At 39.4% G+C, this 72,089-nt stretch overlaps 3 protein-coding genes and 1 gene segment (V, D, J or C); 3 read left to right on the top strand and 1 right to left on the bottom strand.

Moving 5' to 3' along the window:
- Positions 1-3,727, top strand: part of LOC108501442 (amphiphysin) — a 118,742-nt gene extending 115,015 nt beyond the window's left edge. For both annotated transcript variants that reach the window (XM_017823333.1, XM_017823323.1), the window contains 2 exons: positions 1-58; positions 2,564-3,727. The exon at positions 1-58 is cut by the window's left edge and continues 44 nt beyond it. In XM_017823333.1, the coding sequence (XP_017678822.1) occupies positions 1-58; positions 2,564-2,671 (166 nt within the window). In that variant the 3' untranslated portion in view covers positions 2,672-3,727. The remainder of the gene's footprint in view (positions 59-2,563) is intronic.
- Positions 3,728-20,172: 16,445 nt separating this feature from the next.
- LOC108501598 (tyrosine-protein phosphatase non-receptor type substrate 1) lies at positions 20,173-43,964 on the top strand. The gene is made up of 7 exons (XM_017823664.1): positions 20,173-20,471; positions 20,721-20,783; positions 20,893-21,199; positions 36,505-36,545; positions 39,585-39,875; positions 41,300-41,356; positions 42,064-43,964. Exons 1-7 carry the CDS (start codon positions 20,375-20,377, stop codon positions 42,225-42,227), a joined length of 1,020 nt encoding a protein of 339 aa, XP_017679153.1. The 5' UTR covers positions 20,173-20,374; the 3' UTR covers positions 42,228-43,964.
- On the top strand, positions 24,701-26,324 carry LOC108501601. The segment is given in 2 exon segments: positions 24,701-25,010; positions 25,119-26,324. Coding segments are annotated over 2 exon segments (465 nt in total).
- A 9,103-nt stretch (positions 43,965-53,067) lies between the features above and the next one.
- LRRFIP2 (LRR binding FLII interacting protein 2) overlaps positions 53,068-72,089 on the bottom strand; it is a 65,055-nt gene continuing 46,033 nt past the window's right edge. For 4 of the 10 annotated variants that reach the window (XM_017821108.1, XM_017821106.1, XM_017821113.1 and 1 more), the window contains 12 exons: positions 71,877-71,990; positions 71,376-71,447; positions 66,137-66,307; positions 65,753-65,845; positions 63,606-63,698; positions 60,128-60,229; positions 59,744-59,876; positions 58,410-58,459; positions 56,848-56,968; positions 55,768-55,847; positions 54,765-54,869; positions 53,068-53,992 (listed from right to left, as the gene is read on the bottom strand). In XM_017821108.1, coding sequence (XP_017676597.1) covers positions 53,882-53,992; positions 54,765-54,869; positions 55,768-55,847; positions 56,848-56,968; positions 58,410-58,459; positions 59,744-59,876; positions 60,128-60,229; positions 63,606-63,698; positions 65,753-65,845; positions 66,137-66,307; positions 71,376-71,447; positions 71,877-71,990 — 1,245 coding nt within the window. In that variant the 3' untranslated portion in view covers positions 53,068-53,881. The remainder of the gene's footprint in view (positions 53,993-54,764; positions 54,870-55,767; positions 55,848-56,847; positions 56,969-58,409; positions 58,460-59,743; positions 59,877-60,127; positions 60,230-63,605; positions 63,699-65,752; positions 65,846-66,136; positions 66,308-71,375; positions 71,448-71,876; positions 71,991-72,089) is intronic. The other 6 variants (XM_017821138.1, XM_017821131.1, XM_017821125.1 and 3 more) reach the window with 6 other exon arrangements.

The following is a 72,089-nucleotide window of genomic DNA, read 5'->3' as shown; positions in this document are numbered from 1 at the left end:
CAATTTAAAACGAGGAGATATTGTACTAGTAATTCCTTCTGAGACCACAGCTGATCAGGTAAAAACATGTGGTTCTTGCTTTTGTTGACATTTTTCTTTGTCTCAACTTTATTTTCTCACAGATTATTGTTAATGAGACTGCATATTCAAAATGTCATTACTGTAAGAAAACACGAAGATTTTAATTTTGGCTTTTTACTTGGTGTCATTTGACACTAAATGGCAAAGTTGACTACACTTGAAGTCCCAGATATATGCTATTAGCAGGATGTGACCTCAGCTTATTTTCTAGGGCTTTTTTAATGCTACATTGTAATTGATTTTATACAGACAGAGGTACTCAAATGCAGAGGATGACTTACAAATTGTGCGTAATGTTGTTCTATATAATTTTGTCGTAACATTGGAGTAGAACTGATTACATGCTCCCTAGATATTCAGAGTTTTTATGTGTGGATTTGGAGAAATAATACAAATTCACCCACAGAGAGCACTGAGAACATACACAGATTGTGCTGTCCTATAGCCTTAAGATATAGTGATGCTGCTATGCCTCTGATAAAGATAACTTTGCCCTCTGGAAGCCTGAACCTGAATTGAACAACACTTTGATTTCATTTAAGGCATCTAATTTTGTTTTAACAATGTATTTCAGGTGAACATTTAAACAGTTGCATTCCATATGTTAAACTGAATTCCAGTGAAGTGTATTGATTTTGGCCACTGCTTTAAAAGAGAATACTGTACTGCACACTATTAGCACCAGCAACCCCATGGGCATCAGTTAATGCCTGTGGTGTTGGTGAAAATTTTTCCATTGATTTGGGGTTTGAGAGGTGGAGGACTGGATTCTGCCTAATCAAGTAGCTAAGAGCACTGCTCTGAATGAAGAATATTTCTTAAAATAGGCCTAAATACTAATGCCCTAAGCACATATGAGTGCTGGGAACTGTGTTTGAAGTTGTTTTGCTGATTGATGCTGTCCAAAGGTAGATAATAATCAATGTTCATAATCTCAGATGAGCATTCTTTTAATTCAAGAGACAACTAATCGTTTTTTGTGGGTGGGGTTTTTTTTCTCATTTCATAACAAAATACTTTTAATTCAGCAGGCACTTAGCTCTTTTTATAGGGATAGAGTCTATTATCCTTACTCAAATTATGCTATGTGTTGCCTCATCAGTAGTTTACTTGATTTCATTATCAGTGTTCGCAGAATAGGACACTGCTCTTAGGATAGCAAAATACGATTTCTGTCTTCAAACTGTTTTTCCTAGGATATTAGGTGTTAAATATGCTTTATCTTCACTTGGTGAGTCTATAAAGTATATTCTTCTGGTGTGCATCATAATTCCAATAGAATTAATTGAAGTAAATTGTGTGCAATGATGGAGAAAATAAACCTGTATGTATTCATGTTTCTGAAACCATTCTGTTCATATCTTTATTACTCAGTACATCTTTGCCCTTCATGTTTAACATCACCATAAAGCTTAATATTTTTGTCTTTTGCCAGGTACTGGTACAAATTCTTGATTTATATAGAGACGTTTTATCTTTGTTATTCTTTGTTAGTCTTTATTCTCCTTCAAAATTGACCTATCTAAAGCCATAATTCTAATACAGCTGGTAACATCAGCCTGTGTTCTCCATTTAAAGCAAGCCAGTCCCATCCAGTGGCTTTTTCCACTAGTCTTTAGTTGAAGTTATTACCCAGTAAAACTGTATATTCCTTCATACAACCTATGCTGCCTATTCTAGAGAACTGTAGTTCCTCTATCTCTTAGATATTTCATGTGCTTCAAAAACATGTCCCCAGTTAATTGTATCCAGCCAGTGCCATATATAAAGCTGAATCTGCTTTAATGATCTGCTTATCTGGGGGCAGACAGCCAGTATACTGCAGCACATGCAGCCACTAAGCAATAATGGCTTGATGGTGTATGTAATGATATGTTCAAGCTGTGTCCAGATGTACAGTTTGTGCAATAATAATATGACTGCATTACAAGTTCTGTTTGTCATGGCTTTGCTCTGGCTCCTGTTCTTAAAAGGAAAAAGATACAGAGTTACTGAGTTAGGCTGATCATTTTTAAAAATACCAAATTGATTTTATTCCAGGTAGAATTTATCACACTTAAGAGAACCCAGTCCTTTCCAATAAAAAAATCTCTGTTTTGGTTATTGGACTGCTGGTGATTTGTTTACAATTTTGCTTGTCAACTTCTGGTTTGGGTTTCCAGGAATTTTTGGAAAAATTATTACATATTTTCTAGAGATAGTAACTCCAGAGTTTGCAAGAGCTGTTATTTCTTCTGACTGCTAATACATGAGTAAGAGAAAAAAAAATCTGGGAGGAAAAAATTAAGATTCAAAACTATTTTTCCACCATCTATGATACTGAGTTCAGCTAGGAGTTAGATGGGGCTAAAGGCCATACCATGTGCTAACAATTATAAGCACCAAATCTTTTAGCCGTGTCACTCTGAAACATCTTCAGGTCTGAAGCTCGTAGTGAGGAATGGGGTTGACATGAAATTTAAGACTGTCTTTTTCTTTGCAGGAGGCTGGCTGGTTGACTGGCATTAAGGAATCTGAGTGGCTTCAGTACAGAGATGCAAATAGTTATAAAGGACTTTTCCCAGAGAACTTCACACGCCATCTGGAATAATTCTCCCAGGCAGATGAACCGTGATATGAAGCTCAGTCAGTAGGTTTTTAACCTCTTTGAAACACGGGAGCCCATCTTTTTGTAGTTTAAGCTGTTAATGGTTTACAGACTGGTGTCAGACAAAGCTTGTTGGAACATATTGAAATGAGCATGAATGCAAACAGTTAAGCTAGCAATTTCTGAAGCAGTACATGGGAAAAAATCAAATAAAAAAGAAATGTCCTTATTTGTTTATAAGTATGTGGCGACAGATTTGTTTGTGCTTTGTCAGAGCTATGGTGATCCTGTATTTGGTCCTTTTCCATGAAATCTGAAATTAGCTTCCTGAATACCAAAACCTTAACTTCTCTGCACTAAGTGTATTGTATTGAGTTGCACTGCAGAAGATTTAATTAATTATCCTGTAGTTATGAGGTCAAACTATTATAAATTTCATGTGTTTAAAAAAAATAATTAACTACTGCAACATTTTTCAGTGTTATTTTTGGACATGCATAGTATATATACACAAGAACTTATATGTGTATATATAAGTGCATATGGCTATATATGCATTTGCACAACTTCATGGTAGTTCTTTGGCTGTGTAGTATCATCCAGTACATGCATTGCTCTTTCACTGTCTGGCATAACAGGAAAAGGTTTTGTTTCAAAGCAACACTAGCTGCTCCATTGCCAAAACATATTACAGTATCTGTGTTTGTAATGTGAAATTTTCATTCTTAGATAATGAATAGCATCATGTTCAAAGCTGCTAACCTTTGAGAAGGCATGGCTCAGTCTCCTCTTTCACTGCAGTAGTTACAATGAGATAAATCTGGAGGAGGAGCTCTTATGATGCTAATCTATACTTTTTTATTTAATTGGCTGAATACATTTTAAAAAAGAAACAGAACTAATCTCTGAGAAGAAATAAACACAATATATTTTCACTATATGTATTTATGCAGCTTACCTTTTAAAGTAAGATATATAATGTATCCTGTATCAAAAAGTCATCTGTAACTTATGTTTTCCAGTGCTGTGTCATTAAAAATAAACCTTTGGTCCAAAGAACCTGTTTCATCTGTGGTGCTTTCGAAGTTTTTTAACACTGAAGTCCATATTGTTTATACATTGTATTTTATGATCTAATCTTAATTTAATACTTCTTTTTCCAAAGAAATACAGCATAACAGGTGCACATCTAAATTCCTGCTCTCAACCCTAGTTGTGGCCAGAATTCCAAAAGATCTGGACCCCAGATGAGCTGCTGCTCCTCCTGTTCCAGACTCTGACCGCCAGCTAATATCTGTCCACTAAGGAAGGGAGCTTGTCTGTGCTTGACCATCACTCAACTGAAGATCTCTACCTCTTAGTAGTTTTTCACTTTTCCACTTATTTTATGTGGAAATTAAGTTCTCCATGAATCTGGAATCTGTTCTGTTGTGTTTGCTGAGGAATGGAAGCTGCAAATATTTAGGAACTTTTATATTTTCCTTAGAATTTAGTTATTTTTCATTATAGTTTCATTGCGTGCTTGATTTGTATGCAAACAATATCTGTTTCCACTCCAACTCCATCTGTTAGATTTCACTTGAAGAAATGAGGGGTTGTGTCTCTCGAAGAGGAGAAAGTTGATTTGTCTCTGTTTCTCAGGATACAATAGCTTTCAAACGCAAGTCTAATGATAGCTGTGTTTTATGAAAAAGCTGAATGGCTCAACTGTGATAGCTGGGATTTTGGCTTTGAAATGTCACGGTGAGTCTAAGGAGATTACAGGAAAGCTCTCTGATTTTCTGTTGATGCCCTCAACAGGTTTGATCAAGGGCCAAGAATCTCTCCAGAGACACAACTTGCTTTGGCTATCGTGTTACAATTCCTGACTCCAGTGCACCATTTTGAGGTGGTTATAATAACCTATTTCACCTGGTTTACAGTGATACTCTGATGACCTTCAGGCCAGTTTCCTGCTTAACTGCATCTCAACACTTGCATTTCAGTAATAGATGTTCTTCAGATCAGTGCAAGAGACCAACACTGGGCAATGGAATCTCAGTTTCCCTGTGGACACCATGTCACCACTTCTTTGAAAGGGACCTACAATCAAGTGAGACCATCACGTGTGACAGTCCTAACCTTAAGGACACTATGATCAACCCAAAGCCTTCCTTTAACCAGTGTCAATGGTGTGCAGTTAACATTATTATGTTTTAGAAGTATCCACATCAAAGACAACACCCTTGGCCTTGATTCTTCTAATGTCCTTGATACAGCACAGTGTCCCAAATCCACAGAGGTGTTTGCAGCACACTTGAGATTTTACATAGACAGGAAGGGTCTCTGATCTGTAGCAAAGACCTTTCATGGTTTATTCTGCCATGCTTTTCAGAAATACCTCTTGACTCTTCATTTTTTATTTCCACCTCTGTATAATGAAAAACATAAATTCAAGAACTTCAAAATGTCCACATCTTGCTGCAAGGACTGTCATTATTTGTTGGCAACAGGACATACTGATAATGTCCCAAAACCCATGCTATTGCCCATGATGTCTGTGTCATTTAAGTGCTGCAGGTGACTGTGTGTATGGCATACCATACATCTGACATCGAGTGCGTTTTCACATCTCACACATGCACCCCAGAGCCACAAAACAAGTGTCTTGCAGAAAGGATAAGGAAAATTATTAATGTTGTATCTTTAAAATTCTTTGCAAAATTCCATATACTAAGATGATAGATGTCAAAGGAAGGGCATTGCTAAATTAGCCATGAATGTTAATTTTCCTAATTTTCCCTTCTAGCAGAAGGAGCTCATGAATAGAAATGTATTTCTCATTTTGGATTGACATCTTTTTCTTGTATAAAATTGTTAGGTAATCAGACATCTCTCAGACACTTTTATGTCTGCATCTCCCGAGATGAACACAGTAAGTGTATTTCTCTGTGATCTATAGAACTTTATTCTACGACAAGCAAGGGAAATACTTTCTAGTATGTTCTGCTGTTACATACCAGTGATACCCTTTCCCTCTGAAATTATATTAGCCCAGAATTATTTCTCCCTTTTCTTGGATTTTTGGATTAATACATTATATTGGACTTTGCAAATTACTGAATTTTTTGCTTTTGGAATGACTGTGAAACAATAGTCCATTGTATCTTTTTGTTTCTCTAAAGATTTATTTATGCCTAAGAGAGCACATAGTACTAACCTTGTAGAGCAGGTGTAATTTCTAATTCTACATAAAATAAACCCTTGAAAGATTTAGGGATCCAATCTCCTGATCCAGCAGACTGATTATGCATGGTGTGGCCTTGAAAGAAAGACAAAATAACTCAAGATGGAGGAACATCTCATGTGAGTGAACAAATAAATCGTGTATTTGCAGCTCATCTGTCTGGTTTACAACCTTACATCAATAATGAAAAATGCATAAGCTGAACAACACTTCTGTCCCTTCTCACCTTGTCCTCCACCTCCTCCTTCCCTCCCTACCTCACTTCATCTCTTCTACTAAGTGCAATTGTCCCTGCCACAAGAAGAGGAAGGGGAGACTGGGGAGTACAGTCCTACTCAGATGGCATGGCATTTGATTCCAGGATGTTCTGATTGAAATAAATCAAAGTCTCATTAAGGTCACTCTTAATGAAAACTACTTAGTGTCTTGCTGACTCAAGGAAAAAAGCATCAAAAGAAAGCCACTGTGGTGGGTAGGTTGGATGGATGGCGTTGGGAAAGAGCAGCCACTTGCTTTAGGACCCTTTAGAGGGCTGTCCCCTCTTGCACACCCATGTGCAGGCAGAGCATGAGCAAGTATTGAAGCTGTAGCAGCCATAAGTACCACAGTAGCTCAAAAACACCAGTTTGCATCTTGAAGTACAAAATCAGGGGGTTTTTGTTAGTTTTTCCAACAGATTTAAAAGATCTATCTTTTTGTACTTAGGAAGCTAAGACACTAAGATGACAGTTGATGAAACACCACCTGATAAGCCAATCCTCGAGTGCAGAGAGTAGTTCAATTAATTAAGCAAGGTCACATTTGGGAGAGCAGTGCAAAAGAGCATGAAGGTGTTTTTGCAGCTGGCTGTAACAAGCAGTGTTACTGTGAGTTCTGTATTTTCTGGAGGCAAGACATTTGTTGCAGATAAGAGAACTACAATGGACTTGGTGCAAGCAAGCCTGTGAAACGACAGGGCAGCCCCTATGCTTCTGCTTTAAACCCCAGTCGTTTTTGAAGTAAAGAAGTCCTTTTTAATTGGGAAGAAGAATTTTAGGAAATGGCACATTCTCTGTCCAGGTTCAGAATTGGAGAATATGAAGTGGACTGTGGTTTTGGACATGGTATCTCACTAAATATGTAGATGTATAGATCTGTAATAGATAGTCACTTTTCAAAGATTCCTTCCTTAGTTGTTTGTGTGAGTTGACACAGGCAGGCAGCCACAACCACAAAACCTCAGCTGAAATGCAGAGTAAATTTATTTCATTACCTTGCTAACCAAAGGATTCCAAAGCAAGACCCAGACGGAGACACAAAAGTGGGAACTCAGACACGGTCAGGCTCAGTCCATCCTAGCAGGTGGTGAGCCGATTAATCAAGGGCTCATGCATGCATATTTTACCACCATGCTCTGATCTCCTCTATGCTTTTTATGATCTCTGAGCTTTGATCTTCTCTCTCTATTCTCACAGAGCTCAAGCATGTCTGTGAGAGTGTCTCCAAGTCTCTCAAAACACCTGTGTTATCTCTACACAGATATTCTACTTCTCAGACAGAAGACAAGCAGCAGTAGGCATAATATGTTTGATTTTCCATACTGTTACTCTCCAGGCCCTGGGCATTCCTAGCTGCAAGGTCACTTGAGTGAATCTACCATCCTCCTCATCATTCTTCTACTTTTAACCCTTTACTCCCAAAAAGTGTTCATCTACATGGTTTCAGCTCTAAAGCTATCTTTGTGCACCATGTCTCTGTCAGTGTTTTGATTACATCTATGTTTTTCTTTCATTCTGACCTGTTTAATCAGCACAGAAGCATCATATGGGGAAAACTACAGCATTTTCCGAATGGTGCCTCCTGTAACCAGCAGAAACATGTAATTAGCATCAATTGGAAAAGCTGAAATTATCCCAAAGAGAATTGTGCTCCATATTCAGATGCTTAACAGCAGTTAAAGAAAACTTTAGTGAAAGAAAATACCCAGACAGTAGTAAAAATACCACTGGGTTTCTGTCCAGCCACAGTCACTAAATGCAATGCAGAGGACTACAAAGTACCATGTAGCCATCAAAACTTGAGTCTTCAGGAGTTAGTGGGACCCACATCTGCTGAAGAGAGTCAACAAGTGCAAAGTCCTCTATGTCCTCAACCCGGTTTCAGAGGAAAAAAGAGGCTGGGGTTTCTTTTGGTGCTATCAGAGCATAGGCTTTGGTGTAAACCAGGCTAATCCCAGATCACTAATAGTGTCTCTATATTTTCCTAGACAGACTGCTTACAGTACAAGGTATAACTGGACCAAGAACATCAAAGCACCAGAAAGGTGAGTAGTTATGTACTTAAATTATTACATTTCCAAGGTACATGCTATAATGGAGAAAGTGAATGTACTCCAGATTTCCTATACTTTAATTCAGGTAATTATTCATAGGAAAGCCAAATTCTCTATATTAAAGTATTTAAATTTAAAGACATTGAATTAGAATGGAAGAAAGAATATAGCTGTGTGTCAGTGAATGAAAAAAAAAAAACAACAAAAAACATGTAATCTTGAGAATAAGCTTTACAGGTTAACACACAATTGCCAAATGACAGGGTCACGCAGAATTCTCTGAGTGGCTAAAATCTGACAGACTCCATACCTAGCATGGTGCTGTGATTCCCAAGGTGTCTTAGACATACACATGAAAGTGGAAATTGTCCATAGTCATTGGTAGAGATTCAGAACCCTTCATTTTAAGCCTATAATATGTTTCACAGGAGAGGCAGTGTAAATGCTGAGGATCTTGGTGTATCTCCCAGCCCAAGAAAGAATATCACACTACTGTCCACCTAAAAACAACTCATGAAAATTAAAATGACCCATGTTCAACTGTTTTGCTTAAAAATTTCAGAGTACTGTAGGAATTCTTAGCATCCATCCACGCCTATGGATGCTATACAGATCACATGGCTGCTCAGAAAGAGCTTCTGAGGGGTTTACTCCTTTATATCCAGCAGATGGTAGTAGATGCTAGAATTTGCATTGCCAAATTAACTGTCATTTGGATCCATCTTCAGCTATGAGTTTGTTTCACTAATATCTCTCATTATCTGAAGTTGTCTCATACCTGCAGACATACAGAGAAAATTCAGTGCAATAACAGAAGCAAAAGCAATTTGTAACTGGCTACTTCAGCCTACAGGCAAACAAAGACAGAAAACTATATTGTCAAGCTGCATTGTAAATCATTACATCAACATATCCTTGCATCTCATACATGTTAAAACTCATTCTGTATACCAAACACAGTAAATCTGCACCAAATAATAAGTTATTCAGCTCATTCAGTTTGAAGTGACAGTGTTGGTTTGAGGAAAAACTAATTTTATATGCTACTTCTGCTTGAAATAATTTTATAGTCTACCTGTGGTTAAATAAATAGCTAAATTATTAACTGTGGGAAAATATTTTAAAACAGCAAATAAAAAAATTATCCATCAAGATTCTGTAATATGCCCTGCCTCTGCAAAAGATCCTGCAAATATTTAAATATGCTAAAGTACCCAATGCCTACATTGCTCTGCATTTTATACAAAAGACAGAAAAAGCAACCATGGACACATCAGAGACACATCAGAGACCCCCCCCAAACATATCCTTAGGGCTGGTTCCCAAAGGGGTGCCTCTCTGGCCACCTGTGCGAGTCTCCTGCTCAGCAGAGCCTATCATCTCCCTTAGCCTTATTGTGGCAGCTCCACAGCTCCCTTTTCTCCTAGCTCTCTGTGCTGGGGCCAAAGGGAGAGATCAGTGCTGCTGTCCTGAAAGCCATCCTGGCCTCTGCAGGCTAGGAAAAGCAGTGGTGCAGAGACTGGAAGATGGAATAGTAAAAACATTTCCAGCTGGTTCCCCTTAGGAGTGTCAGGCTCCTAGATGGGGCCTGGCATCAGTCCTCTTTGTTCTGCATCAGCCTGAGAACACTGGTAGACAGTGGGCAGCAAGTTTTATCAGCACAGGAAAGGACAGTCTGATAAAGTAACTTGGTTTCTGGGTTAGACACTCTTGGCAGAGCTTAGCAGGTTTGCAACTTGGTACTATTTTTTGAAAGATTTCAAACTCTACCTAATCAAGAAAGGAAGGGGAATGAGTGAAGTTTAATCTAGTTATGTTCACATCAGGAATGAGCAGATGAAAACAACATCTTTTTTACATAACATTTCTTTGGCTGTTCAATCAAATATTTTACTCTTTAGAAATTACCTTTTCAGCAAACCCTCATGCCCTTTCAAAGTACTGAAAGTTTTATTTGTGTGGTCGGTTGCTTTGAGTCCATTACCAAGTGGCCACCAAATGCAATGGTTCTGGAGGTAGATTCAGATGGAGGGGGCACCTTATGGAATGCTGTGGTAGTTTTTATTAACATGACAGATTTCCAAATTGATTGTTTCCTTTCATCCAGTTTGAATGCTTGAAGGCTGCAGAGGTTTGAAGAGGGCAGAGTTAAATATCTTTGCTTTCAGTGCTGATAGAGAAGCTGGCAGTGATGTTATAGTCATGATTGCTCATGGCTGTTCATGAACCCAGATTAGCACAGGATGCTACTGTCTTTCCCTGCAGCTATGAATGTGACTGGAAATACGTGCATAAGCTTTTGTTACACCCTTTTACATGCTTTAAGGTGTAATGAATTTTTTCCTATATCTGAGGGAGTAAGTAGCACATGCACTGGATCAGATATTTTGCTTTAGTCCTAAAAATGTCCAAACTTTACTTTCCTAAACATTTTTTTTTCAATCAATGAACACAAGATTTTCTTTATGTTCAATCTGACCCTTTCTCAGTAGCCTGTTAGATACAATCTGATTAGCAATACTCCAGGCAGGAACCACATTGCTCTCCAAACAAAACACAGGACCACTCTCTTGATCAATATCCCACATATTAGTAAAATGAACATTTAGCAAGAAATTAATTCATTTATTGTGATTGCTGTCATGTTTATGTCTCTTTGTGAGTTACCCATTGCTGTGTTAGATGCTTCAGAAGTAATCTCTGTGAAACAATATCACTGAGGAGTTATGCTCCTGGTCAGTAAGTGAAACAGATGAAGACTAGGGAAAGGGTGAAGAATTACTCTTTTTTTTCAAGTCAGGCACTTCAACACAGAGTGGTTTCTGGCTGGGTATCATCAAGCATTTACGTGCTGGCTGAGCTCACTGGGCATTCTCCACCACGGCAAGTCCAAGCTTTAGCAACTTGCCTAAGACTAGGCATAGGGAGAGGGGGCTGAGGTCAGGCTCCAGCAGCGCTCTTTCACCAGGCTGTTCACAGACATGCCTGTGCTATCAGGGAGGAAGCAGCCAGAACATGGAGCCATTCCTTGGGAGGAGAAAGTTGTCTGGAGAACCATCCCTACACAACACATGGAGACCTCAATTACACAGTGTGTGTGAACCTTTCCCCCTTTTTTTTACTGTAAAAATAACACCACCACCCCCCGATCTGTTAAAGCTGTTTTACTGCTCACTAAAACACCACTTATGTCTTCACTGTTGATGTCCCAGACACTGGGTGGTGCAGGAGTTTTACTTGGGTTGGGGGAAGCCATGCCTGCTTATTGTGCTATGATTTATTTGATAAGATGGAAGGAATATTAGCCACCTGGAGCTGTGTCCTCCCTGCCCATGATGAGGCAGTATCTTCACAGGAAGAGGTGAAATGGTATTGTGGAAAAAGAGAAGATCCTGGGCACAAAACTTGGTATAAGGACATAGTTCCTATTTTTATGTTCTTCTACTCAAATTGTGATACAGAGAATGTCTTATTGCTGTTATGTTGTCACACTTGGTGTCAGAGTGATCTGCAAGTGTGTTAAGTATGTTAATAAATGCCTAGGCTACCTGTCTGTATGTCTGAGCAATCAGTCTCAGGCAGCACAACAGACAAAGGCTGGACGACAGGGAGGAGGATGGTGCTCATACAAAGATGCGTGTAGCTGGGTTTGGTTTGGGAAGGTTTGATGGCTGGATACAAGAGAATAGAGCACATCTTTTCCCAGAGAGACCTGCGTGGGTACTCCCCAGCTCTCAAAAATCTGTCCCTCAGTCACTTGCCTGTGATTATCCAGGGCAGTCATGAGGGGGCTTGATATTAGCCATACCCTAGCACAGAGGGGCAAAGCAGAAAAAGATGGAGGTGCCTGATGGGCAGGACAAGAGCATAGTGGCCTGGTCTGGTTGGAGTATTCCAGGTACAAGCAGCACTTCTGAATGGCATCACCAAGTTTTGACATCAACACACTCCTCTCTTCCTCTTTTTTAACAAGAAATTAAGCCGCCATGGTAAATCACTTGTCTCTTCACCAATTCATTTGCTTTTTTGGGGGGCAAGGTATATGTTTGGCAGTTTTTTGTGTCATTAGGGTTGAACCCTGAGATGCTGATCCCAGCACCTCTGAATTTCCTTTTCTGAAGAACCACAGGAGAACTAGAAAAAATTATAGGCATCTTGAAAACCTTCAAAGCTTCTCTCTTGCCTTGTATTTATTAGTTATTTTTAATGATGTCAGAGTATATTTCTTTTTGGTTTTATATCACACTTCCATTTGTCCCCTGGCCCACTCGTGCATTTTAATATCTGCAATGTCCTATTACCAAGTCCCAAACTCAAATGATGCTTGGCACAGAACTTATGGAAAATATCTTGATTACCCTATGTGATCGTTGAGAAATGTGTGCAGTATAACCCACAAAGTGGAGAAAAGGTTTTGCATTTCTCTTCCTCCTCACATTGTGCAGCACTCTGTGCCTTTACCAGAAGAAGCAGGGAGTAAAGCTCAGGCACTCTTCCTTATGGATGGGGTCCTTGTGATTTGAGGATGTCCCCATGAAACCAGGAATGAGGATTTCTTAATGCAATCTCAATCTCATCCCTGCTACATTCTCCCTTCTCTCCCTCCAGGTGTGCTCTGGGCCCTTTACCTGTTCAGGAGCAGCCTCCATCACACAGCTCAATCACTCCCAGAAGACTCTGTCAGATTTATGTGCAAAGTAACTGGAGGTCTCAGTTCAGCTACATCCACTGGTACCAAATGTCACCTGGGACCTCATCCCCTGATCTGTATCTGCGTCTCTGGGTCTGATATTAACTGGATTCATAGATTTCCTCCAAAAGAAATATCTTGTCTACCCAAACAAAGAAATTTGCATGCTGCTGGTGCATGAGCTGGACAACCAAGTCAGCAGGAGTCATCACTGCACAGTGTGGGGCTGCACCCACAACCATCCCCTTAACGTCTGCTATTTACTGCAGCTGCAATGTGTTTGCACTCGGGCAGATTGAGCTTATCAACCCTGTAAGGCCATCCATCTAAGAGAAGGTCACTCTAAACAAACCTACATCCTGAGGACCTTGCTGCCACCGTCCAAGCTTGCTTGGTCCCGGCAGTTGAACCTTAGGATTAAAGGGTGGGCTCAGTTCAGCACACACCGTGTCTCACCTAAAAAATCCATTGCGCAGGTTTGAAGGCCTTACCCGCATTTGAAAAGCCCTGTATCACCAGCACGCTTGTAACAAATGTGGGTGGAGACCTTTCCCAGATCTTCGTTCGCGAAGACTGGCCATGACGATGTGTTTGCAGAGGAAACATCGCAGAACAGCATGAACTTTTTGCTTGGAGAATTGCCAGCTTCTTTGTCTGGACATGCAAGAACCACAGGCAAAAAGCTTTTTTTTCTGCAACAGCTAAAGAATGCAAAGCACTTTGTGAGATTAACAAAAAAAGGGGTCTTTATCTGAATATTATTTACAACTAACACTGATGAGAAACAGAGAAGTCAATGCCTCTGGAGTTGCTAAGACCTGTGTAGATTTAGGCTTTCTGAACAAAGCATTCAGTACTTTATTGCATATTAGTTTATAAAGCAAATATTTAAAGAAAAAAATCATTCTTTGCATCAGAGGGTGGATGTTTTTCAGATGCTGAATTGCAGAGAACTCCATTCCCAGGTGTACCCCGTGTTCATCTACATAAACCAAAAAGAGCCAAAGAGTAGACCAGGATGTTTACTAGAGCAGTCCATCTTCTTTTTCCAGCCTATGCTGCCTCTTACACCTCACATGGAACGAGTGGTCAAGGTAAGAAAATTCTAGCATGTTATGTCTCCAGCACCAGTGATGCACAAGCCCTGGACTAATGCAGCACTGCTGTTGATCCTACAGCTTTTTGTAGTCTTACAAAATAAACTTACATAAGTGGTTTGGGGCTTTTTTTCATCCCACTCAGAAAGCAATAAACGTTTCCAGTTGCAACAGGCCTCCACTTTCGACTATTTTGCTATTCATACAGGAAACCAGCAAAGTTTCTTTAAAGATCTAATAGCTATGTAAGCCAAGTGCTACATCATGAAACAATAAACAGTTGTTTTGATGCACTTGCATCGAACATGAAATAGTTGCACTTCTAACAGGTACTTTTCACAAACTTTGAATTGGTAATGAGATTTTCACTGCAAGGGTGTGGTGGTTTGAGCCACCACAAAAATCCAGAATTCAATTTCCAGGCTTCCCCCACCCCTTCCCACAATTTATCTCAACACCGAAGAGAAACTTGCAGGCAAGAGGCTTCTATAGGGGAAAGAGGAAGTATATATACATCTATTCTACACAAATAAATACTATACAAGCTAAAAGCAACTATATATATAATATTATACACCTCTATCAGTCCTTTTAATCTTCTCCTTCAATTCAGTCCAGGAAAAGCCCTTCAGGGCTGATAGGTACCCAGTCTCTCTCTCATGAGAGTGTTAGGGGAACCTGAACACTCACCCCACCAACCTCCAGCTGTTTGCTGAAGTCCTTTCTTCCTCACGAAGTCCAAGAAGATAGCTCTGAGTCCTTTCTCCTTGGTTCCGTGCCATCTCTGCTGTGTCATTCTCTCTCTCTCATACCTCGGTTCTGTACTGCTGTAGTTCAGCTTATCACAGTACGCATCTTGGAATCTTCATTCCTCCTCCGTGTTTTCAGCTGTCCTGCATTTAAATCACAGCGGGACATCCTCCCGGCCTGTCTCTGGTCCATCTCCAATTTCGCCTAGGGTTATCTCCCTGGCACCGAGCTGCATTTATCCCATCCACTTTGGCTCCAATGCCGAGCCTACCCTCCACTTTAAAGTGAGAGGGAAGGAGAAGCTCCCCTCTACGCAAAAGGGGATGGGGGGAAGAGGGCTTGCCTGCAAGGCCTGCCTCTCTCTCTCCCGCTTACCTTATGTTATGAGTCTCTTTCCTCACAACAAACACACTCACTCCGATGCTGCCTCCAACCCTGGCTTAGGCATAGTTGTGGGGCTGCAGGGCCCCCCTTCCCCGGAGGAGAAAGAAGGGGCCCTGCCACCCCCGGGCCTTCTCTCACCCGCACACACAGAGCAGCAGACAGACAGACCGATTGCCAACAACTTCCGTTGTTTGTGTTTATATGATTTTTCAGCAGGAGCGAACAAGATGAGCGGTGATTGGCTCTCCAGGGGAGACTGCCCTGGCACCCAATCACCTCTAGGCCCCCCGGCTGCCAGGGGGGGCAATCTCAAACCATGACAGAGTGGAGGTGAAGTCCCTTCTGAAGACTATTTTCTGACTTGCCATCAGTGAGAGTGCTCAGCACTTTGCAAGGTGAACGAGTCAGCCAAAGCCAAGCAGAAATAAGAGGAAGAGCCCCTTACCTCGGTAGCATTTGTAGTAAGCCAGAAGACAGCCACAATACTCTCCCATTTGGTTCAGCTCCAGATGGAGTGGAAATGACCAGCTCTCCCTGCACCTTGGTTGTTTCATGGTCTGAGAAAAGGGCTGGGCTGACTCTGCTGAAGTCAGTCGTGTCTTGAGTATTGACCTGAATGGTAGCAGATACAGATAACTGAAAGGACGAAGAGAAAGAAAGAAAGAGAGAAGAAAAGAGAGAGAGAAAGAGAGAGAAAAAGAAAGAAAGAGAGGAGAGAAAGAGAGAGAAAGAGAGAAGGAGAGAAAGAGAAAGAAAAAAAGGGAGGGAGGAAGGAAGGAAGGAAGGAAGGAAGGAAGGAAGGAAGAAAGGAAGAAAGGAAAGAAGGAAGGGAGGGAGGGAGAAAGACACAGTCAAAGAACTAGGGAATGTGAGAACCTGCATTCAGGTGTCTCCAATGTAGCAGAGAACAATTGGGTGGGGTGACTGAGGTGTGGAGTAGATTCCTTACTTACGTGAGATGGCGGTGGTGTTCCAGATGGGCGTAAAGTCTCTTAAAATTTGATGAATGCACTCATGCATTTCTTTACAGTTCCTTGCCATGCACACCTCCCCATCTTGACTACCTTGGTGAAAGGCAGCTGATGTGATTTTCATCAAGCTGTAAGTTTTGAGCAGAGGAAGAATCCAGCCCTGAAGGTATATATTTTGTCAAGATAGAAGCATCTACAAAAAGGCTGTTGGAAGGCAATCCTTGCTACCTAAATTTTTACTAGTCGCTGTAATTGATTACTGTGCATTTGAATGCTTTTACATTCTCTTCATAGTTCCTGTGATACACCTATCAGATGTATCAATGCAGAAAGTATTATGAAATTGTTGACTTAAAGTTTCCAAGCTAAACTTAGACCAACTACCAACACTGAATTCAGTTCCACCTGTTCTAGAGCCTTGATGTCTCAAAAAAGGCTCAAATGTTCTCATCAAAACCATGTACTGGTTCTCAACAATGAGCTGGATTAAGCTATTTAAAGTCAGACTTGCTTGTTGACAGACTTGTACCTAATAGGTCATTTAACACTATGAGCTGTGTGAAGGTCCATACGTTATGGATGATAATTATGATTTTATATCATATATGACAGAAGCCCCTACTAGAATTTGGAGTTTGCAGGAAGAAAGAGTAAATTTTTTTATGGTTTGGTTTGGTTTGGTTTGTTTTAAATGGTTGGTTTGTTGCTTTCCTTAGCAGAAAGTCTTTTGCTCATAAGAAGCTGATTAGGAGTAATGCAAGACTGAAAACAAATATCTGTGTGTAGTCTGTCTCCAGTTACTTGAGTGTGTTTGAAATCCTACTGAGACATGTAAGAAGATTCCTTGGACTTTTGGTGTAAAACTCAAATCAATTTTGGGGGCAGAAATAGGAAGTGTGGAGGCATGGGAATTACTCTGCGGTGCTGGGAAAATTTTATCTTGCAACCGATTTCTGCTTTAAAAAAAGAGAACCTCAAGAGCACTAGTATCAGTAAACTGTCATACATTTGGATGTATAATGGATGAGTTAGCAGTGGAGATGGGAGACAGCTGTGGAAGAGGACTGTTCATCAACAGGTTTCCAGATCTCCGTATTGACCTTTTTTTTTAAAAGAGATTCTGGTTTGCCTGATTAATGCCAGCTGATATAAAAATACTTAGGCCTATGTGCTGCATTTGTCCTGAGGACTCTTCACTATTTTGATTAAAAAATCAGATAGTAAACTACATGAGATGCATAGAAAGCATATTCTGAAAAAGGCTGTCTTGCCGGTTTGAGAATGTAAGAACAGGAAATTGAGCTCATTACTTCTGAGGGCATGCAGATGTCATATGAATTTATACTGCAAAACATCACCATTTAAGCTAGGTAGCTAAACATACATTCTTGCCTGCTAAAATCTGTAAGGGTACCAAGACCATGAGAAAAGCCTGAGTGTGAAGACAGTGGCCCTGGTAAGCAGAGAGAAATCCCACCTTTTCGGTACTGTGAGAACCAGCAGCATTAGGGCCAGGTAATGGAAGATATTTGGGGGTCAGGCATACTTTTGATGTATATTTATGTTCTTTTAATTGCTGGAGTCATCAGTAAAAGTTTGAAAACACCGGAGCTTTCTTTGCTGTAATGGGTAACTCCAAATGTTGACAGTAGGAACAGAGATTTCATGTAGAAGCAATATTACAGGATCACATTTGATGTTCTAGGTTCAAAATGAATGGGACAAATTGTTAGAAGATTTTCAGATTTGTTGTCATGGGATGAAAAATTATCCTACACTTAGAGTCTCCATCAGCTCAGTCTGTAAGAGAGTTAAGAAATGAAGCTGATCTCTTATGTGGGGAATACATCTCAGAGAACAGGGATCACACTAAAACAAGCAAAGAAATAAAAAAAGGTGACCCTACTCATCATCCAAGAAAATTCCGGAAATTCTGAAAATTCTGCGGAAAAAAAGAAGATAAAAAAAGTTTTTCTCAGTAGTGAGTTCTCTTGTTACAAGGGTGGGGTTTGGATTTTTTTTGTCTTCGGTTTAAGCATTAACCAAAGGAAATGGCGTGTGCAAAATTATTTAACACACTTGCAGCTGGTACAGCCTCATTGGATGGTTTTCTGCCACTCAGATCTGCTTCCCCCCCTCCAGAGGCTGGCCCTGACCCTATCCCTGTAAGAAAGCCTTAAGGAGAGCAGTGACAATGTGGTTGCTAAGCGCTTTCTTCCTGGCAGCTGTTTTTTCCTGTATGTGCCCTGCTCATCCCGCTGCCTGCACATCCACCGGTGGCAAAGGGTATGCTCTCTTATCTCAGCTTCATGTCTCTAATTTTTCTCTTTTTTTGCCACAGATGGCTCTGCACAAGACTTGCAGCAAACCCCCATATCCATCACAAGGTCAGAAGGCAAAACAGTGCTAATCAACTGCCACATCTCCAGTTCCGATTTTAGCAACATTTTCATTCACTGGTACCGAAAGAGGGCCAATGCAGCTCCAGAACGTGTTGCCTACATGTCCTCCAGGATTTTCCTCGAAAACCAGTCGGATGAGGGGAAGTTTAGTATTGAGAAGGATTTCAGCAAATCTATCTGCACCCTGACAGTGAGCAAAATAACTCTGCAAGACTCCGCCACCTACTACTGCGCTAGGTGGGATGCACAGCAGCAGAAAGCCATAGGGGACCTGCACAAAGACTGCTCTGCTTTCGAAATCAGATCCTGCAGTGTTTGACAGCATGCAGGAACATCACCACCCTGCAGATATGGGTGATACTTATCAGTAGTCACTCCTATCTTAATGCTTATGATATAATGACTCCTTCTTATAGGCAAGGATCTGTTACACTGGGCAACACCTGAAAAGACTGTTCCAAGAAAGGATAGCGAAGACCTTTTACAATGGAAAATGGCAAACTGAAGCAGGGATATGGAAATGGTAACACAGCACTGCTCAGCCAGACAGCTGTGAGGAGAGCCAAAGTGAAATTTCATTTATGTGGTATTCACAATGGTATTCACAACCCCATGCCCATGCAAGTGGTTCTTTTTTTTTGTTCTTTCATTAGAGATATGTCTGCACTACAAGACCTGACACAAATTCATGTATTTATCACAAGGACAACAGAACAATATGAACTTTCTGTACTTGCTGTGAGATGAGATTTATTTGTGAACACTGCTATTGACAAAGGCCTAAAAATGATCCAGAGGATTCTCTCTTTTGGGTCAGAAAATATGACATTTTTCTCATGGAAGGGTATGATGTGTGGTGGCTGCTATCCAAGGGACCATCTGCTGTAAAGTCTTTGCAAGGCATTTTTTCAGCACTCTGAAATGAGGGAAAGTACAAGAAAAAGCAGGGGGCAGCAAATAGCTGGCTGGTGGAAATGCATGCTTCACCCTGACTTTGCCACAGCCACTGGGACTCTCTTGCAATAGAGCCACCAGCTATATTTTTCCTATTTGGTGCTACAGTCCTGTTATCAAGGGAGGCAGGCACTTACATCCAGTACATGCCCAACCACCTCGCTGTTGTCAGGTGCCAGAGGAACTCCTTATTTCATGCAATAACCTGAGAGAGTTAAAGGAACACAGGGATCTTCAAAAGAAATGGATCATGGCTAGTCAGTGCAGTTGGATATTTATATGGCATTTTATGTGTTGGTAACCCTCAACGCACAGTGAAATTACCAGCTCCATGTTCTTTTTAAGAGCCATATAGACAGACATAGATAGATAGATAGACAGATATCATTAAATATCATTACGTATCAGCGACTCCTCCCCCCTTTGTGCTGTCAGAGAACTTGCTGAGGAGGCCTCTGTCCCTTCATACAAGACAGTGATGAACAAGTTTAAACAATACTGGGCCCAGTACTTTACCCTGGGGGACACCACTAGCGACAGGCTATAAAATGCTCCAGGGAGACTTTATTGCAGCCTTGCAGTACTTAAAGGGGGCTTATGAAAATATGGAGAGTGACTCTTTACACGGGCTGGTAGATGGTGATAGGACAAGGAAGAATAGTTTTTAACTAAAAGAGGGGAGCTTTAGATTAGATACTAGGAAGAAGTTTTTTAATGAAAGGGTGGTGAGGCTGTGGATGCCAAATCCCTTGGAAGCATTCAAGGCCAGGTTGGATGGGGTCCTGTGCAACCTGATCCAGCTAGGTGATATCCCTGCCCATGGGGTCGAGGTGGGAACTACATGATCTGTAAGTTCTTTTGCAACACAAAACATTCTATTATTATGTGATTTCATAATGTTCTAGGAAAGACTGGTGGAACATGCTTCTGGGAAGTTTTGAGGTGTCTGAGGAGAGGACAACATCCCTGGAATGGGCCAGATTGAACAACTTGAGGTTTTATGTGTGTGCTCAGTACAGTACGTAAGTCTGAAATGAGTTGTAGTAGGTAGATAGATGAAGAAATTTTTTTCAGATTGAGTATTTTATGTCCTTTCTCCACTGTTACTGCTGTGGTTTAGCTTGTCTGTAAATTTAACACCCTTGGTGGTAGTGAGTTGAAGAACAACCATTGGATGTGCTGAATGAGTCATTTCCTCCTCCCAGTCATTTGATGCTCTCTCCACCTGAAGGGCTCTGTAACATTTCTGTGTCTATTTTATTTCCAGGTTTAATCTGCACAGGCAGCATGTTGCTGCTTCCAGTCCTTCTTGCAACTTTATTTTGGTCCCGTAAGCTCTTTTTTCCTTTCCCCTCTTCTTCCTGTGTACAGTGAATACAGTCCTGATTCCAAACTCCAGGAGCTTATCCCTCACATAATTTCTCTGCTTCCACTTCCAGGTGGAGACATGCAGTCAGCGCCAGTGCAAACCCCAGAGATGCACCATCAGATGAAGGGCAGATCTGCCAGCATGTCATGCCGACTGATGAACGAAGACATTGTGCACTGGTACAAGCAGCTTCCTGGAGAGCCACCGAAGAGGATACTGTACCTGTCAGGACATACATCTGCTTTTGATGACAGCAATGATAGAAATAGATTTGAAGTTCGAAAGGATGCTACTCAGCCCTTATATGGTCTCACGATAAAATCTTTAACCCCAAGGGATTCTGGCACTTACTACTGTGCATATTGGCACTACACCACAGCATTAGTCGATCAAAGATAAGCCATACAAAAAGATACTTTGTGCTTTGAACCACAAGCTCTGAACTCTGCAGCAGGAGAGGAAAAACAGCATCTTATGAAAACTATTAAATATATAATGTTAACTATCACTATATCACTTCAGTACTCACATGTATCTGCAACATCCAGAAACTGGAGTCTTCCCATCTCTTAAAGGTAGATATATGAAACACTGCTCTTAAAATGAAGGCTTAATTTTACTGAAAGCACTCACCTGACAGTGAACACAGCCAGTCTCTGTGTGGGAGCTATAAATCCCTTCTCTGTTAAAATGCTAGCAAGCAGAGCAATGTCTCCATCCCCTTAGTGCTTTCTTTTGAAAAAAAAGACAGGAATATGAAAGAGGGAGAGAAGACCAGATGATCTTGCACATCCTTCTTCATATTTTTCTTTTGTCTTCCTTTGCATTTCAGTCACTACAAATTCCTACAATAGCCCAAAAGACCTATTTTTATTGTCACAATTCCTCACCTGATGTGTCCAAGATATAACTGAAATCCTCAGCCATGAGCTATGCCCCAGGCAAGCAGAGCCTCTCAGAGCCTTTGGGTTAAGTGTACTGAGTTTTACAAATCAAATTCTACAATCACAGATTGGTTCTAGGAAAGATGACATTTTCCTGACATCTGGTCAGAACACTGATATACTTTTATGTCTTCAAGTTTCTGAACTAGGTTAGAGTGCACATGTTCAATATCCTTTGAGATATTCCTCTAATGCATCTGGACCTTAAAAATGGAGCCAAATATCTCCATGGTGGTGGGTTTACAGCTCCACAGGCTCAACTGAACACTGGTTTTGCTCAACTTTCTGTGTGATTTGAGTCTATAATGTCTTGCTATAGATGTTTCTGTCCTCCTCAACTATTTGAAACACAGGTTGGACTGCATGTGACCTCAGATATTAACTCAGATATTAACTTTTGTCTTTGTATCCTTTGGATCTGAGGATTTCTCACAACCAAAGAGGTTTCTGGACGGAGTTGAGAGCAACTTCCTGACACAGATGATTGAGCAGCCAACAAGGAAAAGTGCTCTGCTGGACCTCCAACTCACAGACAGTGGAGAACTTGTTGAGGATAGAAAGGTCAGGGCCAGCCTTGGCTGCAGTGACCATGAGCCACTGGAGCTCAGACTCCTGAGAGAAGACAGCAGAGCAAAAGGCAGGACCTCAACCCTGGACTTCAGGGGGGCAGACTTTGAAGTTCTTCAGAGATCTGCTTGGAAGAGTCCCTTTGGATACAACCCTGGAGAGAAGAGGTGTCCAAGAGAGCTGGTTGGTATTCAAGAGTCTCCTCCAAGCTCAAGAAGGGTCCATCCTGAGAACTAGAAAATCAAGTAGAGGCAGTAGGACTCCCTCATGGATGAGCAAAAAGCTACTGACTGAATTTAGGCATAAAAATAAAGTGTGCAAGAGGTAGAAGCAAAGAATCCAGGGCCTGCTGTTCAACTATGCAGGGATTTCAGGAAAGAAATAGTCCAGCTTGAATTGAATTTGGCAAATGATGTAAAGGGGAACAAGAAAGGATTATACAAATACAACAGCAGCAAAAGAAGGACAAGGGAAAGCTGCTAAGTAGGGCAGGGAAACTGGTGATAAATGACATGGGAAAGCCTGGGTTACTCAGTATTTCATTTGCCTCAGTATTCACACTTAAGAATGGCCTCCAGGAATACCAGGCCCCTGAGACCAGACGTAAAGTCTGGAGCAAGACATACCCTTTGGTGGAGGAGGATGAGGTTACTGAGCACTTAAACTGAACACACATAAGTTTGTGGCGCCTGATGGGATGCACCCACAAGTGCTGAGCAAGCTGGCCAATGCCTCTGCAAAGACTCTCACTTGTCTTTGAAAGCTCACAACAACCAATACAGGTTCTTGAAGACCAGAAGAAAGCAAATGTCACTCCTATTTTCAAGAAAGACAAAAAGGAAGACCTGGGTAACTACAGGCAGGCTAGCCCTATCTCAATCCCTGGGAAGATGATGGAACAACTAATTCTGGAAACCATTTACAAACACAGGAAGATAAAGACAGACAGGATTAGTAGCATTGATCAGGATTAGTAGCATTGATTTACAAAGGGGAAGCTATTTAGATAGCTTTAGATCCTGAAGCACTCTACAAAGGCTTGGATTTTGGCCATTTCATCTCTGACAAGTCTATTTAGTGATAATTTGAACCTGGAAAGTTATTTTGTAGAACACTATTCTAGCCACTGCATGTGTCCTCTTGGCATAGACACCATTATGTTTGGTCTGTAATTATTCCTACTGGGAGACTTACTGTGTTAGAAAGCTAGAGTACAAAACCTAGATAGTCTGTAAATTGGGCATTTAATCACTGACGCAATCACTGCCATATTTCTTTACTCTTCATCTGGGATCAGGTGCCTGGGGTAATTCTGCTGTGTGATCAGAAGAATATCAATGTACTGCTACTGTTTCATGCATGGCAGTTTTTTGCAACATGGGCTTGATTTCAGGTCCTCAACATACAATTGACAGTGCAGTTTTCTCTCTGATTAACAGCAGTTGCCCACGCAGGAGACTGTCATGGGATGCTGCTGAGATGAACGATCTTTTCCTTGACCCTCCTCCCCACTTCACCTTAAAATCTGTTTATCAGTTCTCTCTTCCTTGTCACTTTGTTGTGTTCTGCCAGTCTTTAAGTAATTTCTCCTTCTCACCTACCTCAGGGTGGCCAGACACAAAATTAAACAGGCTTTCCTATTGGGAATAAGGGGACCCTTTCCATTGCCTCCAAACCGAGAGAGGTGTCTCTCCTAGCCTGACTCTTCCTGGAACCCTGCATTCACAGGCACCTTTCCAAAGCACTTAGCAATGTGTGCTTACCACCAGCTCACTGCATGTAGCCAGCTGCCAACAGAAGGGAGGTAGAACAAATTCATTTCCTTCGTGCCTGATGAGTTGCAGCCCGGGCCCACCAATCACAGGGGAGTCCCTCACAGCACCAGATCGTCTCATTAAGAAGTCTCTCTGCCACGGCTGTTGACAGCAGCTTCTCTCTTTTGCTTTTCAGTCTTTTTTCCAGTGAGTGTTTGCATCTCAGCTGAGCTTAGAAACTGAAATCCTGCAGCTGTGCATTTCCTCCCACAACCTAAGCCAAAGTGGAGGCAAGTCCCTACCATGCAGCTGCCCTGGTTGCTGCAGGCTGATGGCCTCAGCTGCTTTGGGGGAGGGCACCAGCTGCACAGGGGCACTCCAGGCACTTCTCTACTCTGCAGCTACCTGACTAAGGTGAAGCAGCAAAGGGTGGTTCCTAACAGGATGGGGGAATGCCTCCCACCCACTCAGACACTGTGCACCTCTCTGCACCCCTCAGGTGATGGTACGCACACACTGCCCACCGGAGTCACCTCCAGGCTGATACCTTCACTCCACAATACATAGCTGCTCTCACTTGCAACCTTTTCTCGTTTGCTCTGACTCGAGTTTTATAGGGCCACCATCCTTGGATTTACCAATGTTTTTCATATTTACTTGGAAAGCAGACAGGACTACAGGGTTTTAACCAATTTTAGCATGTGGCAGCCTGGAGAGGGTTTTCTGAAAAGGCACCCCATCCTCTTGCACACAGAAAACCCATTGCTGAAGATCGTTCAAAAGAGTCACCTCCTCCTTCCACACAACACAGTCCCTCCCCAGCTGGCATCCCTTTCACTCTCTTCTGAGTCTCAACAAGAGTAGAGTGTGGCAAGCAAACATGCTGCTGCTGGCAGTGCTTGTTGCCACAGCCACTTGGTCTTGTAAGTACTTCCTTCTTATTCTACCTTCCCTCACAGGTACTCATGGCTATGCTAACAGGCATCTTTTACTGAATTCCAGCTAATTACATTATTTCTCCTTTTTCCTAGATGGATTTGCACAGGAAATTCCCATGCAGAGTCCTATATCCATCACCAAGTTCCAAAAAAGTGCACGAATGACATGTGAAATTCAAACATTAGGGGCAAATTTTGATGGTGCCGTCATACACTGGTATCTGCAGAAGGAAGGTGAAGCTCCAAAGAGGCTCTTGTTCCTTTCAGGAGGAAAAGCTACGGTTGAAACTGGCTTTCAAGCAAGCAGATACATGGTTGAAAGAATTTCTGGTCAGCGACGGTGTGTTCTTACAATAAAAGATGTAATTCCAACTGATGCTGCTACTTACTACTGTGCCTACTGGGATCCTCACTGTGATAGAAACTCAAAGATCATCAAGGCAAAAAAACACCTGCAACGTCTGAACCACAGGGTTGTAACTGTGCCATTCCACCAGTCTTCTCACTCCTTCTGATGTGAGTTGCTGAAAGGTCAAACCCTTTCCTGCTTCCCAAAGAGAGTAGCTAACCCTGCACAACTGTTCTTTTCAAAGTCTGGGTCATCATTAGGACTCCTGTCTTCAACACACATCCACTATTTTAAGGACAAAGGAAATCATCACTGCCTTAGGACTTAGCACGTAATTGCTGGACACTCCCCTGCTCCTTTGGTGCTGTTTGCACGCCATGGCAGAAGTCTGGTGGCCTTTAGGGGAGCAAACAGAGAAACATTGATTTTCTAGTCCAGCCACTGTTCTCCCCTAGGAAAGAGAAGGCAGCAAAAGCAAGACAACATACTGAAGGAAGTACTACCTTGGAGGATGGAAATTGTATACTTGGCACTGTCTATCACATCTAAGTAAAAAGTTCCCCCTTATATTCTTCCCTGTTGTACATGTACCAGCTGTTAGCCCCTGGAAAAACTGTAAGCCCTGTTTACCTAATTCAGATACCACAAAATCTCACACAGACCAATTTAAATTAGAGATTTACAGTCTCTTGTCCGCCACAGCTAATGATGTGCTACATATAACCATTGCCTTATTTCATTTTGTGTTAAGACAAATAGAATAAACATCATTTTATTTGAAGAAGGATATTTGCTGAAACTGTCAAGTATGATGGACTCACTTCAAATTTGCATGAAGTTAGTGTATGGCCCTGAGCACAGCAAGCATTTCACAGAAAAGCATAAGAGGAATAGTTTTTGCTTGTGACTATAGCCAAGTGTGTGCCTACTCTTCAGCTTTTCTTTTCCTGATGAGGGGTGTAATTGGATACTTGAAATGCTGGGGCATCACACAGTATGAGCAATGGGACTTCAGAAGTATCAAGCTAGGTGTGAATAAACATTACACACCAGTATCCTCCTGTCTTGATTGTCTTAAATGCAAAGTTTAAGCAGACAAGTGCTCAGTGATTTCATATAATCACATAATCATATACTAATAAAATGGCTTGGGTAGAAAGGGAACTTAAAGGTTGTCCAGTTTCCACCCCCCCACACCATAGACAGGGCATCTTCCACTTGATCAGGTTGCTCAGGATGATATCTGTAGGAGCAGCTGGATGGACAACACCAGCCACCTGGATGATAAAAGAAGAAGGAAATACTAAAGCAAAAATATTGTGGTCCTGAGTGAACCAGAGCTAAGATTAGTGTGTATGTGAAAAGAATCACAAGGTCAAGCTGGAAAGCCACTTGAAGCATGATTGTTCTCTGTGGCTGGAAGCAGTCACATGGGGGTGTGTGGTATGTGGGGAGATAAGGAAACATCTTGCTGGCTGGAGAGCTTGGACCGGGGCTTGGTAGAGAGTCTGTTTATAGAAATGGAGTAATAATGTTACAAGAGAGTTCTTCCTGGACAAAGTCTGTCTCCCATGGATTCATTTGCCGCAAACAGTGCAGAGTGAGGGACCTTTTTTTCTACAGATATCCAGTCTGGACTTAAACACTTCCAGGGAAGAGATATCCACAGCTTCTCTTGGCTGTCTATTCCAGTGCCTCACATCTTGCAGAGTAACGAATTTCTTCCTAACATCTAATCTAAAACTCCTCTCAAGTTCAAAACAGTTCCCCCTTGTCCTATCACTATCTGCCTGTGTAAAAAGCCACTCTTCCTCTTTTTTGTAACCCCCCCTTCAAGTACTGGAAGGCTGCAATGAGGTCTCCCCTGAGCCTTCTCCGGGCTGACCAACGCCAGCTCCCTCAGCCCGTTTTCATAGAAGAGATGCTCCAGCCCTCTGAGCATGTTTGCAGCCTCTGGACCTACTGCAGCAGGTCCACGTCTTTCTTGTGCTGAGGACTCTAGACCTGGTCACAGCATTGCAGTTGAGGTCTCAAAAGGGCTGAGTAGAGGGGGAGAATCACCTCCCTTGACTTGCTGGCCACCCCTTTTTAGATACAGCACAGAATGCAGTTTTCATAGCACAGGATATGGTTGGCCTTCTGGGCTGCAAGTGCACATTGTTGGGTTATATCCAGCCATTGGTCCATCAGAAACCTCAAGTCTTTCTCTGCAGGTCTGCTCTCAAAGCGTTTTTCTCTCAGTCTGGACTCATGTCTGGGATTGCCCTGACCCAGATAAGCACCTTGCACTTGGAGTTGTCAAACCTCATACTGTTCTCCTGGGCTCATTTCTCAAGTCTGTCCACATCCCTATGGATGGCATATTTCACTGTATCCTGTTGTTATCATTAGGGCTAGTCAATGGTGTGATGCACAATTCTCAGCCAGGAATTGGTAATGCCACATCCTGTCTCTGTTCATAGAATCTCATGGAAGCTTTCCAAAGTTTTCTCTTAGTTCAGTGAATACTTTTTTGTTGTTGTTTTCTGCCTTTTGTATGCAGTGGCTTGCAGCATCCAGCACTACTGCACTTGCAGTGGTGCAGGCAACATTGCCATTTTTTTCAAGAAACCTTACCTTGTGGTCCTGTCATGGTCTCAGAAAGCTTTCTGAACCAGATCTCATCCTCATCAGAACATGTGTCATCACTATACCCATTATATGATAGTGAAAGTGATGTGGACCATTAAGAGTCCCATTTCCAGTGGTTTCCCTTCCTTTCCCTTCCCTTCCCTCTGGCTTGATGCACAGGGTCACTAGCTGACTCCCGAGTCCACTCTTCCTCCCATGTGGCATTGCTCACTCTGCTCCAGGGCTGGCTTCCTTCTCTCTCAACAACAGCAAAGCATGGCATGCTTGTAGCCATAGCTGCTTGGTCTTGGAAGTCATTCCTTATGTTCCTTCCTTTCCTCAAAGGCACCTCTTGCAACCCGCCCCAGAAAGGGGAGGACAACCCGGGTTCTTATTAATAAATCTCTTGGGGTGGATTAGAGTGAAATAGCATTGAATAATCAGTGTTTGTAGGGTTTATTTTGGAAAAATTTTGTTGCATAGGTGAACAAGTATGTTGCTGTTCTGGGTATTATCATCTATAGCAATATAGCAACATTAGAGCATAGCAATATAGCACTATTAAAGCATAGCAATATTAAAGCATCTATAGCATCATAACAATATTAAAACAAAGCAATATGGCATTATTAAAACATAAAGATAACACTTAAGGAAATGCATAAGGGAGAGAAAGGGAAAGAAAGGATAAGGATGGAAAGATAGGTATAGTCACTGTCCACTGGATCCAGCGATGAAAGTTGGTAGTTGCACCTTCAATGTCTGTTGATTGAAGTGATGATCTTGCTCTGTTGGGGCTGGGGGAAGCCCCCAACAAAACTCAAAGATGTTATGAGTTATTACACACTTCTAGCTCAGGTGGGAACGCCTTGTGGCGTCCCCGAGGTGGGAAGTTTTTCAGTGGATAGTGTCATGGGACATGTCGCTGAGTCTTCAACATCTCCTAAGACAGCTGCAGCTACAGCATCAATCATGGTCCATCATGGTCTGACATTTGAGATGCATAGCCCAGGCTAGATGTGCAGAGTTATCTGTGAAGGAACAAGATTCAGGATGGGAGAGGTTCCAGGCGTGGAGAAAAACATACAGCAATTGACAGGACTTTATGACACGGACTTAATAGTTCTTATGTGTTTATAAATATATACATTGTATGTTTCCCCAAGATTTGTATCTCCCGGGCATGTCCAGGCCTGCCGGCTTCCCTGCTTCCCTGCTCCCCTCTCTGACAGGCTGAAGAAGCTGCAGAGAGGAGACAGTTACCATTTGCCCTTTCCTTCCCCGATTCCTCCCACGTTCCTCCCCCTTTGCCTGTGTCCCTACCCCGATTTGTTCCCCTGTTTGTCTGTCTCATGCTCCACCCCACAGTCTAGCCCTTTCCCCACCTGAAACTCATAAAACCCCTACACCCCTCAATAAAGTATTCCATTTGCACCTCTACCTTGTCTCCAGACCCATCCGTGCTGTGTCACGGCCCCATCCCCCCTCGGACCGTGGCAGTTATGTAAAGGGAGGACATTGGCATGATAAGAGGGATTTCTCACACCTTGCAGGATTTGCCTCTTAGCCTCTTTCCTTACCTGGAAATCCACTTTGTAGTGTCAGGTGTGCATCTGCACCCAGGAGAGTTGGACAGTGGCACCCATTTGTCTGATCTGAAGGTCCTTTGGCAGTATTCAGGGAGGGGTGGGCTTTGTTGCTTCTTGTCAGTTTGTGAAATTCTTTTGGTGATCTTAGAATGTGTAAGTCATTAACTGTTACAGTCTCTGACAGCACCCATGACTGTGCTAACAGGCATCTTCCCAAATCCCTGAATTCTGGTTAATGAACGAACTTTTCCTCTTTTTTTCTAGGTGGCTTTGTGCAAGAAATTCCCATGGAGAGCTCTCTGTCTGTCACCAAGTCTAAACAAAGTGTACACCTGGAATTGTCCTTTTAAAGGTGACTCTGAAGATTTTGGTCACACCACCATGACAATGTTTGTATCAAAAGAAGGCAAAAAAAGCTTCAGATAGGATTTTCTGCTTCTCAGGTGTAAAAGTAGTAAATGATGGCTTCCAAGCATACAGGTACATGACTGAAAACAATTCTAGCCAGAAACTGTATTCTAACAATACACAATGTCGTTCCAGATGACATTGCTACTGACTATTGCCCCCACTGTTACAGTCACTGTAGTAGAAATTCAGACATCAGAGGCTCCCTCAGCGTCTCAACAACAAATAACTTGAAAGATCCCAGTATGCTTCCTTTGGTGTGGATGAGCCATCTGGTGCAGATGTAGGCTGTGGAATAACAGGATATAGTCAGTGCTGACTGATCCCTTGGAAACATCAGCTGTCGAAAGCTCAAGATTTTGACTTAGCAAGGGCAAATGGAACAGTAAAGGTTCAACACCTAATCCATCCTCTTCATTCCAGATTCTTCTCCTTATCACTCAGTCATATCAGTGATCTGGTTGTAAGGGTTTATTTAATGGAAAAGGGCATTTTTCCACATTGTTGTTCCTGAAAATAGGCTAGCATGTTGTACTGTGGCTCTTCAAAGAATTTGACCTGACAAAGAAAATTGAAATAGAGAGCTTTAGCCTGAAGGTTCTTAAAAATTTTAAGCAAAGGAAAAGGAGAGTTCTTTTAGTTTGCAAGTCAGCAGCTGTCAGAGGAGGAAGATTTTCTATTTATTGACTGAGATTTGGAGGTGGGTATTTTTGTTCTCTTTTTTGGGAGCTGTATCATTCCCTTTCCCCATGTTCTTGCTTATCACTATATGTGTTTCACTGGTGTTGGATCTAAATCATCCAAAAGATTGGAGATAGAGTTAGCAAAGTTAGGAGAAAAAAAAAACCAAACAAGGCTTTCCATAGTTAAACCCAACTTTTCCTACTTGTGTTTCATATGCAATGCATCCATCCTAGTTACTACCTCAAGGTGCGTGCTGACTCTAATGCCTGAGAAATTAATCCATAGAGCTTTTTCTCTACCATTAAGCCTCTCCCTAATATTCTCCTTTTGCTGTGAGACCCTGAAAGTCTCCTCTCGTGGTTCATTGAAGTGTAACTCTTTAAAGAATATTAATCTGATGGGATGAAAAAGTGACATAATTTCAAATGTGTATTAGGTCTCCAAATGACTGTAAGTCAGTTTTATCCTGCTCATACTTGCAAGCCCAGATCATACAGGGGAGTTGACAAGCTATCTTCAGTATGAAGTGTTTCACTTCAAATGAGACCTTCCAGCTACTCACTGTTATCAACATAAATCCAATAGCACCTGCAACTGCAGGTGATATGGTGGTGGTCTCCTTTACTCTGTGTCTAAGGACGTGGCAGGAAAAGCACCGGTTGGCACTATTCTCTCGCTATGTCATTCCTGCCCTTGTTTTGTATTGTGATCTGGATGTTCCTGTCCAGAAGACTTCAGTGTACACCACCGCTTTTTTTTACGCCTACTTCAGCTGAAAGACCTTCACCCTCTAGTTCCTCCCTCTAACCTGAAATAGTAATTTCTCAACATAGCTTTGCGGTCAGTATGCCACAAGAGATCTCAGAAATACTCTAACTCAGTTTATTTTAAATGCCAAACTAAGCATGCTGGCTGTTTGATTGGCAGAAGTGGTAACTCCTCTGATGTTATCTTGGACTGTTGTATAAGAAACCTCTGCACAAAAGTGTCCTTCTCCCACCAGCTAGTATACGAAAAGCTGCCAGTGAGTTGCTGTAGCAGAGTCTGGAGTGATTCCAAGAGATGGGCAGGCAATAACCACGTCCTGAGGGCAGAAAACACAACCTGCAGCATACAGACACCTTCACAATGCTTTTGATGCTCTCTCTCCCTCCTTTCCCTCTGCTGAACTGTATTCAGACAACGAAAAATGAACTCCATGCTAGTAGTACTTGGTGTCACTTAATTGCAAGTGAGAAGGGGTGTAACGCTTTGGGAAAGAGCTGGATTTTCACCTGAAGGTATGTGGGATTTTACATGCAGAACTCTGTGTACCTATTTGTGCGTCTAAAATCGAAAAAGAACCTTCATCTAATTCTAAGGCATTAAGAGGAGGGGTTATCTTACAAATTTGCAACACTTCAGGGAAGAGATTTGCTCTGAAGGGCATTAGGTATCAGCTGAACATCCAGATACAAGTCTGAAATTCCTGACAGCAGCCAAGGGCCGGGCCTTTGTGCAGACTCCCAGGGATGATGGGGAAAAAATGGGATTTTCTTCATCAATGGTATATCAAGAGAGCATGCTAGCTTATTGCAAAGTCAAAACATGGTGTGGAGCACCTGGATCAAATACTTTGGCATGGGAACAAAGCTTATTGTCTCTAGTAAGTACCATTATCATTGAACTGATTTTTGCAGAATCATTCAGATTCTCAGAAAATTAAGAATGAAAGACTGTAGGAAAATTAATTTCTTCCTGATAAATTGTGGGGTTTTGTTAACTGTGCATTGTGCCCCAGTTGGGTGGGTTGATGATAAATAAATATATCAACCTTGTTAATATAGATTACCTCTAGAACAAGTTCTGAATATTAATAAAGGATGGGGGAATGGAAAAATGAGGAGGGGTAAAAATTTAAATATTTCAATGGATTAATTTCTGTTTTGGGAATCTTCTTGACAGTTTACTCTCAGAACAGCAAGTGAGAAATGCAAAGAGTTTTTGATTGATAGAAGTCGTCCAGTCTAAACCGATTGGGAAGAAAAATTCCCTGAATGTAATAAATTACTAGTTCCTGGCCCTACTGAAAGTAACTTTGTTACTTGTGCATTTGTATTATTCTTAATTGTTGTGAAGCTATGCAACCAATAGGATGAATGCTGGTTTCAGCATAAAGTATATAACAATGCCTACAGTACGTTGCTCATAAAATACATGGTGTTATCAAGATGACTATAATTAAGTCAAATTGCAAACAGCTGAGGAGAGTTACAGGGAAATTTAAAATGTTATCTATCCATGACTTTGAGCAAAATTTTTCTGAACTTCTTACTCATTACAAAACTTGAAGTATCTCTAAAAATGGTACTCTAGTAAATGTTGAAAATTCACCTATTGCACTGGATCAGAGAGAATTTTTCTGTAGCCTATGCAAGAAAAGTACAGTGCAGGAGATATTGCTAAGCATTATCAGAGTGGGGGATCCTGATGTCAAAATATTTGGAAGTGGAACTGAGCTTACTGTTTCAAGTAAGTACAAAATATAAAACTTAACTACTTCTGAAATGCTTTTCAATACAATTAGATATTGGCTGGCATGAAGTGCTCTGCTATTTTAATTCCCTCTAGTTTTAATCCTTCTGAATTCTTTGCAGGATTTCCCCCTTAAATAGCATTCCATTTGCAGAACACAATGTAATTGTTTTGTTTTTCTGTATTGAAATGGGGGAAGTACAACGGCTATTGCAGCATAGATGTATACTAACCCCAGCATTATTTTCTTTGCAAAGATGAATTTTAATATAGCAAAGAAAGCATTTGGAGAACAGAAAGATGTTTTTGTCTCTAAGTATGCACATTCAACCTTTGTGATATTCCTAATTCATTCTGAAAGAAATGTATCCAACCTTTGTGCTACTCATATTCTTTGAAAAGCAAAACATTTTCCTTTAGGACTGTATCTGACTATACCAAATGAAAGCGTTATCTGAGGCATGTCCAAAACGGTTTTAAAGTAGGCATAGCTGACAGGCTGCTCTCTCTTCCTAGCTTTTGCAGAAACTAGTAGTTATTACTGCTATTAAAGAAGAATGCTAAATTCAAAATATTCTGGCATAATTATCAGAACTGTTTTGCTTCAAGTAAACTTCAGGTGCTCTGATACTTGCCTGAGATTTGGCTCAGCTAAGCATCTGAGATGGAAAGAGTTTGCCTAATTTTGCCCCACTGGTTAGTGGGAGTTTTGATTCCAATCAATGCAGGGTCTTGCTTCATTTTATGGACAACAAAAATATTGGCTGGTGGTCTCACGCTATGCAGATCTCTGCATAATGTTCACCATTTCTAGGTCTGATTTTATGGGGGTGTATAAGGAGCAAATTACTTTGCCAATATCTGATCAAATAGATCTTCTGATGATGATACCCCTTTCCAGAAAGCAGAGGTGGAGCCAAGGCGCTCAATCTGCATCATCCACCTATACTTTGGGAAAACTCAAATTAGTTGAGATGAATCCTGTCCATTTAACAACATACCTGCCCTCAAAAAACTACACACCTTTTTTTTTTTTTTACTTTACTTTAGGTGAATGCTCCTTTTTTTACTTCACTAGGGTCTAAAAATTGATTCTATAGCAAATCTGATTTTCTTTAAAGAATACTATTTACCCATGTAAACACAACAGATATTGTAAAGACTTTATTCACTGTGATTGGTTATTACAACAAGGTATTTGGCTCAGGTACAAAACTCGTTGTGTCAGGTAAGTTGCATGTTATATTCATACAATTCATACAATAAGCTATAGGAACCTGGAGTGGTCATATAGATGTATTATACTGTCTCAGAGTTGGCACCATCCTTGCACAGGATTCTCCTCCCCAGCTCGCCATTCCTACTTTGAGGCTTGTGGTATTTGCAATGCAGTCATTTAGGATCACAAACATATCTGAAAAAGAGCTATTTTGAGCCAGTTTTGATCATAGTTCTCCTAGAATCTGGTGGAAAAAGGCTTGTAATAGTTTCCAGAGCCCTTGTTCTTTCCTCCAGCTGGGCTGAAGGAATTAGCAGGGAATCAAGCAGCTGTGAATTAAGCATTAAAAAAGAAAACCTCTTCTTAATACAGATACAAAGAGCAGTATGCACCGGTCATTGCAAAAATTATTTCTTTAGTTAGGCTAGCAAAAGTGAAATAACTTGTCCGTAATTATTTTTCACATCTGCTGCACTTTGGCAATAGAAATAAATTAGTGTCTCCAAATGCTCTTCTCATTGCTTAATAACTACTTGATAGCAAAGCTATTAAGTTAATAATAAATTAATTAATTATTCAGCATTAATTATCCTGAATTACTGCTTAATAATTGCTTAATGAAGAAATGATCTTTTTTTACCTTTCGTGCAGAGATATTTATTTTAATGGAAGGTGGAAAAAAAAATATTTTTCACACTAGATGTACTTTAAATGCCATAATCCTGAAGTAAACAACAACACAGAAACAGAGCAGAGGAACTACTGCTACCAAATGTTTTAAGCCTGGCTAAATACATAAACATATGTTAGTATATGAAGCAAAGATTGGTTCTAATGATTTATGCCAGAAAGACTAACTAAATCATACCTATAGTTCAATGGAAATATCTGTGGCATGTTGGTTTTAGTGAAAATCCTTGCCTTATTAATCAAGTAATTGCCATGCTTTTTGTATCTACAGTTTAATATATTTTCAAGCATCAAATTCTGTAGGATTTTGTCTCTATGCAGACAAGGATTCTGAATCATTAATAGAGTAAGAGGGTTGTAGTTACTTCACACTTAAGATTGTTAAGGAATTGAGAAAACCAGGACTTAGGATAAGGCTCTTTGGGAATAGCATCATTAGCTGTGACTGAATCCAAATATTCTGCATTCATGTAGCCAAATAGACTCCTACTGTTTGTATGATGGTTCTTAAACATGGTACTTTTCCAGCCAAAATCACAGAATCATAGAATGACCTGGGAGGGAAGGGACTTTAAGATCACCTAGTTCAAACCTTGAGCCGTGGGTAGGAAAACCTTTCACTAGACCAGGTTGCTCAGAGCTCTGTCCAACCTGGCCTTAAACACTTCCAGAGACGGGGCATCTACAGTTCTCTGGGCAACCTGTTCCAGTGTCTCACTATTCTCACAGTAAAGAATTTTTTTCTACTATCTAATCTATACCTACTCTCTTTTAGTTTGGATCCATTCCCTCTTGTCCTGTCACTACATGCTGTAGTAAAAGTCCCTCTCCATCTTGTGGAATCCCTTCAGGCACTGGAAGGCTGCAATTAGGTCACCCTGAAGCCTTCTCTTCTCCAGCCTGAACAATCTAAGTTCTCTCAGCCTTTCCTCATAGGAGAGGTGCTCCATCCCTGTAATTGTCTTGGTGGCCCTCCTTTGGACTCGCTCCTACTGGTCCATGTCTTTCCAGTGCTGAGGACCCCAGAGCTGGAGTCAGGTCTACAGGTGGAGTCTCACCAGAGTGGGTTAGAGGGACAGAATCACCTCCCTCAACCTGCTGGGCATGCTGCTTTTAATGCAGCCCAGGACACAGTTCACTTCCTGGGCTGCAAGTGCACATTGCTGGCTCATGTCCAGCCCCTCATCCACCAGCACCCCCAGGTCTTTCTCAGCAGGTCTGCTCTTGTTCTGTTCATCTCCCAGCCTGTGTTGATACTGGGGGTTACCCTAAACCAAGTCCAGCATCTTGCACTTGGTCTTATTAAACTTCATGAGATTCCCATGGGCCCACTTCTTGAGCTTGTCCAGGTCTCTCTGGATGGCATTCTATCCTTCAGACAGCAGTTTCTGTAATGGAATGTACCGTTGTGGAATGGTATTTGCTATTTGGTTCTGGCACAAAACTTATCGTCTCCAGTAAGTGTTTTCAAAATCTTATATTTTTAAAGGTTCTGTAACGGGAAAGCTTTGGAAGGAAGTCAGATGGATTTTTAAGGTATCTGGGGAGGCTCACCATAGGGACTACACTACATTATTACCAATTGAAATACCTGAAATCTCTGTCAAGCAGGACAAGAATGCTGTTTATGAGCTGAGTGTGCTGAATGCCCTCAGCTCCCCATGGCTTGAAGGGGAATAGAGGAGCTTTGAGCATTGGACAAAATTACTCCATTTTGTGGGATCATCCAAGTAATAAGAATTAAAATTTCAGCTGAAGAACACAGTGACATTATTTATAAATCATATTTCTAGATACTTTTAAGGAAACCATAGAGGAGTTTAATTAAGAAAACTTTTGACAGCTAATCTATAAAAGCATCTATTTTGAACTTAAATATTTAATAACTCATTGATTACAAACCTAACACCAGAATTTTATTTGTACAATGTTTTGCAGTCCCATTGCATTGTTACAAGAGAGAAAAGACAGATTTTAGCTTAAGAAATATATGTTCATGCTTATATACTATTTGAAAAAGTAAAACCTATATACCTCTTAAAACCTGCCTCCGAAAATTGTTTAACAAGGTAAACAGCAACATTTTTGAATGTTTAACTAAACCAAAAATGACAGTGAAGTTTAAAGTTCATTACTGTAAAATTCTTCAGAAAGAATCAGATAATTTGCCCAGAAAAGCCAGTGTAAACTGTCTTATTGACTTCAATGACTTTACAGATCAGCCTGAAATTACATCAAAGCCTACAGCCAATTCTACAAGTTTTCATCCTTTTTTTCCAGAAATGTACCTACAAAGATATTTTTCTCACATGTAAACGTGTATATATGCAAAACTTAATTCGTTCAGTTCTCCACTGTCATCCATTTACCTGTGTATGTACATGCACATACACAACTGGAGTTATTCAAGCAATGTACTCAGCACATTTCCTCAGTACAGTGGTATGATTTATGTGTTTTATTTAAGCTAAGCATCTAGGGTCTTTTTATGGCAAATGGAAAGATACTGGCAATTCCAGAGGTGGAAATTATTCTATCTTAACAGAAGTCTCTACGCAGCTGGAAGGATCTCTCTCACTTCTCTATTTAGACTTGACAATCCAGGAGAATAATGTCAAACTAGCCAATTATATTTTAGCGTGATGGAATTAATCAGGACAACTTACTAAGCTTCGAGGCTTTGCGGAGTGCAATGTCATTAGGACAAGAGCTACTTCATGGTCTTCTGAACATATATAACTCTGGAACAAATAATAATTTTAGAAATTACTTTAATTTCCATCCGTGGGAGAACTGATGCATAAAGAATATGAAATTAATTCCTAAGTTAATGTTAGAGAACCAAAATATTGTTCAAAATTTTACTTCTGGTACAACAGAACTCTGTCCACATCGTCATTTCACTGACAAATCTCTGAAACTAAGGAAATTCTTAATAAAAGGGTTATCCTTTTGAAGGTAGAAATGCCATCTTTGTTTTTAAACAATAAGTCTGAAATACTTCAAAAAATCACTGAGTTGTTTTAGGGGAGATACAATGTAGAAGATTGCTCTAGAATAGCCAGATCATTTAAAGAAAGGTGGAAGCTTTTTGACAAAAATACATTTTTATATTAATATGCTTTCTCCCAGTGCACCACTGCACCACTCAGTCAGACCACAATGTAAACCCTGTGCATCCACTTGCTCAAATTCAGTAGCAGAGATTTACATAGGAATCTAAAGACAAAAACCAGTGTAGGGAGAGGAACACCTAAAATGCCTCTGCTGCCTTAAAAAAATAGTCTTAACCAATTCTTTCTATACAATGAAAGTCAATTTTGAAAACTGTATCCAATCTTCACTTGCAGTTAAGCCTAGAAAAAAATGATTGCCTGTGAGCACTGCCTATGCAGTCACTGCAGAAGCTCATGTTGAACTAAAGCAGATTCTAAAATTTACTATCCACTTAAATAATATCAAAATGTCATCTCTATGTGGACAAAATCTGGATGATTTTGACTCTTCCTAATAACATATGGCTTAATCCAGAGAGGCAAACAAAACAGAGATTACCTACAGTTAAATTGTGGAAACAGCTCATTTTTAATTTAAAATATATTCATGTATCTTCATACTGAGTATACAAAGCACATCACGTACAACAACCCTGGGATGGCTTAGATATGCTGTTTAGATGTAGAAATGTTATCTAGATATAGCATATTCTATTGCTTTAGTTTAGTTTTGGTTTTTCTGTTTCAGATGTGTTAATTAAATAATTTAAACTGATCTAGTATTAAAGGAATGGCATTGCCAAACTTTGGTGTTCAGGGGATTTTGCGATTCCTTTTTCCTGTCTTGATAAAGATTTTCACCTGGCAAATACATGGAATGCCTTAAAATAGAAAGGCAATAATAAATTTGCCCCCCCCCCAAAAAAAAATCACAAAAGTAATACTGGCTTCTAAAATTTAATTAGATATAGCAGATGCTTATTAATTAGCAGTGGGGACTTATACTGGGGACATAAAACTGCAAAGATTTGAAAGGCAAGTTGTCTACCTTTAATATTCTGTAGACAAAATTTTCATGTACTTGTTTTTGCACAAATATTATAAAGCAATATTAAATTACTTTTACTGAATAAATGAACAAATATCTTTCAGGAAATATTACTGTTACTTTATAATTGTCAAGAGTGGAGCAGATAGTGCCCTGATGGCAGTACTGCTTGGAAGGTTGTGGGTATACAGGCTGTCAGGTAGCTGCCTGGAATTTTCTAATTCAGTTTCAAGAGATTAATAGCTATTAATATCTTCAACAGTATTTTAGTTTTTCAACGTTTCTCAAAAGAGCATTCACATTTGTTATGGGCATTTTAAAACTTGTTAATAAGGCATTTATTTTGCTGTTCTTCAGAATTTGTATTTTGTGGCTGTGTATTTATTTGCTGTACACTATTGATCTTTCAAATCTTTGTTTTTTTAATTTTCTTCCCTCCATAACCAATCCAGACAAAGGAAGCTCTCCACCAGCAAACTCGGAAATCCTGCAGAAAAAACATGAAAATCAGATAATGTATGTTTGTCTTATTGAGAAATTCTACCCAGAAGTTATTCGAGTGACATGGACTGATGAAGAAAAGGAGATAACAGAAAACGTAGTAAAAGGTGATGCTTGGCAACCCACAGAAGAGGATGAATACTCAGTTGCCACCTGGTTAACTGTACCAGCAGACAACAAAGACAAGAAATATTACTGCAAATATGAGCATGAAAGCCAAAAGAATTCACTGCCATCACAAGGTATATGCAACATGTTAAAAATTTAGTTCTACGAATCATTAGAGACATCCTTTTTCTTTGCAATAAAATTAGAGAAATGGGACTTGCCACTACTGCTTCAGAAGACATCTGTGCTCCTTGGCACAGCAATAGCTAAAATACGCAACTGGAAAAACTACCAAAATTTTCCCAGGAAAAGCAACTCAGCCTGTGCTATGCTCCCCAAGTGAGCATGCCTTTGTAACAGAAAAATAACAGTTATTGAACCTCATCAGGTGTAAACAAGCATAGCTACAAAAGGTCTGCACTGAAGCACATCAGTTACTTTCCAGTTTACAGAAGTTACTGTGAAAATAGTAACACCTCTCATGGCTTACAGGTTTAAGTCCCTCTGACACCCCCTGACATTAGTCATAGCTATAAAAAACTAACGAGTTAAAAACGAGGTTGATGAGGATGTAGAACAAAATTTAAATATATTACTTACTCATAGTCCAAAATAGTGAGATAATAACCATGTATAAGAATAAGATTTTGTGTTTAATTGTGGAAAGATTGATAATGCAAAGCAAGATCTGAAAGACAATGCAACTTTAAAGAAAAAGTAACTTATATTCAATGCAAATTGTTTAAATCATGGTAATAATTATAAAAAAGTGATCTAAATTGGTTTAAGTAAATATTTTCTCCATACCTACCTCTGCTTAACTTACTATAAATTCGCGTAACTCCAGTGAGTGAGAGCATAGCCATAAATAAACATTACATTTCAACCTTCAAAATATATTCTGACAAAAATATGCTTTAAGCTTATTTTGATGGAAGATGTACTTAGAGAGGCAATATGGATGTCTTTAAGCCCATATATCTATGCATAGAAACAACATAAAAAAGAATAAACACAAATTTGCTACTTCAAGAACTAAAAGGGTGTATTTTAGAGAAAAATCATCACCAAAATAGCAAATTCCCAATAGGGAAACCTTAGATCATACACTCCTCAATATTATTCTTTAGTGCTGAACAACCATTAACATACTAATTGAAGTCCCTTCCAAAGTAAATTATTCTGCATTTCTAATAACAGTAAACTGTGAAGGCAATCAGACTCCAGCTTCTTCAATAACAAGATCAGCTGGTCAAACTGACTCCAGTTTCAAGTAAAAGAGACTGCTGAGGAACAGCCTGATGGACACGTTCCTGAAAGGGTAGAGACACATCTCCCAGTTATGGCAACAAATACCCAGTCACTTCTCTTCCAGCATTTCTCCTCTTCAAATTCTCTCTGCAAATGAATCCTACTTGTGAATATCTGCTCTGCAAACTGATCTTAAGCATCCTTTTTTGTTATGTAGCACTAACTTCCCATCTACTTGTTGCTCTACTGCCCCCCTATTTCTCAATTAAAGAAAAGCCTAACTAGGGCATTTAAACTCTCTTTCCAGTAAATTCTACGAAGAATGCTCCTCAGGAAGGGGACTGCAGCGCAATTTTTAATAGAGGTAATTTAATGTATTAAAATGTGGGAAAGTGGTGCATGTCATGCAAGAGATAGCTATTGCTACGTATGCTCAGAACATCACAAAAATTATAGTGTAAATAGTGCTTTTAAGTCTGGAGTCTGCCACTTAAAAACACTTCACTGCTACTCTGAACTAACTTTTGGTTTGGGTTATAAGGGGACCTCCTATCTTTATTAGGAGTTTTATTAGGATGCTACAGATGCTGTTTGGGCTATTAGCCCGCATTAATTGCCACTTTATTAAACACCTGGAGTAGTGAAATGTTAAACACTTCAGCTGATGCTTCATCAGCCTAGCAATTGCCCAGCACTTCGGACAAATGAATTGTTTTTTTAGCTTGAATGGGGTTTTAGGAAGAATTATGAGCACCTATGTTCAAAAAATCCAACACAAAAGGATTCAAACAAATGTGGTGCTACTGGTAATAAGTGCTGGAAGCACTACAATTATGTTCTTGCCTTTGCAAGGAATAATAACCCAGGGGCATGTGCTAAGAAGCTCAGTTGGGCTTGAACTTGTTAGCAGTGAAAACCCACTCGAAGGACAGTCAGATATTGTACTTGCCACTGGTGTCAACGTAATTGCAGCAGTAAACTGACTACATAGTCCCAGTTCTACCCATCTTTTAGGAGGCTGTACAATATTGACATTAAACAATACTTTTCTGTCTTATGTTATGATTACAGATGTTACGTTTCCAGATGTTACGCTTCCAGATCACTTAATGCACAGGACAGCATATTTAGTGTACATCATCCTTCTTCTGAAGAGCAACATGTACTATCTTATCATACTCTTCTTCATCTACAGAATGCGATCTCCAACCAAGCACCAAGGAAAGAAAGTGTAAATGCTTGTTTAAGAAAAGGTTACAAATTGATCGTGGATTTCCTTTGCTTACCTATATAGACTCCCCTGCTCTGTATTAGATGTAACGGCAAAAAAAAAAAATCCCAAAATAATTTTCTAGCATTACTGCATAGGGTTCATTTTGCTTTATTGCTAGTGTTTTTATATCAGTCTGGTTTTCCTAATTTTTTTGAATATCAAACAAGGATAGGCAATAGCAGTAATAGATTTTAATCCAGAGTCCATATTGCAAAATGAAGAAGGTACTCAGATTGGAAGTAGTTATGCATGCAGAAGAGTAGGGATGCAATGGTACTTTTAATATATAAAGCACAGATGGGTTTTGTCATTGCACTTAAGGTTTAATTAGGAGCATTCCCATGCAGTAAATTCACAGATATTTTTCATTTTTATTTTCAGTGATTTGTTGCCACTCTCATTTACCCAACAAATAAGGACTTAATTATTCTGAAGTGATGAGTGCTTTAAAAGACAATTAAACATAATTTTTAAAAGTGAATATAGGAGTTTTGAATGAAGAAGTCAGATGAGAATAAAAGCAATTATAAGGTGCGTGCATACAGAAAATGAAGAAATCCACCAGCACTGTGACAGTCTGAAAATCTGCACATTGTGTTTTTAAAGAGAGAAACCAATCTTAATTATCATATACATCACCTTGTTTAAAGACACCTTTTTAAATTGAGCAAAACCTCAAATCTGAAGCTTTGATAGAGAAAGTATTTTCCCAAAAGAAGAGAAATTCTCAGATGTTGGGCTTTGAACTCTTAATCTCCAAGTTCCACAAACCAGTTCCTTTCAAGTTTATGCAGAAAAATAGGAATTAGACATACTGGGATAAAGCACTTGCTCAGTTTTTGTCGTACGTTTGTTGATAAGTGCTTGCAGCATTTACACTCACTGCATCTTTAATGATGAGAGCAATAAAAGCTTTCCTCCAGCCGCAGTTGTGAGGTCTCTGTTTGTTCTCCAGAATTTCCACAGCCTGTATAAAGATGCCTAGAAAACCTGATTCATTTCTCTGTTCATATAAATTTCTCAGGAAATTAAAGATCCTTAAAACATTAGTTTTCTGCTTTTCAGTTAAACAGGAACACTTTTACAGAGAACAATAAAAGCTAATCTGTTACATTTTTTCTGTTGCAAAACAGAAAGCTAGGCTTTGTAAAACGGAGCTAAGCCAAGCCGGGGGGGAAATGTTACATACAAAAGGACTGCCTGCCTCCTAGGGCTCATGCCATCTCCATCACAAGGGAACAAAAGTATGTCAGGCTCAGTTCTAACAACCACAACTATTTTGTTAGTAGCATATCTTACAAGTTATTTTACAATCTGTATATTGAAGCCAAAACACCGAATTACTGCCTTAAATGTCATGTTACTCTTCAGTGCAAAGAAAGACGTGATTTCTAATCTTCAGTCAAACTCTGTTTGAGAAATGGCTGGGATTCCATGCTATTATTTATTAAGGTTTGGTTCTGGTCAGAGCAAAACAGAACAGCTACAAAGGCATTTTTGGGATGTGGTTACTACAGATTTCCGTAGCACCATGGATACTACCTGGATATTACATGGCTCTCCCCTGCCTTTATCCCTGCTAGAGAAATGCTTGATTGAATAAATGGACCAAGATCTCTCTCACTGAAATGACCCCCAAATCCACTTTTTGTGTCTCCTAAACAAAACTGAAAGATGTCATCCATGCAGTATAGGAAAACAGAGAGAAAACTGTTTTAGCTTTTTTCACATATAAAACCCTTGCCTACACACAACCCTAAACCATGTTGAGCACAGCTATCACCTCACAGTTTCTGTTTTTTTTCTAAATGCTTGGCTGCAACGTTTTACATCTTGCAACAGCTCACATTATTTATAGAAATGTACACTATTCATACTAAGTTTTTAATTCTCATTTATTTAGCCCAAATAAGAGGACAAGTAGATTTTTAAGACTTCTGGGTGCTGGGGCATTTGTTTGCAGGAAGGTTTGGTTATTTAGTGGAAAAACCCCATAAACTGAACCAGTCACAACTGGCTCTGAGGAGGTGGGCTGTGATGAGAATGGGTGATTCGCTGAGGACAGTTAGACCACAGCCGTCCTGCCTTCTACCACAGTATGCTTCTAAACCATTTCCTTCCAATGCAAATAAAAAGTTACAAAAACCACAAATGCCTAAGTTATGTGTAAATATCACTGTGAAACTCACTGTTTTGCTACACATGTTGGTCTAACTGCATGCTTGTGATACACAGGGACTATTCATACCACAATAACACGGTTGCTATGGGGTGTCTGCAGGACTTTCAGTCTTACTTATCATGACTGCAAAACAGAGGTAGATGTTTTCTATTAAGTGTAAACTTCTGTTGTCGGGACTTTCAAATTGAAAGACATGTCTTCTCAAATAAGATCTTACTACAACTGATTTTCAGTGATTTGAAGCTTCTACAAGTATGAGCACTACTACAGCTGCTCTACTGCTAAAGAGTTGCAGAATTAATGTACATACTACAAAAATGGTTACAGGCAATGTAGTGCTTCTAATGAAAAGAAGACAGAACAGGATCAACTTTTGCCATGAAAGTACAAAGAAGTAATTAGCACAAATGAGTTTGTTTGTGTAAAGTATGAGAAATAAAAATACAGTTTTTAGATATATATAGGCGTGTCATGGAGTTGTAAGATATCCAAATTCCACAGACTGAACTTGGATATCAGGGTCTTTTTTTGGCCAGATAAGGGAAATGTGAAAGTTCTTAAAAATTAAAATCTTTTGGGGCCATGTTGTGCACGAGGTTCCTTTTCTCTTTGAGCTAAGAACAAAGGAAGATCCATCATCTTTGATGGGGCATGGCTTGCAGCCAACTGGGATAAAGGGAAAGCCCCTTTTCAGAGAAAAGACACCTTTTTAGGCAAAAATGAATATATTAAACTTATCTGAAAAAGGGTGGGATTTTTGTAAAAATATAAAATGTATAAGTTGTATGCCCAAGGGGTCTTTTCTCCCCAAAAACTCGGTGTGAGACTAGACCCAGTGGGCTGAATAAATTTTTTCTTTTTGTTTCATAAGTTTTTGCTGTCTTTCTAAATTCAAGGGAGAAATTTTTCTCACAAAAAGGGATTTGCAACATATTCTCTATCTTACTAGAAAAATTTTGTGTCCTATAAAACTACTTGCACATGTTTGAGAATATCAAAAACTATCAAAACAACCTACAAAGGTGATATGGAAACCTTCCATTGGATTCCTCTCACATGTAGTTGTAAATGAGAAAGATATGCATAAGGATGATCAGAATCTGGCAACTACTAACTTATATTGATAGTAGGTACTAACACTAACAAATTTTAAGAGAAATTCAAATAGTAGACTATTCAGTTTGAGATTTTGAAACAGTTAGAGTACCAACATAGATCTTAGAAAGTGATGACAAAATAAAAAATCTCAGAGGAACAGTCTGAGTAATTGTTCCTCTGCACCTATAGATAGTTACAGGGAAACAGATCAAATAATAATTAACAAGTCTTACCTCATTAGTCCAAATGATCATTAAATATAGTTTCACCATTTACTTCATTGTATTACCAGTTTCCTAATAAGGTAAACAAGAACACACTTTCCAGTAATTACTTAGTTCCTAAGATTAACCTCAGGAACTACTGAATACATTTTGGACAAATATTTTTATACCACCTGGGAGGTGACCTTATACATGTATGTCAAGAAGGTAAATCATTGTGACGTACTACAGTGTATGGGAGTAATTCTCTTGGTTTTCTAATTAATAAACTTTCCTAGCAGCTCCACTAGCAAATCCCAAACTTCTCCCAGAGATTTCTTTTACAGAAGTCTGGATGAATGCAGATGAGATTCAAGACAACACATAGGGAAAATGGGAAGGGTCAAAAGGAAAGGTCACCCTCTATTCCAAACAAGCACTAGATTTCAAATTAGGAGCTTCAGCTTCCAAAGAAGATTTCATTCCTACTGCTGTTGGAGCTTTGCCATTTTTGGCAAAATAATCCTGAAACAAATGAAGCAATTCCCAAAATGAGGAAATTATCTCTCATATACATCGAAAGCTCACTACAAAAAGATACAGGTTTCTGCTGTGACAAAGTGCTCAAAAGGCCCTGCAAACAAAGCTTAGGTGCTCACAGAGCTGTGCCCAGAAACAGCTCCTCAGGAGGCACTTCTTTGCAGAAAGGTGACCTGATGGATTAGTAACTTAAGAGAGACTTCCTTTCCTGGAATAGCATAACTACCAGCCATTTTGAGGCTCAAATTCTACTATAAAATAACAGGAGAAATAAACTTTCCAGACTGATTTTGAACATGCTACTAACAGAATGATTGTTCAGCAGCCAACACTTCATATCTAGTCCCTTTACAATTAATATGAAGTCTCTAATAATTTCATATAATTTAATGTACCCATAAAGAGTGCATAAACCAACACTATTTACTTGACAGCTGCGACAGACTAACAGAAAGAAAGTACGCAAGCTTTCTTGAGCTTTCTCGGCTCAAGCAGCAGCTTGCCGAGACCTAAGCAATGCTGGCCACAGGCCCCTCGCCACCACTTGCAATATGATACCTGAATGCACATACAGTATTAACCTAGCTAAACTGTGAGGGACAACACATTAGCTTGTTCAAATCATGTGTGTGGGCAGGGAGGAAAAGAAAGAATAGAAGGAGGGAGAATCAGAAATATCACCCATTTCTACCTTCAAGTACAATCACAGATGCAGGAACAAAAGGAGAACATTTCCAAAGTGAGCATACAGTTTTCAAAACCTTCTGAATCTTCAACTTAGACTTCTATACCCACAGCAAAAGGCTGGACCTGCTCTTAAAAATGTTAACAGCTTATGTTCTGCGGTTTCAACTTGCTTTTTGGTGAAAGCACCCTGTTTCCACCAGCCAGCCTTATTACACCAGCTATCAAAACAGTATCATTGCTTATTTTTAACTAAAATATATTTTTTTCCTTTTGAGTCATTAGTGTGTTTTCAGTCCACAGTATTCCCAGGGATCATGCCACTGCATAAGGTTTCAAGAATCTCCATGCAGGAAAGACTGATAGTGCCCAGAGTCCCAGCAGCCTGCCTGGTAAGCAGGTTATTTCATTCACGACCTATATTACTGTAATCCAAGTTTTCCCCCTTCTATTTCCTGTGTCAAAAACAGACCTTAATTTGCAGTGTGCTGGTACTGCACAGCGTTATACTCTTCATTGTCCTGATACCTCATCACCCCTGGATGGAGCTGTAAGTCCCTTACACCAAGACACTGCAAGGTTTCTTACTGTTTTACCGAGTTCTAACTCCTCTTGAAAAAGCTTCTAACATTCTATCTTGAATATGCTCCAGTTCCTAGTAGGTACAGAGCATACCTGCTCATCTTCATATAAGTTTGCAAAATAAACGGAAGCAAACTCCTCAGTGCAAGGAAAAACACACAGAATGTGCACATGGGCTTACAAAGGCCATGAAAAATTACAACTGCTTTCTGCCCCGGGGCTGACTATCCTGCTTCTGCAGGCCTCTACTTCTTAGGCAAAAAATCCACTTCCTTCAGAAAGCTTTGGGAAAGGCCAGTGCTGAGCTCTGACACACTCCTTCAGTCAAGCTTAAGGGCAAAGCACCAGCCAGACAGCACTTCCACTCTGAACATGCTTTCCAATTCAAAGTTCTGGAAAGAATAAAAATCCCTCTTACAGCAAAGGGTCTTCTCTTTGCAGGAGGGGCAGAGGCAGTGAGCTCAGCTCACTGTCACCTTGACTTGCAGGTGGCCATAAAATGCATCCTGGGATCACATCTTGGAGTGGGCCAAGCTTGTGAGTGACTGGTGTCAGTGGGAGAGCCCAGGGCATGACGGGCAGGGATAAGCTGAGGACTTGCAGGGTGGAAGCTGGAACACTGAGGGGGGAGTAGTTGTGGGGTCACCAGGGGCTGTGGAGCATCCTGGGTCAGGGAATGCCCAGCACCAGTGGGGCCAGGAAAGGGGGCATCAGAGCATACCCTGGGTGGAGGGCACCGGACTCCTGGTGCAGCATCAGCCCCACTGATGGCATTGTGATCGCCCCCGCAGCCCAACAGTGCCTGTGTGCTCCTAGAACTTGTGCTGCTCCTCAAGGTGTCCTCTTATTGTTTCCACATCATCATCGTCCAGCTCCTGGACTGATTCAAGCTCCACCACAGCTTCACGCTGGTGATGGAGTGTCCACAGCACTCTCAGGACTTCTACGACATCTGGAGGAGCATGGATTTCTGACAGAGAAGATGGTACAGGGGCTGTTCCACCAGGTGCTGGAGGTCGTGCAGCACTGCACCAGCCACAGGGTTCTGTACTGCAACATTGGGGCTGAGAACATCATCCACTGTCGAGACGAAGCTGATGGACTTTTGTTGTGGCATGCTGTACTCCTGCTTTTCAGGTCAGCTCACACCCAGGGCCTGGCCAGGCCCCAGAGGCTCTCCCTTTTGCTGGTGGTGGTGGTGGGGGAATAATTCTTCAGCTGGTGGCCAACTTGCATTTTTTTTGTTGAGGGTGGGTGGGGATGGATTTTGCGCAACAGGAGGTGGCTGGGACTAGTGTGGGGAGGGAGCCAGTCCAACAAAAACAACCAATCTGTGGAATGTAGCTGAGAGGGGGTTGCAAAACCTATGTGCTGGCCTTTTGTTTGCAGGCGTGGGAGGGCTTGGGAGGCTCTATTCCCCTTTCCTGCCTTGGCCTATGGTATTTTTCATGACCAATGTGGGGCTGACGGGGAGATAAAAGCAGGGTTTTCCCTACTTGTGCATGGGTGCTTTTCTTGCACCTAGTGGTCAGGCCTTCCCAGGGCCCCCTCTGCACTCTTCCAGCAGCAGGGGCTTTCTTTTACCACCCAAAGTTTGTAAACAAGAGTCAGGTGCTTGAGAGAAGGCAGCAGGTCACACTGTGTGCCACCGGTGCAGCCCCCACATCCCCGGGGATGGCCAGGCAAGGGCAGCATCTGCCTGATGAGCTCTGCCTATGTCCTAAAGGAAAAAGGGGTGTACAGCCCACTGGAGTGGATCTTCTACTGCTGCCATGGCCATCAAGCAACAATCCGGTCCCTAGGCATCCTGCTTTACAACAAGGTCTGCAGATTCCATCCCTTCAACACAGATGAGGACATCATCCTGGGCTAGTTCTTTTTCCTGCTGTGGTTGTCTCGAGGTGAGTACCCAGCTTTGCGGAATGGGAGGAATAACAGCGTTGGGAGATTGCAGGTGGTACACAAGCATCCCACTCCTGCAGCTGAGAACGTTGATCTCCCATGGTTAACTGGAGGAAATGGCACACGTCCTGCCATCCTGCTTTCCTCCAAACTAGAGAATCAGCTGGGAGGTCTGGGTGCAGCTCTGAACATACCCAGCGTGTCCTAGGCACTGCAGACCTTGGGAGAGGGTGCACACGAACCACTGACCGCTGCTTTCTGGTTTCTCTCTCCAGAGTGCCAGCACCTCATCAGATGGTGTTTATCCATGCACCCCTCAGATAGGGCATTGTTGGAAGACTTTTTCAACTATTCTTGGCTGTAGGAAGTTCCCCTGCCCCAGGAGATGGCAGAGATCTATTCCTCTACACAGTAGGATCCAGAAGCCTGGCCAGTAAGGGCTTCACACATCTCATGGCATTAAGAAGCCAAGAAAACCAGGCTGTTTCCCTGTGACCAAAGCACAGCTGCTGAGATGCTTCTGATGGTCCTGGGGGAGGTTGAGGAAAAAGTGGCTGTTTTTCATCGTATTTAAGAAGTCATGACAGTCCAGTGAATTTCCCACAAACAGGAAAAGGGGAGACATCCCTTCCAGCAGCCAAGGTATTGAGGTCTGCCTGCAATCTTGGGCACAACTGTGGCATCCTGCAGCATGGCATCAAGCTGGGGACATCATCTTCAACCTGGCCACTGGCAGGGCAAAGCTGCTTGACTTTGGTTGTGGCACCTTCTTTGAGGACACCCTCTATACCCAAATGAAATCAAGATGAGTCCACTCATGGTGTGGGGGGCATGCTCCTGGTCACAGGCATTGCAGGGCCCATCTGGGCCAGACACTGGAGGTTCCCTGCTTTGCTGTGGTGGGGCAGGATTAATTTTTCAGCCAGCTGCCAAGTTGCTTCTCGGCAGAGGAGGATGTGGATGTTGACGAAGTGGAGCTGGCTTCTGGCCTTGCTGACAGCTTCTGCTACTCACCCTGGCACAGGCTGGGGAAGGGGGAGACAGCCCAACAAAAACATCCACCCATGGGGGTAGCAGAGGCGTGAATTCTGAATCTGTGTGCCAGCCAGTTTGCTTTGGAGGCTCTCAAGGAAGGACTGAGGCTGGGGGAGGGAAAGGCAGGGTTTTTCTCCACCCATGGGAAGGTTTATTCCTTGCATGTGGAGGTTGGGCCTTCCCCAGGGCTGTGATAGTGTGTCAACATTTTACATTTTTACTTTTTCTTTTTTCCAGGTTTTGTTTTTAGTTTACTTTCATGCACTTGTTATTTGTTTTTTAAAGGACGATTCTACCTGGTGCCCAGACTTGATTGGGAAGTGCTGAGACTGTCTGCAGAGTCAATCCACTGCCAGTGCTACCCTGGCCATGGTCTGCAGGTACAACCCCTTCAAGGCTGATGAGGACATCATCAGGTAGTAGCTCCTCTTCTGGCAATGTGGCTACCCTGGCTTCACAGCATGGGTGGGATAACAGGTTTTGGAAGATGGCAGTGGGCACACAAGCACCCTCCTCTTGCAGCTAATGAGGAGGTTGATCTCCCATGGTTAGCTGGAGGAGGTGGCACAAGTCCTACCATCCTGCTCTCCAGAACTGAGAACCGATTGGGCGGCTTGGGTGCAGCTCTGAGCACACCCAGTGTGGCCTGGGTGGGACAGGGTGGATAGAAGACTTCTTCAACTGACCATCAGTTTCTGGTTTCTCTCCCAGGGTGCCAGCACCTCATCACATTGAAACAGCCTATGAATCACCAGGTCTGCCAATTTGGGAGGGCATAGGGTGTTTATTTGCTGTCAAAATCATGCATCCTTTTCCAAGCTTTTGATCCCCTTTCTCCAGGGTAATCTTCTTGTGTCCTTACTCACTGCATTTATTGGAGCTGGGAAGGGTTAAGCAATCCAAAAAATGGAATAGCTCCTGTCTCAAACTGCAGCAGCCACTTCAGTGACCCTCAACTGCCACCCAGGCACGTGCTGCATTTCTCTTTACCTTTTTGGTGCTGCTATCTGTCCCCTAACAACCTCCTCACAAAATTTTTCCACCCAGCCCTAACAGCCCTCCACAGACCAAACAAAACCCCACAAGCTCGAGGGAAGGACAAACCATGCCGAGTGTTAAAAATCATGCCCTGGGTAAAACAAAGAATGGTATTCATAGAATCATAGAATCAGCTGGGTTGGAAGGAATCTCCGAGATCATCAAGTCCAACCCTTGATCCACTACTGCCATGGTTACTAGACCATGGCACTAAGTGCCACACTCAGTCTCAAATTATGCCATGTTACAGTTATCTTTAGACCTACTTTCTACTAACTTGTGCCTTTTTGTAGGTGCTAATTCGGTATAACACTCCATGGAAGAGGCACTAACAATTGTCTCTGTCCCCTTGCAAGCATATCTGAAATTATCTGGGCAAGATAATAATTAAACCCAACTAACTTAGACTTTTTTTCTCAACCAAACCCTAATAAATCTAATAATTTATTTAAAAAAAAAACCAACAAAAAATCTTGATTTTTAGAAAGAATGTACTGATGTTTTACCTGTGCTCCAGAAAAAGTTGTGAAGTAGGTTGGTAACTTTGTGTTAGTAACTCCTTATGTGACTGTCACAGTTATGTGACACTGTGCCACAGTTATGGCACAGTTTTCCTTGTGCCATAAAATGTTTAGCTTCAATGGGGTGGTTTAGAGGAAGTGAACAAGAAGATATGCCCCCTACCACATGACATATAAGGTTTTAGCAGTTTTGTACATATCGACACACTGAAACCCTCCAAAGTATCCATTTATCTTCAGAATATATACCATTAAGAACGACTAATCCAGACCCTGAGAGTTTCTACTCAGTAAGTACACAAAAAAAAGCAGAGAGTTAACAGCAATGATCTATGTGATCACCAAACTGTCTCCTATTTAATAAGCAGGGCTAAGTAAATCTGCTACTTACAAGGAGGTGTCTCAAGAGGGAAGGAATGTTATTTTCCAGAAAGCTTCAGTTTTGCACTGTCACGATGTTCTTCGAAAAGCAGCTCTGGTCAAGCAGAGGTACTAACCCTCTGGATTGCAAAGGTCCCAAAACCTGCCTTGCTTTGAGAAATATTCCCAAAGGGTAGCAATTTACTACAGGAAAGCACCTGATACAAGTCTGAAAGAATGACTCCTCTCAGACCAAATGCTGGACTGCTAACCTCAAGAAAAGTTCAACATAGGGACAGTGCCACGCCAAACACTTCAGAATTGCCATCACAGGTGCTACCGATTTCCTACATGTGATGTGCCAGCTTGAACCATGGAAGTTCTAAATAGTATTCGCTGTCCACAGGGAGTAGGTTACGGACAAACCCCACAAGATTCCAGAAAGCACCTCCTTCCTTGTACTGTCCCTCTCTTCCACGGCAGTACTGTCAAGCAGTAGCAGACTAGGTTAAGAAATAAAAAATAAATTCAAACTCACTACTTCTAAGTAAAAAAGACATTTCTTAAGAAAATGGATATCAGATTTTACTATTCCACAAAGATTTTGCTCTGTCCTGTTAGTATCTGGGTATTTAAAAGAAAACACAGAACATCTGGTTTTGGTCAGTAAAGTGTCCATTTAATAAATTCCTTAGCCACATTTCCCACCCCCTTCCTCCCACCATAAAATTTCAATTCACACTTAAGCAGATGACATATAATTTGATGGTGCACAACATAAGCTTTTAAATCTGCACTCTTAATACTAAGAGTATTAGGGGCTATTATTTGACAAAATTACCTAGAACTCAGATGTGCCCATGCAAAAAAAGCAGATTTTTATATACAGTCCCTATTTTTTTCTTACAAATTTAAATATTTTACAAAAATGTATTTTCAAAATGTATAAAGTTTAGTGAATACCCCAAATGTATCTTAAAATAAAATGCTATCTGTTTTCAAAGGCTATTTCAACAATGAAGTCTAAATTGCACCGGATAAAAGGCACTTGTGCTGTGTGATGTCAAGCAAATACATGTTAGTTTTGTAGTACAGTTATACAGTGTCTTCTTGAATTCATGCAGCTGTCTCTGAGCATCAAGCATCATTAAAGCAGCCAAGGGAGATCGTGAGTAAACTTGATTCCACAGTTGTAAAAATATTTTCTATCACTAAGTCAAACATACAGCATTGTGCTCCATCTTTGACTCTAGAATCAAATGCTACTGAAAAATTGCTGTAATTCACATAGGAATTCAAACTACCTTTCTTTCTCTCATAAGTTACAAAAAGTATGTAATTTAATTATGAAACTAAACCATCAGTGAACAGCTCAGTGTTTAAATAGTTTGTGCCAATGAAAGTCTGTATTTATAAACAACCTAGGGGCTAGTTTTCAAGGCGCAGTGCATTGTATTTTCAATTTCCAACTTCACTGTTGAGATAAAAGCGCAGTCCTATTTGCCTTCATCTTCTCCAGCCTTTTCATTAAATGGCTATTGGTCATCTCCATCTCTTCTATCTTATCCAGTGCTGTTCTTAACTATAAAATGAAAACAAAAATTATGATCACTTTAGTTTATTTGGTCTTTCTGCTGTTCTCAAGCTTTGCAAGAGGAAATTAGTCAGGAATACGAGCATTATACACTTTATAAGAGTGCCACAGAAGTTAAGACATAACGGTTTTGTTATTGCAGGCAGATGAACCAGAATTAAACTGTTAAAAATAATTGTGAAGCAACTGAAACATAAAACATGTATTCATTCCAAAAGAACTAGGTGCCTGCAACTTCCCATTAAATGAAAGTAATTTACCTAGAACAAGGTAAAGTCCTCTTTACCATTATTACTTGCATACAGGTATGTATTCCCATAGGTAGCATGCATCACACTGGTCATGCAGCAGCCCTTAAGCAAGCATGATCAACAGCTCAATTAAATACAGCTTCTTTCCAGTATCCTGTGAGGTGCATGCTGGATAATTAACAGGCTGTCACTTGACATAGGGACCATCCATCTCCCCAGTAATTTCTGTAGAAGGATTACTTTAAAATATTACAAGTTATCAGATTCAGAAAAAAATACAACTTAGATCCTTCCTTTCAAGAAAGAACAGCAGTAGTTGAATTGTAGTTAGTATTATTTTTACGTGCTACAGTTGTCTTCTGAATGCAACACAGAGACTTGAAGGTCATCTCAAAAAACACTTAAAAGCTGCAACCAAAGATTACAAAAAAACAAAGCTTGGAGGCAAAAGACATAGCAGTTCGAGACTGAAAGGAGCATACAGCTGAAAAGGAAATCAAGTCAGTTACCTCTCGCTGAAGCTTCCTCTTTTCAGCTTTGAGTTCGTCTTCTACTTTTTCTGCATTTTCTGCTGCATTTTTATACCTTGCAACCTGCCCCTCAAGTCGTCCAATCTGCAAACATAAACAAGACAGGAATGACTACTCAGGCGTTTCACCTGGAGCTCGCCTGCCACCAACTGTTCCTGTCAGGACACAGCTGAGAAGACACAGAAGGTTAAAAAACTAAGCAGAGTTGGAACAAGAAAAATAAAGAATTGGGAAACATGGGGATTAAAAACAAAAGCTGAAAAGTTGAAAGCCAGAAACCATATAAGGAGGTGCAAAGTAGAAAGGAGACTGTGAACTATTATCAGGACACGATAAAAAAAGTCTTGAGCCCAAGCACAAAGTTCAGTAGTAAGGAGGGAGCTCAAGACAAATAGTGATTGCAATCTGGAGGTGTTAAAACCCACTCATTGAATTGTTCTATTTACAGCTCCCTGCTGCCCCCAAATCCACATGACAGGGTAGTAGCCTGCATCTGTGCAAAAGGGAAAAGCTATGCATCTGTGATTCAAATTATGTGATTTTTCGTAATAATCTGGAGTCAATTTCCTAAAATACATAAGTATGGCAGAACATACAGAGGAACTGAAGCTACCAGTTCAAAAAAATCAATTTATGTAACTTAATTACTTGAAAGAAAGTTGTAAATACTATGTAAGGTATACAATTTACTCTCTGAAATTCAAGAGGTTCTTTTCATACATGTGTCTCTCACACTTCATAATTTTAAGTCAATAACATGATATTACAGTTCAGCATCTCTGTAGATTTTCTCTTACAGTTAGACTGCACAAGTATTGAATTGCAGGAACTATAAAAAAATGTAGTGCCCTTCTGTGCAAACTGAAGATCAAACAACAAATCAAATTATGAAATATGTTTTCATAGTTTTTGTTGAAAAAAGTATTGTCAAAGTGTGCAGATTAAGTGTAACAATAACAAACATGAAGAAAGACACACTTACATTTTGTTCCAAAGTAGTTATATCTTGTTCAGCTTTTGAAAGCTTAAATTTGTATTCACTAATTTGTCTGTTGGCATCTCCTAGACAAAAATTGACATGAATATGACAGTCAAAGCAACTCTCTAAACTAGCAGATTCCCTTTTAATTAAAATTCATTAATAAGACCATTTTATTGAGTAGCCTGGAATACAGGATTGCAAAGAGGTAAATGTTCTTTCAGAAATCTTTGAGAGTATGGAAAAGAAATAATCTTCCTGTTACAGAACACAACTGTTTCTGTAAGAGTGTGCACTAAATTTTAGATGTATTGATGAGATACACACCTTTTAGAACACACAGCAAACTCATTCCTTAAAAAAGAGAACACAATAACTAACACACACTGCAAAATGGATCAGACCACAATAGACATAATACCAACAGCATTTACCTTAGACATCTGTAATAATATTCGAATCATAAGGAGCACAAGGCGTGAACCTTAGAGACAAACTCCATGGCTCTTTACAAATTATTTTGGTGTTACATCTGAGCCCTGACATTGCCAGTACTTTGTTCATGTTCATTGACACAAACATATTAAACGACAATCTGTCAAACAAGTCAAGTTTTCAGTTGAAGAAATAGTTTGCTTGAAATGGAAAGTAGCTTAGTGCTTCTATGAAGCAAAACTGAGTATCGCATTAAATAAATTTTCATGTTTTGCTTCAAGACAATAGTCTTCTAGATTAAGTTTCTGTATCAAAGATTCAACAAATAAATTAGGTAGAATTCATTTTAAAAATCCCAGGTGAAATTCTATTGTCTAAAAATTGAAATTATTCGAGTAGTGGCACCCACTCTAGGCAAAGTTATCAACTGAAAAATAACTTCCTAGAATGTAGTTATTCAACACTGAAAGAGGCAGATTTTTAAGCTATTCTGCAGTGAGAAATTCCATGCAAGGACATATACCAACAAAAACCTATCTGCTCAACAATATATTAATTCACAATACTACTACTGCACAACAAAAGGAGTGGAAAGGTCTGTTTCCTCTCTGCAGGAAAAATAACTTTGAACAGTAACCATATACCTACTTTGCAATTCAATTAGCTGCAAGTCAGAACCATTCTCTAAGCCTATGATATCTGGATTCATGCCATCACTTTTAGAATACTTCTGTCGTTCTTCTTCTAACTGCATCTTCAGTTTTCTAACCTGGAAAAGGAAGTGTTCTTATGTGAAAAGGAGACTTCCTGAAGTTCAGTAGTTGTGTATCTAAATGTTCAATGGTAAAAAGGCAAAGCAGTCCTGAGATGCCACTGGCTGAGAAGGTACTGTAAGCAAAAGTAGCAGAGCCATGCAGAAGAGGAAGGGAAGCCAGTCCCTGAGGCCTGTGGCTGCAGCCCTCCATCCCCATCACTGGGGAGTTACCCTCTGCATATCAATGCACAACCCAAACCCAACAGTTTGATCAGTGCTGCCAGGATGTCTGCACAGTGCAGGAGCACCCAGTAACTAACAGGGCTCACTTTTCAGAGGAGTAGATGGCGTTAAACTCTGTTTATGGATTTCTTCTACTGCATATCTTTTCCATTCTAAATATGCATGAAAATCTTGAACAATATCTTGGTGAGTTTACAGAGACAATAATCCACCGCTTTTTTTGGAGATCCTCTCTCATACTCCACCTGGAAACAGTGGTCCTAGGCAAGTCTGTAGCGCACATTAGTTTTAAACAGTTCCATTTCATGCTACAGCAGCTGTCTTGTGATTTTTCCACTAGTCAGGGAACACAGATTTCTCAGCTATGTCCACTCTGTACTGAGTTTATTAAAGAAGGGGGAACTACCTTTTTGACACTCTCATAAAAATATTGCCCTACAGATTTAGCAGTATGGAAGTTATACTTGCAAAACTCTCATTCATGATACAAATCAAATACATGATCAGTGATTTTTACTATTATACAGTGAAAAATATACACATACATATTTATGTACTTATATTTAATACTATAATTTATTGACATTCCAAACCAAGCATCTATACTATAATTAAGGTACATTAATTGCAAAAACAAATGTTCACAACACAAGTTTAAATTTGCAATGTCTTCAACTAGAAGCACCAACACTATGGTATTCTTAACAATTGCTCAATGTCAACATATTTTCTTGAGCCCTCTCTTTTCAATACTGTACTGTATTAAAGTACAACTACTTTGATAATATGAATTTTCGATCTGAGTAACTAAAATGATCAATGAAATAGTATCACTTAGCGATTTTGAAGAAAGTGCCACTTGAGCTTACGACAATGTAATTTTACTGACTTTAGTATTTCCACATAAGACAAAAGAGCTTTAAGCACATGCACTAATAGTAGAGTCAGCAGCAAGTTAGATTTCAGCTAACAGTTACCGAAACGAGGTTTCTTTAACAACCAAGATCAAAGTCATATGGATAAGGACACTAATGAGAGGAGCTGCTAATTCCTGGTAGCCAATGAGGTAAGAAGTTGAGTATTTTATTTTGCTTTAGTGCCTACGTATTTGATTAAGCACTTCTGGTGCTTAATATGTGTTTATTACTAATACATTATTAGTCTGCAAAAGGATACACAAAAGGCTATTTTTGAAATGAATAGCTTATTTTACCTGGGACAATAATTCCTCCTTTTCTCCAGCCAGTTTTCGTAGCCTGATATCTAAAAACCAAAGAACCCGATTAAAAATCAGAAAAACCTGAGAATAAGAACATGTTTTTCAAAACTTTTTGTTCTATTTCAAATAAAATGCTCTTCAAAGCTAATAGCCCTGGGACCATAAAACTTTGATATCTCACTAATAACACACTAACCTTCAATTAGTAAAAGTGGAAAAATATTTCATTCACACTGTGTATTAGTATAACAATTCTAAAAGCAAGACCTCTGGGTTTAGTAAATCTTCAAAGTAAATTAAAAACTGAGGATATTTTTTAATACTAAAAATAATACTAAAATATATTGTCCTGATATCTAGAGCAGCCATTTCCAACAACAGTTTCTTCTGATTTTATACTCTTTTTCCTGTCTCATTCAGAGGTTGCTGTCTCTTCAGAGAAGCCACTAAGCTCCCCCATATGTTTAGAAAGTTTGTAAAAAGTGTTCTCAAATCATGAAAAAATTACTTGGGAAAGGACCCAAGGGAATGAGGGAATATCTCTAATTAGAAGATCAGTAATGCCTACAAAACAGTCTGTCAAGCAACACCATGCTAAGATTAGAGCAGCTCCCTTAGAAATTATAACTTTGACAGAAACAAAGCATAACGACATTTGTATTTCCCTATGAGGAGCCAGAGCAGAAATATGTATCAAGTCTAATTTCTGTCAATACAAAAATATGTAACCATTATCTATTATGCACAAATATATTCGAAGTATATAGAGATGTTCCTTCACATGTTAACAGAGTATTACAGTGGATTGACTATGCATACAACAACTTGTTCAACCTAAGGATAAAAGCAAGTTAAAGTAATTACCCCCCCCCAATATGTACCTTTTTGTTGTCCCTGTCATTTTTTGAATGTTTTTAAAACTTCTTTTTCTAATGAATGTGATGGAAGACTGCACTTGCTGTTCTTTCATTGATTATACACAGTTCTGAAGAATTATCTTTATGAAACACAATGGAAAATATACTAATACAAAAGACTACACTTTTAGGCAAGATGTTTTCTGAGAGTAATAAACCAGAAACTGGACCAAGAGAACTAATCCATTTCAAACATACAAATGCCTATTATTTTTTCTTTCTCAAAATATAACATCTATCTTTTTACTCAGTGTAAGCAAAAAACTAAAATAAATCAATCTTCAAAGTTGTGTAAGTATGTATTACAGAAGCATCACAGGTATCTTTCTGCAGCTGTAAATCACACACAGAGTGAACAGAAGGGAAACAAAGACCTCTAACACTCCATAAAGTATGTCAGGATATTTTTACCCAGTGGTCCTTCTCCTGCAGATTCCAGGACTTGAGCAGCTTCTTGTGATACAACTGTTATTGCACCAACCACCGATTCATGGTTTACATCACCATTTGGTGTGCCATCTGGAATTATAACTAATCCATGTTTCTAAAAATACAAAAGAAAGAAAAAAACCTACTCATGCAAGAAAAATGATAAAATATAAATCAACAGAAAAGTTTTTTAAGAGCTTTTAAAGTTAATTGAAACAGCTACAATGAAATCAACCACTTACTCTACCCTAAGGTCAGGTTTTCAGACTCCACAAGAATAGTAACCATTCTTCCTCTTTTTCACTGACCTTGATTTCATGCTCTATTCTTGGATTTGTTACTGTAAAGTAACTACTACCAACATACCTCTCCTCTCTTCATTGTTTCCTTCAGGTCAGCCAACTCCTCTCTGAGCTCATCTCGCTCATTCTTAATGCAGTCAAAGTAATCTTTCTGTCTTTCTAGGGCCTGGGCTCAGGCAGATAGCAAGAAAAAGAATGGCACAGAGAAAAAGCATATGACAGACAGTAGAGAGATTTTCTACAAGTAAATACAAAGAGCTCCATAAAAGTGAAGAAATTAAAACGGTTTTTAAAATATATATTAATATATATCTCTGAAAACTGCTTATTTAGCATATTTAGCTTCATGCTGCATTTGTCTTCTTTTTTTTTTTTCAGGCAAGTCTTAATAGATTCTATAAGAGATTTTTATCTAGTGAAATCTACTTTTGGTAAATTTTTATAAACTAAATTGAATACCAAAAAAGTAAGTAATTCTTCTTGATACAGGCACTCTGTGGCCAGAAATAAAAATTTCTGACACTCAAGAGAAAAAGATCCTAAAACATTCCATCTATTGAACTAATTTCTTTACCTTTTATAGGGTCCAGAAGTAGACACCGTACATCATAAAAGACTTTGGATTTATCCACGTACAAATACTAGCCTATTTACTAGTTGCTTAAGGGTTAAAACCACTCTTTACTAAAACTAAAGCACTTGGTTTTAGAGAAAAAATGGCAGCAAACTCTAGTATCGCTATTTTAGCACAAAAAAGTATGGCAGTTAAAAGTGCAGTATGGATGTAGGTAGGTTTGCCTACCTATGCTGCAGCTGTGTTACCTGGCAGTTAATCGGACACTTTCACTTGACTGGGTAACATTGCAGTGTTCTATTCAAATTCAATACTACCTGCATTACAAATAATCCTCATCATACAGCAACTGCAAAAGCATACACACAGTTTGCCAAGAAAATTATTCCACTAAACCTTATGTTATGCGTGAACGTTTAGGAATGGACTGATACCAAGAAAGAAATGAAGGTGTATACTTTTGTACTGTAATGCATAACTGCAGTATGCTGAATTCTAATAATCATCTAGAATCTGTATACTAGAGAAATTTTTCAATGCATTACTCAATTTCAACAGAAAATTTTGAAAAAGTGCTGATGCACTTGGTTTATTATCATGTAAATTTAACATTTAAAATACAGAATTCAACATGTGTGAAAACATTAGCTGTCACATCTTAGTTTAAGAATTCGTAAGATGTTCTATTATTTCCTAATACACTCTAGATCTCTAACTACATCACAAATAGTGTGAAGAACCTTAATCATGACATCATTTTGAGTTCCACTTAAAAAATACATACATCTTTGTTATTTTCAAAAATTAGTGGCATAGACACAGGGGAAAGTAAGCTCACCCGCTTGAGAGAATGGACACAGAGGCCCAGAATCACATTACAGACACAGATCCTGTGTCCTTGACAGTGTCCTGTGATGATGCTGACCTTCCCAAAAAATGTTTCAAACCTCACCCCCTAATGCACAGGTGTTGGAAATTGGAAAATTCTGATGGGGAAGGAAGTGAAACTGACATCACTATACATCTCTACTGTATGGAGAACTTAATAATCATTATTCAGTGTTGGAAAACTTTAGTAAAAATCCTAGTGTTTGTATGCTCAAGGGTTAATGTAATATGACACGGATTTTGTAAGAAATCTACTTTTGCCATTCCTCTATTGGGCAGGGGATAAAAATCGAACAACTAAGCTCTATGGGCATGTTTTAACATACCAGTGTGAGTAAAATCATGTGGCAGAAAGCAGATTTGTCTGGGGTCTTATTTTCTGAATTTTCCAAAAATCTCCATGAAATCTATACCAAACTCAAGAATTGCCATTACTAATTTCAAATTGGAAATACTTGTACAATTTGGACCCACCAAACAGTAAAATAGCTGTATATTTCAGGAAAATAATCTGAAGCTATAGTCCAGTGTCCTCAAACTGATCTAATTTAAGATCAAATACAACTGCAAATTTCAAACACTGTAGAAACAGGACAACATAAGAAGGCAGGTGTAAAAGCAACTCATGCTATCTTTGTTCTGTTTGCCTCCCTTTCTTTCTCTGAGACAGCAAAAGTTTTGCATACATTGTAAAACTACATTACAATTCTAGTTATAAACTACATTGTGAAGCTTCTCAGAGATCTCTGAAGCTGGAATAGAGTAAAAATTAGCACAACTGCTCCATAGCAGGGAGAAAGACTCAAAAACTGAGCTATGAAAAGTATGTCAAGGTTTACAGATGTGGGAAAGAGAAGAGCAATGTTTTTACATTTGCATAACTTAGAGATTTCAATCCTGAGATAGTTAAAAAAAAAAGTAGTCGGTAACTATATTTTGAACATTACATATGCTCTCTACTAATTCTGGTAATGTATTTGAAAGAGCACAAAAATATTGTATAAATTGAGACAGTCCGGTATACAAATGTGAAAAGTAAGTATGGGAAAAATATGGTAAATTTAAGATAAAAAAGCTTTCAGAAGAATGTCCAGAAAAACTTAAGAATGTTGAAATTTTTTAATGATGGAAAAGAATATCGCAATATGGATTGAAAGACTGAAATATGAAATAAATATAAGACAGTATAGCAGGGTGCTTGTGAACTGGGCACCGTGAGTTAAAAGATAACTTTTCAAAAGGACTTGAACTCCAGCAAATAAAACAATTTTCAAAAAAATCTGCATATATTGAAATCTGGTGTAAAATTCAGTTAGAGAGAAATGACCCTGGAGTTGCTAAGATGCAGATAATTTCTTTCTAGAGGCTTTCCAATTAACTCCCCGTCGCCTCCAGGCAATCTACTTGTGGCCCAGAGAAGCCAGGAGTTCAGAGCCATGTAGTTATCACCAAGGATCAGACTGACTCAGACAGTTCTGTGACTTCTGTGCTGCCCAGAAGCAAAGCTGACAAACCCTGCCTGACCTACATTAGCTGCACAGTGAGTATCAGCGTAGTTCTTCCTGTACCACCTTCCTTCCTATACAGAAACCCTACAGATGATCCTCAAAAGCTCCTGCACAACTATTGTTTAGATTCCAACTCTTAATTCCAATAGTTGGTACCTCTGGCATTTAGTGTATGGTATCACAAAACTGGCTTGATTCAGTGTTGCATCCAAGCCTAACAGTTCTGGAAGGATCAGAAGTGCAATACAGGAATGCGCAAGTTGGCTACAGAAGTCAACTCAAGATCATATTTTTTAGCACTAGGCACGCCATTAAATATTTTGTAAAAAATTATAAAATTGTACGTGCAACAGTTTATCTTATAGATTTAATTACCATTATTCATCATCATGCAAGTAAAGATGAAGTATAGCCAACTTTCTAAAGATGAGAAAGACTGCAAAACATTTTATACATTTAAATTGGGAGTGGCCTTAATTTCTTTGGAGCGCACAGCATTCCTCGGGGTGCAGGGGGCATCCATCTACTTCTAAATTAAAAAAAATACCTTTCCTCCCATATTTGATTCATACCCCTATTTTTTTATCTTTCCAATTAATTGTCTCCTGGAGATCAAACACCTCTTTGGTTATGGAGTCTATATTCTCCTGCATACGTTGGTTCTCCTGCAGTAAATAGGATGAGGGAAGAACAAAAGAGGAAAGAGAAGTAAGGAAATGGGAAAAAAAACAAACATTCAAATAGATAAAGGAAATTAAGTAATAAAAGTCAACCAAAGAGTTTATGGGCATGAATTTACAGAAACAGTATGCAGTTTAACGTAATATATTTCTTATGAATTCATGCAAGAGAATGGTAATTAATTTTATTCAATCAGTGTTGATGGGAGAATCTAATGCAGCTAGAGCTACTTTTCTTTAGTAATTGTCCCCACTGCAGTCTGGGGATAACATCCTTTCTATTGAAATACAATTACCCTGGTTGTAATTTCTAAACATCTTCAAGTCCCCTTTGGAAGTGAAAACTAATATTAACAAGTGGTTTTATTAATGTTTTACAAAATAAAAAAAATCTTCTTGAAAGTATAGAGAGTTTGAATTAAGCATCCAGGAAGCAAAAGACAGCTGCTTATACTGCTTTCTGATACTATATGAATACATATCGAGCGTGGTCCAATTTTTTTTAGCTGACTATCACTGTATTTTGCTGCTTGTCCTGCAAACGTAACTAGAATTCTTAGGTGTGATGTCATAAGAATTTCTAGGGCTAGAGACCATTGTTTTCTCTCTTAACGAGTGAACTTGATTATACATCTGGGAATGGAAGGCAATGTCTTTCTGCAAAAAGCTACACGGTTTCAGCTAGATTTTCTGTTAGTGTTGATAGATGGAGAAATTGCTCAAATAAGTGGTAAATATGGGTCAAATCTTTGAAGAGACTGAATGCATTTGTGAATATTCAACACATGCTACATTCTACCAAAGCAAACATTCCAGGTAAACCTACTGCATATTCTTGATTAGTATACTTAAAACCCACCAAAACATAACAAAAACCCAAACAAGATCATATAAACTTAATTTTTAATTCTCAGTGAAGTCAAAGATAATCTAGAGCAGGTAACAAAGCTACAACCCGAATTTTCTATGGTTTTTTTGCTTGTCAGCATTTATGTGACTCAAAATGCTGATAACTTAGGCTAATCTTATTCCTTTTCTTCTTCTAGTAAATCATATCAGCTCCAGTTCATGATGCATATTACTTTCAAAACAGAACTGGGACGTTTCAGAAGTCTTTTGGAGTTACTGTACTCCAGAGAGCACAAGAACATAGTGAGGAAATAAAGGATCAGTGAAATATTACATAACTTTTGAAAATCAGATAGTGGAAACTTTGGCCCATACACTTAAAAACCATCAATTTTTATTAAAATCAAAGGGCAGTGGGAAAATGATGTACTAACTGAACTACAACTTTCAATGTTTTTACTAAAATCATTGGGAAATGGACACCCACAAACTCTTGACTATACATATATAGATATGTATATACATGTATGACTATACATGTATGTTTTTGTGGACCATTTTAAAATGAAAGACTGATAATAAGTCTGGGATTTTAGGGATTTGTTCCCAGAAGGGCAAAAGGGAAAAAGAACAGGGTGAGAGGGGAAAAGAACATACCGCACACCCAGCAACATGGTTATGACCCAATAACATGCTGACCAGTGTTGCTATATTTATGTTTCCCTAGTAAGCAAACAAGCAGTCAATACTGCAAACTGCAGTGGCTGATGTTCACAAAAATCTGAAATAACTGAAATGGAAACTTTTGGGAAAGGCAAAGAATAACATTTGGTATTATCCACGCATCAGAACTTCTAGATATGGAAAAAGATTTTGGCCATACAAACACTAGTTCTGTCCTCAGAACAAAGAAAGATACTAGGAACATTCATGAGAGAACCACAACTCGCACAAGAATTAAGCATGTTACAAGATGTAACATATTTGAAAACCTTGCAGAGACATCTTCAACTTTATAAATTTAGGGAGATTAGTAGCTTAAATTCTACCCACTAAAACAAGATAAATTCTTTCTTAAAAATGCAAGATAGTATTCAATCCTGTTTTGTATATGACGGCTGTTCCCATTCAAAGCTTACACCATATTTATTTGCATAAGTTCTATCATACACTATCTCATATGAACATACCTCTATCAGTTCATCTCTCTGTCGAAGGCCCTCTTTTAGTTCATCCAGCTTATGCTGCAGAACATTGCAGGTGTGTTTCTGTCTTTCCAATTCCTATATTAAATAAATAAATTATTTATACTTCTTTTGAGTTAAGTAAGAAATATGCAACAATTTGAGAAATTCTACCTACCTAGGTGTTAAAAAAATATCACTGAATCAGTGTTTCAGGTAAGTTCTCCAGATATGACATGGAAGATTTTATTTCATTAAATGTAGAGGAGAGAGAAAAGATGCTATAAAGGCTTAAGCGTGATATTAACAAGAAAAGCTAATTTGAAAGTTTTCAACTGTTCTTACTAAGTAGTCCAGAATTCTATCATTTATAATTAGAAAAAAAAATACCTTTGACTTCTCTTCATTCTCCCTATAGAACTCTGCTATCTGTTCTTCTTTTTCCTCAATAACGTCCTTTAAAGTATCCACTTGGTAAACCAAGTTGTTTTTCTCATTGTCTAGTTGAGCATTGGAAACCATAGCTTTCTTGTACTTCTCTTCTACTTCAGCTAGCGAATCCTATAGATAGCAGAAAGGTTTATATTAGTCTAACTTTTTGATACAGTTATAATGTTAAAATATTCCCTTTAGATATATCAAGTCACAGTTCAATTTCCATTATTCAAGTTAGGTCATACATAGCAATGAAAAGTTATCATTACAAAAGCATGAAAAATATAAGATAATATTCACTGGCATTTTCTATTCTGCCACCTTCACAACTTAACTCACAGGGATACAGTAGTAGTATGACAGCTTTATAATATTTTCAAGGCATGCAGGAGAAAACACTTCAGAATGAGGCAAAAAAACTGACAGAGAGAACTCAGACAATTAAATCACTACAAGAGATCACAAAAATATTTCCAAGAGTAGCTTTAACTTAATGCTCATTATTTAAGTAGTGCTCTATTACCTTAGAGTCAAAGTTTTAAGATAGTCACATTATTTCAGTAATAAGGATTCTCTGTTTAAGCAGATATTTTGTCTTTATATTTCTTACTAAGATTAAAAAAATAAAAGGCATGTAAAGATTCACATGTTTGATTCTCTACCTGAAGGTGCACATATGTCTTGCTGTATACCCTCTTACACAATTCTCTCCCATTTAACATTTTATCCTATTTTTAATTATCCTACTGGTTTTTTTTTCAGTACTGTAACAAATGTCAACCATTTAACTACTTAGAACAAATATCACTCCAGGCACTTTTACACATGCAATTATTTCAATAAGCATTATATGGGGGTTGAGACTAGATGATCTTCTAGGTCTATTCCAACCCCTTCATGGTCTATGATTGTATGATTTTAAAAATATAAAATTGATTTTCACAGAGTCCTAATTTTAGAATTGAAAAAGAACCACCAAGCCAATCACTTTACGAAGTACATCTGTGACCTACTACAAATCTCCTATTATTTCATGTAATCTGTTCCTTGAAGGTATAAGTAGCACAATCTCCATTTTTAATTATTTGTATTATGACAGTAGAAATACTAGCACAGGAAGGGCATGAAGCTTGGGTTTTCCAGAAAACAGAGCACTAGGACTAAGATATTAAGGGAGAAGGTAGTAACAACCTAAGTTTCTTAAGTAAACACTGAAGAGTGCTATCTCTTATACAGTAAAGTTATGCAAACATTTTTGTTGCAGAATTATATTCATGTCTTCTTTTAGAAATACCAAGTCACGGTTCAATATTCTGCTATAAGAAATGCAAAAATACCCCTATCCCCAAACCCTATTCCATGTTGTAAATCTCCATTTTGACAAAGCTGTCCTGTAAGTATGTATTTTACCTTTTATAATTTTATCATAATCACAGGTATTTTATACCTTTCTATTTCATTCACTGAATTCCAGAATTTTCTGCTGGAGAAATACAGTTTTTCAGAAACCCCAGAAGCAGTAACTTAAGATATATCTAGACAGACCACAGATCAGAAGAGACAAAACAGTTTAAGTTGTGAAAAATACAAGAAAGGTACCATTATCATCTGGGAAGCAATAAATAGCAAACAGCAAAGATGAGTCAGGATAAAAGGAAAAAAAGAAAATAATACACGTAAATGCATTTCAAGTAATTCTTAAGATTAAACCCAGAGAAAACATTTTTTGTGGTGCTGTAAGTGTGACCAGTTATGTAAAGATAGGCAAAAAAAAATGCTAGAGACAGCAAACCTTCCAAAGACTTTAAAGAATAATCCACTTTAGAGGAAAAAGAGAAAAATACTAGGATTATAATGAATGCTATAGTAATTTTATGGGGAGACATGAAATTTAACAAAAAAATACAACTAGGAAAAAAAATCTGATTTGATTGTTTCTGTGAATGTGGTAATTGGGGTCACGTAGTATTTTAGGTTGGCAAAGATCTCTGAATGCCATCTGGTCCAATCTCCTAACTAAACAGGGCCAACCAAGATCACGCTGCTCACACCTCATCTCCAGTTCATTTTAAGTATCTTCAGGGATCTAGACCACAGAATCTTGTTGGGTGACCTGTGCCAGGGTTTGCCTTCCTTGTGTAAAGTCTTTTTCTTGAGCTCTAATTGGAATTTCTGCTCTTAACAATGCAACTTTTGTCTGTTGCATATTTCCCTTAGAAAGGTGTCTGCCCTGTATTCTCTATAGCCTCCTATAAGATACACTGAAAATGACTGGCATGCATCTGTATACTGCCAACCAACCCTCCAAAGGTCAAAGGCCATTGTCTCAGCCTCTTACTGTATGCCACATGCTCCAGGACTCCAGCCCTAAAGAGAAGATTAGGCTGGGGCTTAAAACATGGGACTAAAATGTCAGTAATCAATAAATTAATTTGGGGGAGGAAAGGGTGTGGAATCTGCAGTTATGGAAGAGGAATAAATTGATTTGGAGACTAATAAGTGAAAACTGCTTCTGAGAGAGAAACTAAGCTATGTCTAAGAGTCTCTGATAGTTAAAAAAAAGCGGAACATTGCAAAGACTTCTTTGGAATTGTTTCTTCTTTTCAAGTTAAGTATTACACATGCTTCCCGTGGTTCAAGAATTCCACATAATTTCAGAAGTCTTCCAGTTTGATGAAAAATAATATGGATTTTAAATAATTTCTGAAACACTTTAAGGAGGTAGTGGGACTTCTAAGGATGAAGCAGTGGGAACAGGCCAGAATGAAAATGGATAAGGCTCTGCATATAACCTAAGGCTATGAAGAAATACCACCCACAATTCTATCAGTAAAGTCAAAAGACTATAAAAATTAGCCTGCTTGGCTAGAACAAGATCATTCAATGCCACAGACATCAAGAGAGTGCACTGTTAACAGCATAAAAGAAAAATTTTGAGGAAGGAAAAAGGATTCCTTTCTAGTTGATGCAAAGAAATATAGAAAAGACCAACAAAACTGAATGAAACTGAGACATGAAAAGATTTGAAGACCTAACTAAATCAGAACTACCCACAATAGAGTTTATTCTGTTGACATCCAGCATATTTGTAGGTAAAGCTCACACTTTTAGCAGCATGACGGATGGGCAACCAGAGAGATCAGAAGGTAGTGTGATTAAAAATACCTGTTACTCAACCACTGAAAACAATCCCCTTAAAAGCAGTGTAAATGGAGGTATGGTAGTACCTCTTCTAAAATACACAAGACAAGACTGCTAAAGCACAAGTTGAGGAAAAGGCAATACCTTCCTAATCAAAAAGAAGGGTTCCTGAAAGAATCTCTATGGAATGCAAATTAACTTAGGAACACATTATTTAGTATTAGCAACAGCACAAAACGCAATTCAATTCTGAAAGCCAAGCTTAGATGAAGATCTTACTGTTTATTGCACATTTTGCTCTTTGGTAACTGTAATGGATTACAATAAATAACAATGCATCAGCAATGATTCAGAACAGTACTCATGAGATGCTAGCAAACATGCAAAAGCATGAGAGTTAGATCCACTCCAAAAATATGAAGTAATCTCACATTACATTCAATCATAGCTATGTCTAATAATCTTGTAATCTATTGTGCTTTGAAGTATTTTTAACATTCATATGGCAATATAATTAAAATAAAACATACTTCATCTGAGCATATGGCTATCAGATTCAAAGTTACTTATCCTCTAGAGAGGTAATAATTTTTGCTACGCTGAACAGCTCAAATTACATATTTTCTCTTTACAACACCATCTAATACACTGTTTAATCAAAGAAATTCAAGGAAGCTGCTAAATACTGTTATATGCTCTAGTACAAGAAGCATCCATTAAATTTAGTCTATATGCGGATATAAAACAAATATGGAAAGATCTCTTTACTTTTATGTGAAACCATTCACAATTAGATAACGGGAAAGAGAACAGAACAAATATCCTGAAAGAGATTTTTAAGCCACATCATTTGCTGTATTCAGTTTTCTTCAACACAGAGCAGGTGAAAATAATCATACTTTAATTTAGCTACACTGTTAACTGTGTGAAAACTCAAAAAAGAAAAGCATACACACTAGTACGAACGAGTCAAAATACAGATAAATCTCATGTGGGGGACTACACTTAGTGCAGGTAGCTTGGTGTGTGGCTGCAGTGCAAGCTGCAGGTTGAGTCCTGCATGAGGGAAAGAGCTGGACCTCCCAGCAACGAGCACAACAAAGGGCACAAGCACCTGTGGCATCAGCACAGGCATAGACTGTGACAGCTGCCCAGGGATTGCTTGGTTCAGGGTCCCTCCTCGAAGGCACCCAGCTAGAGCTGGTTTTGCGTTGCTGCACCATGATAAAACTACTTAAAGGAACTAGACATCTGGGACTCTGCTATTGGAAACCTGGGGCTGAGCTGGTAAGGAAACCCTGTCTGACAGTGACACTGGTGTGTGAGGGGAGTCAGTGGAGCCACCAGCTGAGAAGGGGCTTCGGTCCCACCAGGGAAAGTCTCAGGTGATGGGAGTGTGATTGCCAGAGTGGTACCTGGATGGTCAGACAGGAAACTTTCCTTAACATTCGTTAACCTAATGTTGAAAAAATCAACCTACTATTTAGACAAGCATAATGGTAACACAAAACCATAAACATAAAAAAAAAAATTTCTTAATGGCAAAAGATTAAAACAAAATTAATCTTCTCTTGCAAGCAATACGCCTGCCCAAATTGATTTCAGCACATCTGTCAAAATTATTACTTTGGCTTTGCTTTATAAGACATAGTATTTCCTGAAACTTGGAATACTAATTCTTATGTTCTTTGCCATAACTATCTCCCATTTTTTTGTTCTCCATTCAATACCAAGTCATTATTTAGAACAACTATTTATTTGCTAAGAAAACTCTAAAAAATACAAATTGAACCTCTCATAGTCTTACCAGGAAATACCCATATACAAATAAACATTAAAGTTTAATACTCTTTTAACATTAATCAAATAATGAACATATACCACCTCATGTACATTTTTAAGCTGATGCTATATATGCATTAAAAGTTAGATACATGCTTTAAGGAAATTTAAAAATTTGTTAGTAAAGCCACTATATGTTAGCAAAACCAGTGATAACTCCACTACCCAAAAACACCCATACAGAATGCATGCCTGGGAGGAGCCCTGATACCTTTAGTTCTTTAAGTCCCTGCATGTATCTCCCTTCTACATCGTGTATCTGGTCCTTAAGATCATAGATATCCTGCAGGACATAGGAACGAACCATTGCATAAGAAGTATGGGGAAATAATTAATAGTCAAAAAAGCATTAAAAGGTTTAACATTCTCTTCTGTCAAATGACAAAGCCTGAAATAATTCCCAGAAATTATAATTAATTCACAACAACTTCATGGAAATTAAGATTTTGTTTATATCCCCGAATCCAAGACATCTCGAATAGGACAGAACTGTTTGAAATTTGACATAAACATAGTTTTATCTTAATATAAGCTAAACTGTTAGCACCATAAAGACTTATGAACACAACAAATAAAATTACCAAGATAAAGAAATCCCTCATGATTGAAAATTATATCCTCATAACTTTTTATTATTACAGAAGTTCTGTATTAAAAAAAAAAAATCCTGCTATTTAAAACTACCTCCAAATTATCTGAAAATGCAATTTACCCGTAATTCACTGAGGGAGGCATCAGGATCCACCAAAATGCTTCCATCTCCACTTCCTCTTCTAGACGAGTTGCCACTCAGAGGAGTTACACTTATTGAATTGCGAGATGAGGGCTTAAAAAGGAAAAAAACATTGTATCAGTAATCATATGCTTGTAGCTGGTACTATTGCCATTACTCTTTATAAATTTCTTCACAGTCATGGAACAGTTT

This window comes from Lepidothrix coronata, unplaced genomic scaffold, assembly GCF_001604755.1.
Source record: "Lepidothrix coronata isolate B3197 unplaced genomic scaffold, Lepidothrix_coronata-1.0 Scaffold3, whole genome shotgun sequence".
NCBI classification, from domain to species: domain Eukaryota; kingdom Metazoa; phylum Chordata; class Aves; order Passeriformes; family Pipridae; genus Lepidothrix; species Lepidothrix coronata.
The sequence above is the reverse complement of the archived record's forward strand: the minus strand, read 5'-3'. Positions and strand labels throughout refer to the sequence as shown.

Excerpts from the sequence above, each read along its gene's own strand:
- LOC108501598 (XM_017823664.1), top strand. The coding sequence starts at position 20,375 with ATGCTTCTGGGAAGTTTTGAGGTGTCTGAGGAGAGGACAACATCCCTG. Across the intron at positions 21,200-36,504 it reads GCATATTGGCACTACACCAC|GTATTTGCTATTTGGTTCTG; the intron begins AGCATTAGTCGA and ends CGTTGTGGAATG. Across the intron at positions 41,357-42,063 it reads CAGCGCAATTTTTAATAGAG|ATGTTACGTTTCCAGATGTT; the intron begins GTAATTTAATGT and ends TTATGATTACAG.